We start from the raw sequence: 72,089 nt of genomic DNA, 5'->3' as shown, positions 1-72,089 counted from the left end.
TTCTCCTATGTGGGGGGATAAGGTTTTTTCTCCTATGTGGGGGGATAAGGTTTATTCTCCTATGTGGGGGGATAAGGTTTATTCTCCTATGTGGGGGGATAAGGTTTATTCTCCTATGTGGGGGGATAAGGTTTATTCTCCTATGTGGGGGGATAAGGTTTATTCTCCTATGTGGGGGAATATAATCTTTGTTGTTTCCAATGTGGCTCAGACATATATTTTTTAATTATATATATATATATGTGAATGCTGGTGTTTCCAGCATTCTCCTGCAAAGTTTTATTCTATGTGGGGGGATAACATCTTTGTTGTTTCCAATTCCTGCCGTGGCTCAGCCATATATATTTTTTAGCTTGACATGCGTTAGCCTACGGACCCCTAATTGTCTCCACCAGGCCGAAGGCATGGGGGGAGAGTATGTTTTGCACTCCGTCCATCCGTCCGTGTGTGTGTGTGTGTGTGTGTGTGTCCGTGAGCAGCTAATCTCGGCCACCGTTAACCCGGTCGATGCCAAATTTTGCACACACACTCCCTGGATGCCAACGATGAACCTCTGCCCCAAAATTTCCAGAATTGTGTCTGGTTGTCCCTAGAGCCAATCCCTGTGTTGATTGGCAGCTCTGTTCACCTGTGTCTGGTTATCCCCGTGTCTATATAACCCCAGTTTTTTGTGTTCTCTGTGTTTGCCACTTCTCTAATGTCCTGCTGCAGCTCTCTGTTCTCCTGGTGTTTCCAGCATTCTCCTGCAAAGTTTTATTCTCCTATGTGGGGGGATAAGGTTTATTCTCCTATGTGGGGGGATAAGGTTAAGGTTTATTCTCCTATGTGGGGGGATAAGGTTAAGGTTTATTCTCTTATGTGGCGGGATAAGGTTTATTCTCCTATGTGGGGGGATAAGGTTTATTCTCCTATGTGGGGGGATAAGGTTTATTCTCCTATGTGGGGGGATAAGGTTAAGGTTTATTCTCCTATGTGGCGGGATAAGGTTTATTCTCCTATGTGGGGGGATAAGGTTTATTCTCCTATGTGGGGGGGATAAGGTTTATTCTCCTATGTGGGGGGATAAGGTTTATTCTCCTATGTGGGGGGATAAGGTTTATTCTCCTATGTGGGGGGATAAGGTTTATTCTCCTATGTGGGGGGATAAGGTTTATTCTCCTATGTGGGGGGATAAGGTTTATTCTCCTATGTGGGGGGATAAGGTTTATTCTCATGTGGGGGGATAAGGTTTATTCTCATGTGGGGGGATAAGGTTTATTCTCCTATGTGGGGGGATAAGGTTAAGGTTTATTCTCCTATGTGGGGGGATAAGGTTTATTCTCCTATGTGGGGGGATAAGGTTTATTCTCCTATGTGGGGGGATAAGGTTTATTCTCCTATGTGGGGGGATAAGGTTTATTCTCCTATGTGGGGGGATAAGGTTTATTCTCCTATGTGGGGGGATAAGGTTTATTCTCCTATGTGGGGGGATAAGGTTTATTCTCCTATGTGGGGGGATAAGGTTTATTCTCCTATGTGGGGGGGATAAGGTTTATTCTCCTATGTGGGGGGGATAAGGTTTATTCTCCTATGTGGGGGGATAAGGTTTATTCTCCTATGTGGGGGGATAAGGTTTATTCTCCTATGTGGGGGGATATAATCTTTGTTGTTTCCAATGTGGCTCAGACATATATTTTTTAATTATATATATATGTGAATGCTGGTGTTTCCAGCATTCTCCTGCAAAGTTTTATTCTATGTGGGGGGATAACATCTTTGTTGTTTCCAATTCCTGCCGTGGCTCAGCCATATATATTTTTTAGCTTGACATGCGTTAGCCTACGGACCCCTAATTGTCTCCACCAGGCCGAAGGCATGGGGGGAGAGTATGTTTTGCACTCCGTCCATCCGTCCGTGTGTGTGTGTGTCCGTGAGCAGCTAATCTCGGCCACCGTTAACCCGGTCGATGCCAAATTTTGCACACACACTCCCTGGATGCCAACGATGAACCTCTGCCCCAAAATTTCCAGAATTGTGTCTGGTTGTCCCTAGAGCCAATCCCTGTGTTGATTGGCAGCTCTGTTCACCTGTGTCTGGTTATCCCTGTGTCTATATAACCCCAGTTTTTTGTGTTCTCTGTGTTTGCCACTTCTCTAATGTCCTGCTGCAGCTCTCTGTTCTCCTGGTGTTTCCAGCATTCTCCTGCAAAGTTTTATTCTCCTATGTGGGGGGATAAGGTTTATTCTCCTATGTGGGGGGATAAGGTTAAGGTTTATTCTCTTATGTGGCGGGATAAGGTTTATTCTCCTATGTGGGGGGATAAGGTTTATTCTCCTATGTGGGGGGATAAGGTTTATTCTCCTATGTGGGGGGATAAGGTTAAGGTTTATTCTCTTATGTGGCGGGATAAGGTTTATTCTCCTATGTGGGGGGATAAGGTTTATTCTCCTATGTGGGGGGATAAGGTTTATTCTCCTATGTGGGGGGATAAGGTTTATTCTCCTATGTGGGGGGATAAGGTTTATTCTCCTATGTGGGGGGATAAGGTTTATTCTCCTATGTGGGGGGATAAGGTTTATTCTCATGTGGGGGGATAAGGTTTATTCTCATGTGGGGGGATAAGGTTTATTCTCCTATGTGGGGGGATAAGGTTAAGGTTTATTCTCCTATGTGGGGGGATAAGGTTAAGGTTTATTCTCCTATGTGGGGGGATAAGGTTTATTCTCCTATGTGGGGGGATAAGGTTTATTCTCCTATGTGGGGGGATAAGGTTTATTCTCCTATGTGGGGGGATAAGGTTAAGGTTTATTCTCCTATGTGGCGGGATAAGGTTTATTCTCCTATGTGGCGGGATAAGGTTTATTCTCCTATGTGGGGGGATAAGGTTTATTCTCCTATGTGGGGGGATAAGGTTTATTCTCCTATGTGGGGGGATAAGGTTTATTCTCCTATGTGGGGGGATAAGGTTTATTCTCCTATGTGGGGGGATAAGGTTTATTCTCATGTGGGGGGATAAGGTTTATTCTCATGTGGGGGGATAAGGTTTATTCTCCTATGTGGGGGGATAAGGTTAAGGTTTATTCTCCTATGTGGGGGGATAAGGTTTATTCTCCTATGTGGGGGGATAAGGTTTTTTCTCCTATGTGGGGGGATAAGGTTTATTCTCCTATGTGGGGGGATAAGGTTTATTCTCCTATGTGGGGGGATAAGGTTTATTCTCCTATGTGGGGGGATAAGGTTTATTCTCCTATGTGGGGGGATAAGGTTTATTCTCCTATGTGGGGGGATAAGGTTTATTCTCCTATGTGGGGGAATATAATCTTTGTTGTTTCCAATGTGGCTCAGACATATATTTTTTAATTATATATATATATATGTGAATGCTGGTGTTTCCAGCATTCTCCTGCAAAGTTTTATTCTATGTGGGGGGATAACATCTTCGTTGTTTCCAATTCCTGCCGTGGCTCAGCCATATATATTTTTTAGCTTGACATGCGTTAGCCTACGGACCCCTAATTGTCTCCACCAGGCCGAAGGCATGGGGGGAGAGTATGTTTTGCACTCCGTCCATCCGTCCGTGTGTGTGTGTGTGTGTGTGTGTGTCCGTGAGCAGCTAATCTCGGCCACCGTTAACCCGGTCGATGCCAAATTTTGCACACACACTCCCTGGATGCCAACGATGAACCTCTGCCCCAAAATTTCCAGAATTGTGTCTGGTTGTCCCTAGAGCCAATCCCTGTGTTGATTGGCAGCTCTGTTCACCTGTGTCTGGTTATCCCCGTATCTATATAACCCCAGTTTTTTGTGTTCTCTGTGTTTGCCACTTCTCTAATGTCCTGCTGCAGCTCTCTGTTCTCCTGGTGTTTCCAGCATTCTCCTGCAAAGTTTTATTCTCCTATGTGGGGGGATAAGGTTTATTCTCCTATGTGGGGGGATAAGGTTAAGGTTTATTCTCCTATGTGGGGGGATAAGGTTAAGGTTTATTCTCTTATGTGGCGGGATAAGGTTTATTCTCCTATGTGGGGGGATAAGGTTTATTCTCCTATGTGGGGGGATAAGGTTTATTCTCCTATGTGGGGGGATAAGGTTAAGGTTTATTCTCCTATGTGGCGGGATAAGGTTTATTCTCCTATGTGGGGGGATAAGGTTTATTCTCCTATGTGGGGGGATAAGGTTTATTCTCCTATGTGGGGGGATAAGGTTTATTCTCCTATGTGGGGGGATAAGGTTTATTCTCCTATGTGGGGGGATAAGGTTTATTCTCCTATGTGGGGGGATAAGGTTTATTCTCCTATGTGGGGGGATAAGGTTTATTCTCCTATGTGGGGGGATAAGGTTTATTCTCCTATGTGGGGGGATAAGGTTTATTCTCATGTGGGGGGATAAGGTTTATTCTCATGTGGGGGGATAAGGTTTATTCTCCTATGTGGGGGGATAAGGTTAAGGTTTATTCTCCTATGTGGGGGGATAAGGTTTTTTCTCCTATGTGGGGGGATAAGGTTTATTCTCCTATGTGGGGGGATAAGGTTTATTCTCCTATGTGGGGGGATAAGGTTTATTCTCCTATGTGGGGGGATAAGGTTTATTCTCCTATGTGGGGGGATAAGGTTTATTCTCCTATGTGGGGGGGATAAGGTTTATTCTCCTATGTGGGGGGGATAAGGTTTATTCTCCTATGTGGGGGGATAAGGTTTATTCTCCTATGTGGGGGGATAAGGTTTATTCTCCTATGTGGGGGGATATAATCTTTGTTGTTTCCAATGTGGCTCAGACATATATTTTTTAATTATATATATATGTGAATGCTGGTGTTTCCAGCATTCTCCTGCAAAGTTTTATTCTCCTATGTGGGGGGATAAGGTTTATTCTCCTATGTGGGGGGATAAGGTTAAGGTTTATTCTCCTATGTGGGGGGATAAGGTTAAGGTTTATTCTCTTATGTGGCGGGATAAGGTTTATTCTCCTATGTGGGGGGATAAGGTTTATTCTCCTATGTGGGGGGATAAGGTTTATTCTCCTATGTGGGGGGATAAGGTTAAGGTTTATTCTCCTATGTGGCGGGATAAGGTTTATTCTCCTATATGGGGGGATAAGGTTTATTCTCCTATGTGGGGGGATAAGGTTTATTCTCCTATGTGGGGGGATAAGGTTTATTCTCCTATGTGGGGGGATAAGGTTTATTCTCCTATGTGGGGGGATAAGGTTTATTCTCATGTGGGGGGATAAGGTTTATTCTCATGTGGGGGGATAAGGTTTATTCTCCTATGTGGGGGGATAAGGTTAAGGTTTATTCTCCTATGTGGGGGGATAAGGTTTATTCTCCTATGTGGGGGGATAAGGTTTTTTCTCCTATGTGGGGGGATAAGGTTTATTCTCCTATGTGGGGGGATAAGGTTTATTCTCCTATGTGGGGGGATAAGGTTTATTCTCCTATGTGGGGGGATAAGGTTTATTCTCCTATGTGGGGGGATAAGGTTTATTCTCCTATGTGGGGGGGATAAGGTTTATTCTCCTATGTGGGGGGGATAAGGTTTATTCTCCTATGTGGGGGGATAAGGTTTATTCTCCTATGTGGGGGGATAAGGTTTATTCTCCTATGTGGGGGGATATAATCTTTGTTGTTTCCAATGTGGCTCAGACATATATTTTTTAATTATATATATATGTGAATGCTGGTGTTTCCAGCATTCTCCTGCAAAGTTTTATTCTATGTGGGGGGATAACATCTTTGTTGTTTCCAATTCCTGCCGTGGCTCAGCCATATATATTTTTTAGCTTGACATGCGTTAGCCTACGGACCCCTAATTGTCTCCACCAGGCCGAAGGCATGGGGGGAGAGTATGTTTTGCACTCCGTCCATCCGTCCGTGTGTGTGTGTGTGTGTGTGTCCGTGAGCAGCTAATCTCGGCCACCGTTAACCCGGTCGATGCCAAATTTTGCACACACACTCCCTGGATGCCAACGATGAACCTCTGCCCCAAAATTTCCAGAATTGTGTCTGGTTGTCCCTAGAGCCAATCCCTGTGTTGATTGGCAGCTCTGTTCACCTGTGTCTGGTTATCCCCGTGTCTATATAACCCCAGTTTTTTGTGTTCTCTGTGTTTGCCACTTCTCTAATGTCCTGCTGCAGCTCTCTGTTCTCCTGGTGTTTCCAGCATTCTCCTGCAAAGTTTTATTCTCCTATGTGGGGGGATAAGGTTTATTCTCCTATGTGGGGGGATAAGGTTAAGGTTTATTCTCTTATGTGGCGGGATAAGGTTTATTCTCCTATGTGGGGGGATAAGGTTTATTCTCCTATGTGGGGGGATAAGGTTTATTCTCCTATGTGGGGGGATAAGGTTAAGGTTTATTCTCCTATGTGGCGGGATAAGGTTTATTCTCCTATGTGGGGGGATAAGGTTTATTCTCCTATGTGGGGGGATAAGGTTTATTCTCCTATGTGGGGGGATAAGGTTTATTCTCCTATGTGGGGGGATAAGGTTTATTCTCCTATGTGGGGGGATAAGGTTTATTCTCCTATGTGGGGGGATAAGGTTTATTCTCCTATGTGGGGGGATAAGGTTTATTCTCCTATGTGGGGGGATAAGGTTTATTCTCCTATGTGGGGGGATAAGGTTTATTCTCATGTGGGGGGATAAGGTTTATTCTCATGTGGGGGGATAAGGTTTATTCTCCTATGTGGGGGGATAAGGTTAAGGTTTATTCTCCTATGTGGGGGGATAAGGTTAAGGTTTATTCTCCTATGTGGGGGGATAAGGTTTATTCTCCTATGTGGGGGGATAAGGTTTATTCTCCTATGTGGGGGGATAAGGTTTATTCTCCTATGTGGGGGGATAAGGTTTATTCTCCTATGTGGGGGGATAAGGTTTATTCTCATGTGGGGGGATAAGGTTTATTCTCCTATGTGGGGGGATAAGGTTTATTCTCCTATGTGGGGGGATAAGGTTAAGGTTTATTCTCCTATGTGGGGGGATAAGGTTTATTCTCCTATGTGGGGGGATAAGGTTTTTTCTCCTATGTGGGGGGATAAGGTTTATTCTCCTATGTGGGGGGATAAGGTTTATTCTCCTATGTGGGGGGATAAGGTTTATTCTCCTATGTGGGGGGATAAGGTTTATTCTCCTATGTGGGGGGATAAGGTTTATTCTCCTATGTGGGGGGATATAATCTTTGTTGTTTCCAATGTGGCTCAGACATATATTTTTTAATTATATATATATGTGAATGCTGGTGTTTCCAGCATTCTCCTGCAAAGTTTTATTCTATGTGGGGGGATAACATCTTTGTTGTTTCCAATTCCTGCCGTGGCTCAGCCATATATATTTTTTAGCTTGACATGCATTAGCCTACGGACCCCTAATTGTCTCCACCAGGCCGAAGGCATGGGGGGAGAGTATGTTTTGCACTCCGTCCATCCGTCCGTGTGTGTGTGTGTGTGTGTCCGTGAGCAGCTAATCTCGGCCACCGTTAACCCGGTCGATGCCAAATTTTGCACACACACTCCCTGGATGCCAACGATGAACCTCTGCCCCAAAATTTCCAGAATTGTGTCTGGTTGTCCCTAGAGCCAATCCCTGTGTTGATTGGCAGCTCTGTTCACCTGTGTCTGGTTATCCCCGTGTCTATATAACCCCAGTTTTTTGTGTTCTCTGTGTTTGCCACTTCTCTAATGTCCTGCTGCAGCTCTCTGTTCTCCTGGTGTTTCCAGCATTCTCCTGCAAAGTTTTATTCTCCTATGTGGGGGGATAAGGTTTATTCTCCTATGTGGGGGGATAAGGTTAAGGTTTATTCTCTTATGTGGCGGGATAAGGTTTATTCTCCTATGTGGGGGGATAAGGTTTATTCTCCTATGTGGGGGGATAAGGTTTATTCTCCTATGTGGGGGGATAAGGTTAAGGTTTATTCTCCTATGTGGCGGGATAAGGTTTATTCTCCTATGTGGGGGGATAAGGTTTATTCTCCTATGTGGGGGGATAAGGTTTATTCTCCTATGTGGGGGGATAAGGTTTATTCTCCTATGTGGGGGGATAAGGTTTATTCTCCTATGTGGGGGGATATTAGGTTTATTCTCCTATGTGGGGGGATAAGGTTTATTCTCCTATGTGGGGGGATAAGGTTTATTCTCCTATGTGGGGGGATAAGGTTTATTCTCCTATGTGGGGGGATAAGGTTTATTCTCATGTGGGGGGATAAGGTTTATTCTCCTATGTGGGGGGATAAGGTTAAGGTTTATTCTCCTATGTGGGGGGATAAGGTTAAGGTTTATTCTCCTATGTGGGGGGATAAGGTTTATTCTCCTATGTGGGGGGATAAGGTTTATTCTCCTATGTGGGGGGATAAGGTTTATTCTCCTATGTGGGGGGATAAGGTTAAGGTTTATTCTCCTATGTGGCGGGATAAGGTTTATTCTCCTATGTGGGGGGATAAGGTTTATTCTCCTATGTGGGGGGATAAGGTTTATTCTCCTATGTGGGGGGATAAGGTTTATTCTCCTATGTGGGGGGATAAGGTTTATTCTCCTATGTGGGGGGATAAGGTTTATTCTCCTATGTGGGGGGATAAGGTTTATTCTCATGTGGGGGGATAAGGTTTATTCTCATGTGGGGGGATAAGGTTTATTCTCATGTGGGGGGATAAGGTTTATTCTCCTATGTGGGATAAGGTTTATTCTCCTATGTGGGGGGATAAGGTTTATTCTCCTATGTGGGGGGATAAGGTTTTTTCTCCTATGTGGGGGGATAAGGTTTATTCTCCTATGTGGGGGGATAAGGTTTATTCTCCTATGTGGGGGGATAAGGTTTATTCTCCTATGTGGGGGGATAAGGTTTATTCTCCTATGTGGGGGGATAAGGTTTATTCTCCTATGTGGGGGGATATAATCTTTGTTGTTTCCAATGTGGCTCAGACATATATTTTTTAATTATATATATATGTGAATGCTGGTGTTTCCAGCATTCTCCTGCAAAGTTTTATTCTATGTGGGGGGATAACATCTTTGTTGTTTCCAATTCCTGCCGTGACTCAGCCATATATATTTTTTAGCTTGACATGCATTAGCCTACGGACCCCTAATTGTCTCCACCAGGCCGAAGGCATGGGGGGAGAGTATGTTTTGCACTCCGTCCATCCGTCCGTGTGTGTGTGTGTGTGTGTCCGTGAGCAGCTAATCTCGGCCACCGTTAACCCGGTCGATGCCAAATTTTGCACACACACTCCCTGGATGCCAACGATGAACCTCTGCCCCAAAATTTCCAGAATTGTGTCTGGTTGTCCCTAGAGCCAATCCCTGTGTTGATTGGCAGCTCTGTTCACCTGTGTCTGGTTATCCCCGTGTCTATATAACCCCAGTTTTTTGTGTTCTCTGTGTTTGCCACTTCTCTAATGTCCTGCTGCAGCTCTCTGTTCTCCTGGTGTTTCCAGCATTCTCCTGCAAAGTTTTATTCTCCTATGTGGGGGGATAAGGTTTATTCTCCTATGTGGGGGGATAAGGTTAAGGTTTATTCTCTTATGTGGCGGGATAAGGTTTATTCTCCTATGTGGGGGGATAAGGTTTATTCTCCTATGTGGGGGGATAAGGTTAAGGTTTATTCTCCTATGTGGCGGGATAAGGTTTATTCTCCTATGTGGGGGGATAAGGTTTATTCTCCTATGTGGGGGGATAAGGTTTATTCTCCTATGTGGGGGGATAAGGTTTATTCTCCTATGTGGGGGGATATTAGGTTTATTCTCCTATGTGGGGGGATAAGGTTTATTCTCCTATGTGGGGGGATAAGGTTTATTCTCCTATGTGGGGGGATAAGGTTTATTCTCCTATGTGGGGGGATAAGGTTTATTCTCATGTGGGGGGATAAGGTTTATTCTCCTATGTGGGGGGATAAGGTTAAGGTTTATTCTCCTATGTGGGGGGATAAGGTTAAGGTTTATTCTCCTATGTGGGGGGATAAGGTTAAGGTTTATTCTCCTATGTGGGGGGATAAGGTTTATTCTCCTATGTGGGGGGATAAGGTTTATTCTCCTATGTGGGGGGATAAGGTTAAGGTTTATTCTCCTATGTGGCGGGATAAGGTTTATTCTCCTATGTGGGGGGATAAGGTTTATTCTCCTATGTGGGGGGATAAGGTTTATTCTCCTATGTGGGGGGATATTAGGTTTATTCTCCTATGTGGGGGGATAAGGTTTATTCTCCTATGTGGGGGGATAAGGTTTATTCTCCTATGTGGGGGGATAAGGTTTATTCTCCTATGTGGGGGGATAAGGTTTATTCTCATGTGGGGGGATAAGGTTTATTCTCCTATGTGGGGGGATAAGGTTTATTCTCCTATGTGGGGGGATAAGGTTTATTCTCCTATGTGGGGGGATAAGGTTTATTCTCCTATGTGGGGGGATAAGGTTTATTCTCCTATGTGGGGGGATAAGGTTTATTCTCCTATGTGGGGGGATAAGGTTTATTCTCCTATGTGGGGGGATAAGGTTTATTCTCCTATGTGGGGGGATAAGGTTTATTCTCCTATGTGGGGGGATAAGGTTTATTCTCCTATGTGGGGGGATAAGGTTTATTCTCCTATGTGGGGGGATAAGGTTTATTCTCCTATGTGGGGGAATATAATCTTTGTTGTTTCCAATGTGGCTCAGACATATATTTTTTAATTATATATATATATATGTGAATGCTGGTGTTTCCAGGTGTCTGGTTATCCAGGTGTCTATATAACCCCAGTTTTTTGTGTTCTCTGTGTTTGCCACTTCTCTAATGTCCTGCTGCAGCTCTCTGTTCTCCTGGTGTTTCCAGCATTCTCCTGCAAAGTTTTATTCTCCTATGTGGGGGGATAAGGTTTATTCTCCTATGTGGGGGGATAAGGTTAAGGTTTATTCTCCTATGTGGGGGGATAAGGTTAAGGTTTATTCTCTTATGTGGCGGGATAAGGTTTATTCTCCTATGTGGGGGGATAAGGTTTATTCTCCTATGTGGGGGGATAAGGTTAAGGTTTATTCTCCTATGTGGCGGGATAAGGTTTATTCTCCTATGTGGGGGGATAAGGTTTATTCTCCTATGTGGGGGGATAAGGTTTATTCTCCTATGTGGGGGGATAAGGTTTATTCTCCTATGTGGGGGGATAAGGTTTATTCTCCTATGTGGGGGGATAAGGTTTATTCTCCTATGTGGGGGGATAAGGTTTATTCTCCTATGTGGGGGGATAAGGTTTATTCTCCTATGTGGGGGGATAAGGTTTATTCTCATGTGGGGGGATAAGGTTTATTCTCATGTGGGGGGATAAGGTTTATTCTCCTATGTGGGGGGATAAGGTTAAGGTTTATTCTCCTATGTGGGGGGATAAGGTTTATTCTCCTATGTGGGGGGATAAGGTTTATTCTCCTATGTGGGGGGATAAGGTTTTTTCTCCTATGTGGGGGGATAAGGTTTATTCTCCTATGTGGGGGGATAAGGTTTATTCTCCTATGTGGGGGGATAAGGTTTATTCTCCTATGTGGGGGGATAAGGTTTATTCTCCTATGTGGGGGGATAAGGTTTATTCTCCTATGTGGGGGGGATAAGGTTTATTCTCCTATGTGGGGGGATAAGGTTTATTCTCCTATGTGGGGGGATAAGGTTTATTCTCCTATGTGGGGGGATATAATCTTTGTTGTTTCCAATGTGGCTCAGACATATATTTTTTAATTATATATATATGTGAATGCTGGTGTTTCCAGCATTCTCCTGCAAAGTTTTATTCTATGTGGGGGGATAACATCTTTGTTGTTTCCAATTCCTGCCGTGGCTCAGCCATATATATTTTTTAGCTTGACATGCGTTAGCCTACGGACCCCTAATTGTCTCCACCAGGCCGAAGGCATGGGGGGAGAGTATGTTTTGCACTCCGTCCATCCGTCCGTGTGTGTGTGTGTGTGTGTCCGTGAGCAGCTAATCTCGGCCACCGTTAACCCGGTCGATGCCAAATTTTGCACACACACTCCCTGGATGCCAACGATGAACCTCTGCCCCAAAATTTCCAGAATTGTGTCTGGTTGTCCCTAGAGCCAATCCCTGTGTTGATTGGCAGCTCTGTTCACCTGTGTCTGGTTATCCCCGTGTCTATATAACCCCAGTTTTTTGTGTTCTCTGTGTTTGCCACTTCTCTAATGTCCTGCTGCAGCTCTCTGTTCTCCTGGTGTTTCCAGCATTCTCCTGCAAAGTTTTATTCTCCTATGTGGGGGGATAAGGTTTATTCTCCTATGTGGGGGGATAAGGTTAAGGTTTATTCTCCTATGTGGGGGGATAAGGTTTATTCTCCTATGTGGGGGGATAAGGTTAAGGTTTATTCTCCTATGTGGCGGGATAAGGTTTATTCTCCTATGTGGGGGGATAAGGTTTATTCTCCTATGTGGGGGGATAAGGTTTATTCTCCTATGTGGGGGGATAAGGTTTATTCTCCTATGTGGGGGGATAAGGTTTATTCTCCTATGTGGGGGGATAAGGTTTATTCTCATGTGGGGGGATAAGGTTTATTCTCCTATGTGGGGGGATAAGGTTAAGGTTTATTCTCCTATGTGGGGGGATAAGGTTTATTCTCCTATGTGGGGGGATAAGGTTTATTCTCCTATGTGGGGGGATAAGGTTTATTCTCCTATGTGGGGGGATAAGTTTTATTCTCCTATGTGGGGGGATAAGGTTTATTCTCCTATGTGGGGGGATAAGGTTTATTCTCATGTGGGGGATAAGGTTTATTCTCCTATGTGGGGGGATAAAATCTTTGTTGTTTCCAATGTGGCTCAGACATATATTTTTTAATTATATATACTGTATATATATGTGAATGCTGGTGTTTCCAGCATTCTCCTGCAAAGTTTTATTCTCCTATGTGGGGGGATAACATCTTTGTTGTTTCCAATTCCTGCCGTGGCTCAGCCATATACATTTTTTAGCTTGACATGCATTAGCCTACGGACCCCTAATTGTCTCCACCAGGCCGAAGGCATGGGGGGAGAGTATGTTTTGCACTCCTTCCGTCCGTCCGTGTGTGTGTGTGTGTGTGTGTCCGTGAGCAGCTAATCTCGGCCACCGTTAACCCGGTCGATGCCAAATTTTGCACACACACTCCCTGGATGCCAACGATGACCCTCTGCCCCAAAATTTCCAGAATTGTGTCTGGTTGTCCCTAGAGCCAATCCCTGTGTTGATTGGCAGCTGTGTTCACCTGTGTCTGGTTATCCCCGTGTCTATATAACCCCAGTTTTTTGTGTTCTCTGTGTTTGCCACTTCTCTAATGTCCTGCTGCAGCTCTCTGTTCTCCTGGTGTTTCCAGCATTCTCCTGCAAAGTTTTATTCTCCTATGTGGGGGGATAAGGTTAAGGTTTATTCTCCTATGTGGCGGGATAAGGTTTATTCTCCTATGTGGCGGGATAAGGTTTATTCTCCTATGTGGGGGGATAAGGTTTATTCTCCTATGTGGGGGGATAAGGTTTATTCTCCTATGTGGGGGGGTAAGGTTTATTCTCCTATGTGGGGGGATAAGGTTTATTCTCCTATGTGGGGGGATAAGGTTTATTCTCCTATGTGGGGGGATAAGGTTTATTCTCCTATGTGGGGGGATAAGGTTTATTCTCCTATGTGGGGGGATAAGGTTTATTCTCCTATGTGGGGGGATAAGGTTTATTCTCCTATGTGGGGGGATAAAATCTTTGTTGTTTCCAATGTGGCTCAGACATATATTTTTTTATTATATATATATATATATATATATTGTGGCATGTCGCTGGGCAACAGGCCGCCAGGTAGGCATGCGTCCCGAGAGAGCCAGTGGGAGAGAGGCAGAGTGCAGCCGAGAAGACCACGCCTACCACTCGGCCAGCTGGTAGACAGCCGCTACGTGCCCGCCTACATGCTGTCTCAAGTTCATGAATACGAATCAAGGCCACCTGTGGAGCCAGACAGAGAGACAACATGTAGGCGAGGCTGCCTCTGCCCTCACTTCTCCCATGACGCTCACAGAGACAGGTCGGGCCATGCACTGGCGGTAAGCGACTACACACACACACACACGCACAACTCACAGCATTCTGTATGTGAAGGGGCAAGCTCTAATTCACCTCTCTCTATCCCATACAGGCAACACGTTCCTGGTACTAATTCCGTTCATTCATAAAAACCCGCTGCTGAGATTGAGACGGGGAGTGGAAAACCCCGTCAATGTGTCTCAGACAGGAGGAACATTATAAGTCTAACACAGACACCCCGTGAGGGCTGGTAGGGAAAGAGCCGGCCAGCGCCACCCTTAGGGAGAGAAGGGAAAGCCTGGAGCTCCCACCAGTGACTGTTCTTATATGATTTGTGCATGTATGATTTGATCAACCTTTCAAACCCACGGGGCTGTATTTAATAAACTCGCCAGTAGGCGATATTCTGTAACATTGAGCGTCTTGAGTGTCTTGGTGTTGTTCAGTCTCCACAAGTGGTGGAGAATAGTGGGATTTTACGAACTGAACCACACCAACCTCTCCGAGACAGATGGATAGGGACCAGGCAATTGACGCGCTTCTCCAGAGCCAAAACAATTTACAAGCCTCGGTCCATGAGTTAGTACGCCACTTCCATAGAGAGGCTAACGTTGCGCGCAACCCAGCCGAAGTACTCACTAAACTCACGCCAGAAGATGACATCGAGACGTACATTGACTTGTTTGAGCGCACCGCGGCTCGAGAGCGTTGGCCAGTGGTTGACTGGGCCAACATCCTGGCGCCGTTTCTCACCGGGGAACCACAACGGGCGTGGGGAGATTTGTCCCTCGCAGATTCCCGAGACTACCAGCGGCTAAAGATAGCGATCCTCGCTCGCCAGGGCCTCAGCTTACCGGCACGCGCACAGCGTTTCCATGACTGGACCTTCCATCTCTCTCAGCCACCCCGTGCGCAAATAGCGGCCCTGGGCCGTTTGACCCATAGCTGGTTAACGACAGCAGGGGACTTACCCGCCGTAGATAGAGTAATGATCGATAAATGTATCAGAGTGTTGCCGCCAGATGCCCGACAGTATGTAGCCCAGGTTGCCCCCGGCTCGGTGGACGAGCTGGTGAACCTCGTAGAGAACTACGTAGTGACCCTGGACGTCATGAAAGGAGCCAGGAGCGAAGCAGCGAAACCCAAACAGGAGGAGCGCACAGGACGGGATAGGAGGGGACCGCCAGCGGGCCGCTCGCCACCCCGACAGCGCACGGGCAAACAGGAGAGGAGCCCTCGGAACCAGGACCAGGCCCGCCGCTGTTACGTGTGCGGCCAGGCTGACCACCTGTCCTGGTCCTGCCCAGATCGTCACGGGGGCGATGTCCCGATGCCCTCTGCGGGCAGCACCGACGCCGGCAGACGCTGCCTGCACACTGGCACCGACCGCCGCGGCCACACCAACCTCCCGGTGAGAATCAACGGCGTCGACACGGAGGCCCTCCTGGACTCGGGCAGCGCAGTGACACTGGTCCACGCCGACTATGCCGGGACCGTGAGCGAGACCACCGTGCCCGTCAGCTGCGTGCATGGAAACCAACGTGACTATCCAGTAAGCAAGATACACATTCAAACCACCCGCGGCACCACACTAGTGTCAGCAGGCGTAGTGCCAACCCTACCGGTCCCCCTGCTGATCGGATATGACTGTGCCCTGTTCGAGCGCCACTGGCGCCCCGGCGTGGAGAGGCCGCCAGGGAGGCGATCACGCCGCCGCCGACGCCAAAACAGACCACGGCCACCCCGCGGGACACGACCCGCATGCCCAGCGTTTGGAGCCCCGTCTGACGCCTCGAGAAGTGACAGCTCCCACAGCGCTGACGACCCCGGCACCGAAGGGGACCCCGAACCACCCGGCGACCCAAGAGCAGACCCCTTCGCTGAGTTCCCCAACGCGAACACCCCCTCCTCACCGAGGGTAGGAGAATTCGCTACAGCACAGTGGAGCGACACCAACTTGGAGATGGCGCGGCAGCGCGTTGACGTCATCGACGGACAAAAGCAGAGCGGGGTGAGTGTACTTAATTTCCCCTACTTTATGTGTAAAGCTGGACTGTTATACCGGGTGGTTAAGGACAAGCGAGAAGAGGAAGTAGAGCAGCTCCTAGTACCAAAACAGTATGTCACTCGGGTGCTGTATCTGGCACACACGCATCAGTTAGGCGCGCACCTCGCCGTGCAGAAAACCTATGAGCGTATACTGGCAAGATTTTACTGGCCGGGAGTTAAGAGGGCTGTCGAAGCCTTTTGCCAAAGTTGTTCTGAGTGTCAGAAAACGGCCCCGCGGCCTACATATAGAAATCCCCTAGTACCGCTGCCTATTATTGAAACTCCATTTGAGCGTCTAGCCATGGACATTGTGGGACCCCTCCCGAAATCCGCTAGAGGGCACCGTTACATACTCGTAATACTCGATTATGCCACCCGGTACCCCGAGGCCATCCCGCTCCGCTCTGCCACGGCCAAAACAGTAGCACATGAACTTTTAATGCTATTTAGTAGAGTCGGAATACCGGCGGAGATTCTTTCGGATCAGGGCACCTGTTTCATGGCACGCATGCTAAACGTGCTGTATAAATGGCTAAAGATCAAGCGCATCCGCACCTCCATTTATCACCCGAGACGGATGGCTTAGTGGAACGATTTAACCAAATGTTGAAAAAGATGCTCAGGAAACTGGTTGACATAGACGGAAAAGATTGGGACCAGCTAATCCCCTATGTCCTCTTCTCTATTCGCGAGGTCCCCCAGGCGTCGACAGGTTTCTCCCCCTTTGAATTGGTATATGGGAGGAGACCCCGCGGGCTGTTGGACATAGCCAAGGAGGCGTGGGAAACGCAGCCGTCACCGCACAGAAGTGTGATAGAGCATGTTGACAGGCTACAGGAGAGGGCGCGCAAAATCTGGCCCATGGTGCGCGAACACATGGAACGCGCACAGCGGGATCAAGCGCGCATCTATAACCGGGGGGCACGCGTGAGAGAGTTCCAGGTGGGCGAGCAGGTACTCGTCCTCGTGCCAACGACCGAGTGCAAGTTTCTGGCCAAGTGGCAGGGGCCTTATGAGGTGGAGACGCGCATTGGCCCGGTCAACTACAGGGTGAGACAGCCAGGCAGGCGAAAACCACACCAGGTATACCACGTCAACATCCTTAAAAAGTGGCACCCGCCTAGCACTGTTCCACCCCATCTCTCACTCACAACCTTCTCCCCGCCTCCCCCTGTCCCCATAGGAGAAGACCTATCACCGACGCAGCGGCAGGACGTGCAGGAGCTGCTTAGCCAGTGCGCGGATGTGTTTTCGGAACGGTCAGGGCGCACGCACGTCATCGAACATGACATCGAAACCACCCCCGGTAAGGTGGTCTGCCAACGGCCGTACCGTATACCCGAGGCGCGCCGCATAGCGATCAAGGACGAGGTAAAGCAGATGCTAGAACTTGGCGTGATAGAGGAGTCCTATAGCCCCTGGGCCAGTCCTATAGTAATAGTGCCCAAGCCAGACGGCTCACTGCGCTTTTGCAATGATTTTCGGAAGTTGAATGAGGTGTCGACTTTCGACGCGTATCCGATGGCGCGCGCAGATGAGTTGATCGAGCGGCTGGGCCCCGCCCGGTTCGTCAGTACACTAGACCTCACAAAAGGGTATTGGCAAGTCCCATTATCGGCACGGGCCAAGCCGAAAACCGCCTTCTCCACCCCGGAGGGCCTTTTTCAGTATACCGTCCTCCCGTTCGGTGTCCATGGAGCGCCCGCCACGTTTCAGCGACTAATGGACCGGGTCCTTAGACCCCACCGGGACTTTGCCGGGGCATATCTGCATGACATCGTGGTCCACAGCGCCACCTGGGGGGCACACCTACAACACCTCGAAGCAGTGCTCGGAGCGCTGCGTAAAGCCGGGCTTGTAGCCAACGCCAAAAAGTGTCGCATCGGCCTGACGGAGACCGATTACTTGGGCTTCACGGTGGGAAGAGGCTGCGTCAAACCTCAGCGGAAGAAGGTGGAACGGCTGAGGGAATGGCCCCGACCAATCACCAAGAAGCAGGTGAAATCATTTATGGGGCTCATTGCCTACTACCAAAAATTTATTAAAGACTTTGCCACTCTTGCAGCGCCACTCTATGACCTGACCAAGAAGAACCTGCCCCACCACGTAGGGTGGACCCCCGAAGCGGAGGAGGCTTTCCACACGCTGAAAGCGGCTATATGTGAGGAACCGGTCCTCATTGCCCCGAACTTCAGCCATCCGTTCATCCTCCACACCGACGCCTCGGGAACGGGGGTAGGAGCCGTGCTCTCGCAGGTCATAGACGGAGAGGAACACCCAGTAACGTACGTCAGTCGGAAACTACTCAAGCACGAGCGCAACTATGCCACGGTGGAGAAGGAATGTCTCACCATCAAATGGGCTATTCATCACCTTCGATACTACCTCTGGGGGAGGCAGTTCACCGTCATCACAGATCACGCCCCCCTGAAGTGGATGTCCCGCAACAAAGACAGGAATGACCGCGTCACCAGATGGTTCCTCGAGCTGCAGAACTATAGGTTCGACGTACAACACCGGCCCGGGAAGGACATAGCGCACGCTGACGCGCTCTCCAGGAGGTACGAGGAAGAGACTGAAGCTTCCGGAGCCACCGGCAAGCTTGGAGGGAGGATGTGTGGCATGTCGCTGGGCAACAGGCCGCCAGGTAGGCATGCGTCCCGAGAGAGCCAGTGGGAGAGAGGCAGAGTGCAGCCGAGAAGACCACGCCTACCACTCGGCCAGCTGGTAGACAGCCGCTACGTGCCCGCCTACATGCTGTCTCAAGTTCATGAATACGAATCAAGGCCACCTGTGGAGCCAGACAGAGAGACAACATGTAGGCGAGGCTGCCTCTGCCCTCACTTCTCCCATGACGCTCACAGAGACAGGTCGGGCCATGCACTGGCGGTAAGCGACTACACACACACACACACGCACAACTCACAGCATTCTGTATGTGAAGGGGCAAGCTCTAATTCACCTCTCTCTATCCCATACAGGCAACACGTTCCTGGTACTAATTCCGTTCATTCATAAAAACCCGCTGCTGAGATTGAGACGGGGAGTGGAAAACCCCGTCAATGTGTCTCAGACAGGAGGAACATTATAAGTCTAACACAGACACCCCGTGAGGGCTGGTAGGGAAAGAGCCGGCCAGCGCCACCCTTAGGGAGAGAAGGGAAAGCCTGGAGCTCCCACCAGTGACTGTTCTTATATGATTTGTGCATGTATGATTTGATCAACCTTTCAAACCCACGGGGCTGTATTTAATAAACTCGCCAGTAGGCGATATTCTGTAACATTGAGCGTCTTGAGTGTCTTGGTGTTGTTCAGTCTCCACAATATATGTGAATGCTGGTGTTTCCAGCATTCTCCTGCAAAGTTTTATTCTCCTATGTGGGGGGATAACATCTTTGTTGTTTCCAATTCCTGCCGTGGCTCAGCCATATATATTTTTTAGCTTGACATGCATTAGCCTACGGACCCCTAATTGTCTCCACCAGGCCGAAGGCATGGGGGGAGAGTATGTTATGCACTCCGTCCGTCCGTCCGTGTGTGTGTGTGTGTGTGTCCGTGAGCAGCTAATCTCGGCCACCGTTAACCCGGTCGATGCCAAATTTTGCACACACACTCCCTGGATGCCAACGATGAACCTCTGCCCCAAAATTTCCAGAATTGTGTCTGGTTGTCCCTAGAGCCAATCCCTGTGTTGATTGGCAGCTCTGTTCACCTGTGTCTGGTTATCCCCGTGTCTATATAACCCCAGTTTTTTGTGTTCTCTGTGTTTGCCACTTCTCTAATGTCCTGCTGCAGCTCTCTGTTCTCCTGGTGTTTCCAGCATTCTCCTGCAAAGTTTTATTCTCCTATGTGGGGGGATAAGGTTTATTCTCCTATGTGGGGGGATAAGGTTAAGGTTTATTCTCTTATGTGGGGGGATAAGGTTAAGGTTTATTCTCCTATGTGGCGGGATAAGGTTTATTCTCCTATGTGGGGGGATAAGGTTTATTCTCCTATGTGGGGGGATAAGGTTTATTCTCCTATGTGGGGGGATAAGGTTTATTCTCCTATGTGGGGGGATAAGGTTTATTCTCCTATGTGGGGGGGATAAGGTTAAGGTTTATTCTCCTATGTGGGGGGATAAGGTTTATTCTCCTATGTGGGGGGATAAGGTTTATTCTCCTATGTGGGGGGATAAGGTTTTTTCTCCTATGTGGGGGGATAAGGTTTATTCTCCTATGTGGGGGGATAAGGTTAAGGTTTTTTCTCCTATGTGGGGGGATAAGGTTTATTCTCCTATGTGGGGGGATAAGGTTAAGGTTTATTCTCCTATGTGGGGGGGATAAGGTTTATTCTCCTATGTGGGGGGATAAGGTTTATTCTCCTATGTGGGGGGATAAGGTTTATTCTCCTATGTGGGGGGATAAGGTTTATTCTCCTATGTGGGGGGATAAGGTTTATTCTCCTATGTGGGGGGATAAGGTTTATTCTCATGTGGGGGATAAGGTTTATTCTCCTATGTGGGGGGATAAGGTTTATTCTCCTATGTGGGGGGATAAAATCTTTGTTGTTTCCAATGTGGCTCAGACATATATTTTTTAATTATATATACTGTATATATATGTGAATGCTGGTGTTTCCAGCATTCTCCTGCAAAGTTTTATTCTCCTATGTGGGGGGATAACATCTTTGTTGTTTCCAATTCCTGCCGTGGCTCAGCCATATACATATTTTAGCTTGACATGCATTAGCCTACGGACCCCTAATTGTCTCCACCAGGCCGAAGGCATGGGGGGAGAGTATGTTTTGCACTCCTTCCGTCCGTCCGTCCGTGTGTGTGTGTGTCCGTGAGCAGCTAATCTCGGCCACCGTTAACCCGGTCGATGCCAAATTTTGCACACACACTCCCTGGATGCCAACGATGAACCACTGCCCCAAAATTTCCAGAATTGTGTCTGCTTGTCCCTAGAGCCAATCCCTGTGTTGATTGGCAGCTCTGTTCACCTGTGTCTGGTTATCCCCGTGTCTATATAACCCCAGTTTTTTGTGTTCTCTGTGTTTGCCACTTCTCTAATGTCCTGCTGCAGCTCTCTGTTCTCCTGGTGTTTCCAGCATTCTCCTGCAAAGTTTTATTCTCCTATGTGGGGGGATAAGGTTTATTCTCCTATGTGGGGGGATAAGGTTTATTCTCCTATGTGGGGGGATAAGGTTTATTCTCCTATGTGGGGGGATAAGGTTTATTCTCCTATGTGGGGGGATAAGGTTTATTCTCCTATGTGGGGGGATAAGGTTAAGGTTTATTCTCCTATGTGGGGGGATAAGGTTAAGGTTTATTCTCCTATGTGGCGGGATAAGGTTTATTCTCCTATGTGGGGGGATAAGGTTTTTTCTCCTATGTGGGGGGATAAGGTTTATTCTCCTATGTGGGGGGATAAGGTTTATTCTCCTATGTGGGGGGATAAGGTTTATTCTCCTATGTGGGGGGATAAGGTTTATTCTCCTATGTGGGGGGATAAGGTTTATTCTCCTATGTGGGGGGATAAGGTTTATTCTCCTATGTGGGGGGATAAGGTTTTTTCTCCTATGTGGGGGGATAAGGTTTATTCTCCTATGTGGGGGGATAAGGTTTATTCTCCTATGTGGGGGGATAAGGTTTATTCTCCTATGTGGGGGGATAAGGTTTATTCTCCTATGTGGGGGGATAAGGTTTATTCTCATGTGGGGGGATAAGGTTTATTCTCCTATGTGGGGGGATAAGGTTTATTCTCCTATGTGGGGGGATAAGGTTAAGGTTTATTCTCCTATGTGGGGGGATAAGGTTAAGGTTTATTCTCCTATGTGGGGGGATAAGGTTTATTCTCCTATGTGGGGGGATAAGGTTAAGGTTTATTCTCCTATGTGGGGGGATAAGGTTTTTTCTCCTATGTGGGGGGATAAGGTTTATTCTCCTATGTGGGGGGATAAGGTTTATTCTCCTATGTGGGGGGATAAGGTTAAGGTTTATTCCCCTATGTGGGGGGGATAAGGTTTATTCTCCTATGTGGGGGGATAAGGTTTATTCTCCTATGTGGGGGGATAAGGTTTATTCTCCTATGTGGGGGGATAAGGTTTATTCTTCTATGTGGGGGGATAAGGTTTATTTTCCTATGTGGGGGGGATAAGGTTTATTCTCCTATGTGGGGGGGATAAGGTTTATTCTCCTATGTGGGGGGATAAGGTTTATTCTCATGTGGGGGGATAAGGTTTATTCTCCTATGTGGGGGGATAAGGTTTATTCTCCTATGTGGGGGGATAAAATCTTTGTTGTTTCCAATGTGGCTCAGACATATATTTTTTAATTATATATATATATATATGTGAATGCTGGTGTTTCCAGCATTCTCCTGCAAAGTTTTATTCTCCTATGTGGGGGGATAACATCTTGGTTGTTTCCAATTCCTGCCGTGGCTCAGCCATATATATATTTTTTTAGCTTGACATGCATTAGCCTACGGACCCCTAATTGTCTCCACCAGGCCGAAGGCATGGGGGGATAGTATGATTTGCACTCCGTCCGTCCGTCCGTGTGTGTGTGTGTGTGTGTGTGTGTGTCCGTGAGCAGCTAATCTCGGCCACCGTTAACCCGGTCGATGCCAAATTTTGCACACACACTCCCTGGATGCCAACGATGAACCTCTGCCCCAAAATTTCCAGAATTGTGTCTGGTTGTCCCTAGAGCCAATCCCTGTGTTGATTGGCAGCTGTGTTCACCTGTGTCTGGTTATCCCTGTGTCTATATAACCCCAGTTTTTTGTGTTCTCTGTGTTTGCCACTTCTCTAATGTCCTGCTGCAGCTCTCTGTTCTCCTGGTGTTTCCAGCATTCTCCTGCAAAGTTTTATTCTCCTATGTGGGGGGATAAGGTTTATTCTCCTATGTGGGGGGATAAGGTTTATTCTCCTATGTGGGGGGATAAGGTTTATTCTCCTATGTGGGGGGATAAGGTTTATTCTCCTATGTGGGGGGATAAGGTTTATTCTCCTATGTGGGGGGATAAGGTTTATTCTTCTATGTGGGGGGATAAGGTTTATTTTCCTATGTGGGGGGGACAAGGTTTCTTTTCCTATGTGGGGGGATAAGGTTTATTCTCCTATGTGGGGGGATAATGTTTATTCTCATGTGGGGGGATAAGGTTAAGGTTTATTCTCCTATGTGGCGGGATAAGGTTTATTCTCCTATGTGGGGGGATAAGGTTTATTCTCCTATGTGGGGGGATAAGGTTTATTCTCCTATGTGGGGGGATAAGGTTTATTCTCCTATGTGGGGGGATAAGGTTTATTCTCCTATGTGGGGGGATAAGGTTTATTCTCCTATGTGGGGGGATAATGTTTATTCTCATGTGGGGGGATAAGGTTAAGGTTTATTCTCCTATGTGGGGGGATAAGGTTTATTCTCCTATGTGGGGGGATAAGGTTTATTCTCCTATGTGGGGGGATAAAATCTTTGTTGTTTCCAATGTGGCTCAGACATATATTTTTTAATTATATATATATATATATATATATATATATATATATATATATATATATGTGTGAATGCTGGTGTTTCCAGCATTCTCCTGCAAAGTTTTATTCTCCTATGTGGAGGGATAACATCTTTGTTGTTTCCAATTCCTGCCGTGGCTCAGCCATATATATTTTTTAGCTTGACATGCATTAGCCTACGGACCCCTAATTGTCTCCACCAGGCCGAAGGCATGGGGGGAGAGTATGTTTTGCACTCCGTCCGTCCGTCCGTGTGTGTGTGTGTGTGTGTGTGTGTGTGTGTCCGTGAGCAGCTAATCTCGGCCACCGTTAATCCGGTCGATGCCAAATTTTGCACACACACTCCCTGGATGCCAACGATGAACCTCTGCCCCAAAATTTCCAGAATTGTGTCTGGTTGTCCCTAGAGCCAATCCCTGTGTTGATTGGCAGCTGTGTTCACCTGTGTCTGGTTATCCCCGTGTCTATATAACCCCAGTTTTTGTGTTCTCTGTGTTTGCCACTTCTCTAATGTCCTGCTGCAGCTCTCTGTTCTCCTGGTGTTTCCAGCATTCTCCTGCAAAGTTTTATTCTCCTATGTGGGGGGATAAGGTTTATTCTCCTATGTGGGGGGATAAGGTTTATTCTCCTATGTGGGGGGATAAGGTTAGGGTTTATTATCCTATGTGGGGGGATAAGGTTAAGGTATTTATTATCCTATGTGGGGGGATAAGGTTAATGGTAGGCCTAAGTAGCTAATTAGCTAAGCCAGTCCACCATGCAGTGGTCCTTGAGGGTGGTTACTTCCAGGTGGTCCCCATGCAGCTATGGCGTTTAACCAAATAACACAGCACACTGCAGCTATGACAACTTTTTCACTGAAACAGTGTTTTTGTACATGACAACTTTTTTCTATATTTTTTGTACAAACTAATGTTTTTAGATACGACAACTTTTTTCTATAGTTTTTGTACAAACTGATGTTTTTTGAGAAGAACTTATGTTTACCTTTTTTCTATATTTTTTGTAAAAACTGTTGTTTCTAAACTGATGTTTTTTGAAAAAACGTATGTTTACCTTTTTTTCTATATTTTTTGTAAAAACTGTTGTTTCTATATTTAAATAAAATACATTACATTTGACCGTACATTTGACTTTGATTTGATTTGTGTTATATTCTTGTGAAATATTCAGTAAAGTATTCTGGTGAAATATTCAGTAAAGTATATAAAAGAGCTCCAAAAGTACATATTCAGTCAGACAACTCACCCCGGTGAGGTGTCTGCACTTTTTGGTGAGTTGTCTGCACTTTTTGGTGAGTGTCCGGACAACTCACCAAAATGACTAAAAGGGGTGAGTTATCTTGTTACCTTCACGAGGACATATTTTTGAGTGGTGCAACTACTCCAAGGAACAGCAATGTCCCTATGTTTAGAATACCAACAGGGGGCACTGTTGCACCACTCACTTCAGACTGGTGGTAGCGATTCAGGGCTATAGAGCCAGCAGGCTACCCACTGCCTGTGCCAAGACTGAAGAGGCAGGGCTTGCAAAGTGCGACCAAGTATAGGTTTGTGACTGTGTGATGATGATCATGATCATCTGACATGACAACTGCAAAGGGGAACGGCCGTAAGCCGTACCTCCATCTCGCCTGACGGACCCACCCTGGGTGGTCCCACAGACCTAAACATTTTACCACTTTACTTCCAGTTTGTCTGATTGCCTTTAACATGAGCTACGAACTTACAGTAACATAAAATCTATAAAATGTATACAGTATAACCCACTCAATGTACCCATTGAAATACATTTTGGACAATTTAAGTAACCCATGGATTATTTTATCTATCATTTAATTTGTGAGGGTTGAGGGAGTGAGGGTTATAATTCATGATATATCATACCCAGAACAATCTACCAATCTGCCACTTTTCCACTTGCTAAAAAGTACATTTCTGTTGACTCGAAGCTTGTTTCTGCCTCTGTTGATTTCATTCTTGAGGGTTAAGTATGAAAAGTTATAGCCCATCCAGTGCAACACACCAGTTGTAATACCTGGTTCAGGTATTTAGAAATTAAGACATTGGGGAAATTGATGTAAAGCATAAGCATTTTATTTTCTTTACTGAGAAAAGTACAACAATGAATAAAAGAAATTCAGCCTCATCATCGTCATCATTTTTCGACCGTGGTCGAGATCATGCATGGATTCCACAATGCTACGTTCTTGAAGAAACAGTGTGGTATGGATTATCTCTGCTCGATGATGATGTATTAACCCCATAGAGTATGCCCACATGGCGTTACAGTCTTCCTGGTTGACCCTGGGAATAATTACAATAACTTGCACTCGCTACTCGAGCCCACAATAATACTAATAACCAGAAAAGTGTGGTTGCCGCAGTCGCTAACACAGGTTAACCCTGTCATGGTCGATGTGTCGTTTGGAAATTCTGTAACGCTTGAATAATTGGTCTTTTGACCCTAATTGGTCTTTTGACCTCTGTCCAATTTTCATTGACTCGACTCTCTTGAAAAGTAATTTGAAATTTTCTATAACGCTTGAATAGTTCGGTCTTCTGCCCCTGCAAGGGAATTTATGTCTTTATAAACGATTGTAAAACATAGAGTGGTTTGGTTACGTAACCAACAACAGCCAATTAGCTACTACAAACGGTATGCAAAGCTCGACCAATCACAGCGGAAGTTAGGTAGGTTACTCCGGAAGAAGAAAGTGTGACAATAACTATAGTCTGTAACCACACTAATGATAACAAAATAAATTAATACATGAAGAAAAAATGCTCAGCTATTTAGTGTGAATTGGTGAATGTAATGCACAATCTATGTAAAGCCAGAAGCACTTTGGATATAAATGCAACATTTATCATTTTAGTGCACTGACTATAATGCTCGAACACCCTTGTCACATCTACCTTTCTTTCTGCCCTTGGTTTCATCATCTGAGCACTCTCCTAAGTAAATAAGGCAAAAAATAAAATGAAAATAATAAATACATGAATACATTCATAAATACATTATCAAACTAATAACAAAGAACAATTGACTGGCTGAGGCAGCCAGACACCCCAGTCCGACTTCAATGACTTCCTTTATCTGATAGAGACCAAAACAGTATCCAAAGTAGGATGCTGAGTTGACACATAACAATTTGCTAAAATACATTTTCATCAACAATGATGAGAATCTAACAACTCTTCGGATATACAGGTACAACATCCAAATCTATCAGAGGGGTTCAGCAAATGTGGACTGGAAGGCATGCAGGTGTGTCAGTGAGGAGACTGTAGGACAGCTCTGTCAGCAGGCCAGTCCAGATACACTCCTACTCTGTTTGAGTCAGAGGGGGAAAAACAGAGGACAGTATTTGTCCAATTGTGACAGACATTGTAACTGTTGACCAAGATCAACCACACATGCAAACTCCACGACTTGTCATTGTTTCCAAACAGTAACCACATCCTCTGTATGTCACTTCTATAGACATCCATCCTCTCCACACTACCTCCCAATAACAGCGTGCAGTCGGACCCTCTACATAACGCCTGTTTCCACCAGTTAAGTCTGTTTGGATGAAGAGAAAACGACTGCTCCTATATACTGAATGTCACCATTCTGTGGTTCTCGCACAGAAAAAGGTTTCTGTTTTCAGTTTGCGGTGTTATTGTCTGTTGTTCACAAACACGTGATGAGGACTGCATGTCGTTCACTTGTTCCCTATATGAACATCTTCCGTCTTCTCATCGACTTTCAGAATTGTTATGTGGCGTCTTATTCTCCAAGTCTTCGTTCTGCTTCGGTGACAGCTGGAGTTTCTCATCCTGCTTCCTCCTCATCTCCCTCATCAGTTCGTTCTCCCTCTCATGTACCATTTCCAGGACCTTGTTTTCTATCGCCTTCGTCTCATTCCTCCTTTCTCTGTTCTTCCGCTCTGCAAACATAAACTTTGGTACCACTACCAACACGTCCTTTTCTCGAGTCGGTTGGCATCTCTCCTCCCGTTTGGTCACATCCTCACTCCTCTCTTCCTTGGGGGCTGCTGTGACTACCTGGTTGTTAATTTTCTCCCACCGTTTGCTCACATCCTCACTCCTCTCTTCCTTGGGGGCTGCTGTGACTACCTGGTTGTTAATTTTCTCCCACCATTTGGTCACATCCTCACTCCTCTCTTCCTTGGGGGCTGCTGTGACTACCTGGTTGTTAATTTTCTCCCGCCGTTTGCTCACATCCTCACTCCTCTCTTCCTTGGGGGCTGTTGTGACTACCTTGTTGTTAATTTTATCCCACTTCTCTCCCAGCACTTCCTCCAACAGCTTTTCCATTCTCAGGATTTTGATCTCTCCAGTCTTCCTCTCTTCCTGCATGTCTCTAAACTTCTCTTCTATTTTCTGGATCTTGTCCTCGGTTGTCTTCATCTTGTTCGTTGCGTCTTCGCTTTTCTGCTGTGCAAAGTGAAACATTTGGGCCAAAGCCTCCTTTTCTCGAAGCAGTTGGAGTCTCTCCTCCTCCCATTTGTTCAAAACCTCAGCCCTCTCTTTCTTGAGGGCTGCGATTACCTGGAAGTTCCTTTTCTCCTCACCTTCCACTTCCCCCAACATCTTTTCCATTCTCAGCATGGTGATCTCTCCAGCCTTCCTCTCTTCCTCCATGTCTTTAATCATCTCTTCTTGCGAGAGGAGCCTTTCGATCACTTTGTCCTTCATATCGCCCCATGTATTCTTCTCCTTGATCATATCCTCTATGGCCTTCAGGAAGGTTTCTAGTGTTTCTTGTCTTTTCTGCACATAACAGTAACTAATCTGAAGTGCTGTTGCCGCTGTCGCTGCGACACCAACGCTGAACACTAAGTTAACCATTGTGCTTAGGTTTGAATTCATCTTCACTGACTACGGGGTAATGCTCCACTAATGGGCCGTGGCACAGCTGACACATTGATTTATATACACAAACTCTCCTGCATTGGTGCATCACAGCTGTGCGTTAAGTTGAGTATTTTGACAATGTCACAATTGCTATAGCAGACATAACTATATTTCTATAGCAGGGTGATCCCTGCTGACGTCATGTTTGCACAGATTATTCTAGAGCAGGTTCTGAAAGTGGGGTCCGGGTCCATGTATACAGTCCTTCTTAGGCTATATGAAAATAGCTGATCACAAGATCAACAAGATCATAAATTGAGAGCCTGTAGATTGTCTATTTTAGTTTTTTGAAAAACCTTGACAAAAATGGGGGTCACTGGCACGTTTTTTCCAGATAGGGGGTTGTGTCCTAAAACATATCAATTTAGGGGTCCCACTGTTCTAATCTAGAACATCACAGGAGTAGAGCCACACCGCCCGATATGATGCAATCTCATTGAATGTTTTGTTTGGCTGACTGTGTCACGGCTGCCCTATATATATATTACTGCTACCTATTAATTGAGGAGCATCAAACCGGTTGGGAGGTGACTGTTTTAGTAGCATCAGTGTTGAATGTTTTATCATTGGTACATATGCACTGTTGCACTGTGATTGGCTGGAAAACATTGGACATCATAGCCCTTCTGCACTGTGATTGGCTGAATACCAGGCCTGTGCGCTGTGATTGGTTGGAAAGTGTGTCAGTCTGCACTGTGATTGGCTGGACGGTGTGTCATTGGCCAATCATTGGGCTGGAAAGGGCGTGAACACAGCTTCGCCGCACAAAACGTGTCGTCCAGGCGTCTCTTCCGGGTTTTTAAACAGCTGGTGGATGGAAATGACGCTCACGCGTGGCCAGTTTTATAATGGCTGCAACTGGTGGCCATGCATCTGCGTGGCCCGAGGTATGATTATGAATCAGGGTCATTTGCAGGTCATCTGTGCCAAATGTCATGCGTGTGTGTATCATCAACTGAACTATCATGTCAATTTCCTGCCTGACTATAAGATAGACCAAGGCAGTGAAACAAGGGATAGACCTTGAGTCCACTTCAGCAATGCACTCTGATGGTAAATCCTCATGCTCCACACCAGACAGGAAAGTCATAGAGAGGGATGATGAGAAGCTATATGGACTTTTGGAGATAAAGTGCCCATCAAGAGACACCATCCAATATAGTGTGTCTATCTAAAGGCAGATACAAGCTCAAGGAGAGTCACACAATCATGCAGTATCAGTATCAAATGATGGGGCTGCTGGGACTCACAGGCATGCCATGGTGTGACTTCTATCTAACGTGTTTAAATGAGTATCACCTAACATACTAATTTTGATGCAGTTAAGTGGGGTGTCATGAAAAACAAATTGGATTTGTTTTTCTTTGACTACTTTGTTAGTATAGTTAGTACTTGTTTCTCGCCATTAGATTTCCACCCACTGGCTGCTTTTAGGTGAGGCTCTGGGGTGCAATGGATAGCGCATTGGAGTTCTAGGCATGTCAAAAGAGATATTCAAAGGCTGTTGGTTCAAGTCCCACCAGAGTTGCTAACCGATGTACAGTATGTAAGCTCCAATGTTTTCAAAATATTTTCTAATAAAAACCTAAACCATATGTTGTTTTTTTTGTAAATGAATGCCCTACTTGATCATAGTACTTCAGCGTTACAGTCATAGGTTACAGTATCAATTATTATTTTTTGAATCCTGAAAAGTAACAGTTTTGGACATGATGTTTCATTAATTTCCACCCGACAGAGACGATATACTGATGTAGTCCCCTCCCTCTCTGGGGAAACAATCTCATAGAAATGAGCAGGTGTACCGTGTATGGGTAAATGACAAATGATAAGTTTAGTGGAACAGCTAGCTCCCTTACAAATGCACCCACAGGCTTTCCAGTGGTATAAAAGTTTAAAACGCATTGTTAAAACAACAAAATAATCTACTAAATACAAAAAAAAAATGTTTTGTTTTTATGTTGTATATACATCATTGATTTATAGGGGCTGGATAAGAGAATTCGGTATTAAATATACAGTAGCGGAGTAGCCTATATATAAATATATTTTTGTCCTTCTTGTGTCCCAGAATCACTGCATCGTCCTTTTACCTGCACTTGCTGCTTGCAGACAGAAGATGGAGCTCAAGATAGATAATAGACCGTAGCCTAGTGTTGTCATGGTTACCCAGTATCCTAGAGACACATCAAACTCTGGCCAAGCCCCCTCACCCCCCCCCCCCCCACCCCTCTCTCTCTCTCTCTCTCTCTCTCTCTCTGTCTCTCTGTTTCTTTTACCGTATTTCTTTCTCTCTCTCCTTCCCTTTCTATATGTTTTGTTGATGTTGTAAGGCCTGACTCAGTCTCAAACCTTCGCTTCTAGTATACAACATTGATGCATGCTAGATGTATGAGACTTGTTTACTGATGCAAGCGGCCCAATGCATTTCCGATGGAAGTCACATGGTTTGACACAACATTTTTGTTGTACGGCTTTCGGCTGTGTTTCGACTGCCCCCCCTCCCCCTCATATATAAATATTGTATCAAACCATGTGACTTCCATTGGAAATGCATTGCGAGCTTGCATCAGTCAATAAGTCTCATGCCTCAGCTATACATCAATCTGTTGTATAATCTGTCAGGTGTATTGTTGTGTGTTGTGTTGACATGTTTGATGCACACACACACACACACACACACACACACACACACACACACACACACACACACACACACACACACACACACACACACACACACACACACACACACACACACACACACACACACACACACACACACACACAGTCTTCCCTACTTTTCATCTGTTTGTTTATCTCAAGGGTAATCATTATATCACATGACTCTACCATCACATGACATGTACCCATGCAGGATAACAGCTTATGTAACATGATGTACTGTAAGCTATTTTAATTTCAACCACTGTTTCAAGGAGACCATGCATGATTGATCCCGCTCTTCAACGGTGTGTGCCTATGACAGCCAGGCTGACAGCTATGATGAGTTGTGCCACTCTTCTGTGCAATGATTAGCAACGATTGTGATGAGAGTGAGTTATGTTTACTCAAAGCCATATTGTATCGGCTGATTTTATCACTACGGCACAGTGGACCTTTCACTGTGACTAACAAAACGCAGTGGCCTCGGTCTCCATAAATCACTTTCCCAATCAGTGGGTCGGGACCCATCTTTTTGTCGCAGACCAATTGTTATGGGTCGCAAGTAAATATCTCCCTTTTTCCGTTTCCTACATAAAACAAATCAAAAAGTAGTATTTCAAAAGATTAAAAAAGGTTTAAACTAAATAATCACCACTTTTCCTCAATTAAAACAGTTTCAACATTTTTCCATTTTTAAAAACAAATCAAATACTTTCTATAAATAAATAAATGTTTAAGAAGTAGTGTAAATAGCAGATCTACAAGCTTACAACATGATGCCTATAGCAACATGTTGTGTGCTTGTAGAGCTGCTATTTTCACTAGTTTGTGTCACGGGCAAACATCTAAACCTTAATTTCTCTTTTGGGTCTTGAGCTAAAAGGTTTGGGAACCACTAATGTTACTTGAGTAAAACGTAGTATTTAAGTTACGTAACTATACTACAGGGAACATTATCACACTGTTATGCAAACTAAGTCAATATGTATACTTATACAATAATGTATATGGTTACTAAGTTACTGATAAACCATGGATATTATCACCAGCAGCCATGAATGCCTCCTATATTGACACATTAGGTGCTTACAGTATGTGCTTCTTAAGGTCGTGTTCTCAGTGCACATGCGTATGGGTGATGTTTAGACCCTGGTGACTCGCCAAGTACGCTACTATTGCATACCATATAAATAATGCTAGTCCTTTCCCACAGCTGGCCCTGGTTCAAATCTTGTAATGCATGCCATAACATCTTTCTTCTATTTACTCTGAGTTCACACGTGTGTGTGTGTGTGTGTGTGTGTGTGTGTGTGTGTGTGTGTGTGTGTGTGTGTGTGTGTGTGTGTGTGTGACGTGTGTGTGTGTGTGTGTCTGTGTGTGTGTGTGTGTGTGTGTGTGTGTGTGTGTGTGTGTGTGTGTGTGTGTGTGTGTGTGTGTGTGTGTGTGCGTGCGTGCGTGCGTGCGTGTGTTTGTTTACAACCACATGAATCCTAGTCAGGCCCTATTCTAGGGCGAACATTTGTCGTGGATAGCAAATCGACAGGCTCGCAATGCTTTACAGTGCAACGCATTGTACGTTTGTATTTTTAGTATAGAAGGCTCTATTCAACTAAGTATTATGGGGTTTAAGTGGTTAAGCAAAAAAACACAGAATAGTAAACAACTAAAGGCCAAGCCTTGTGTATGTGGGTCACATGAGGGGACCCAGTGGTTGTGTGTGCCAGATTGGTGGCCTGCCCAGTCCACTGGTCGGGGGAATAACTGCACAATCAGAAAGCCTGGAAATATCTGTTCCCAAAGGGACGGTTGAAATGTTAATTCTGAAAAGAACAAGTCAAACCATAATCCAAGGAACACGTCGTCATGATTCACCACAGAAAACATGGTAACTTTGTAAAGCAATCGTCCAAAACATAACCCAGAGAATACTTATCATTCTTTCCAAATACGTCACATACTGGTGCAGCTTTAATTCAGAGGACACTTTAGCGATGCAGCATAATTGAAAACAGACATATTATATTTAATAGCTTTTATATTTAGACAGCTATTGTTATGACAAAGAAATAAGAATGCAACTGTTTTACTATAACACAAAATGACTTTCAACGACAGAGACGTTGAGGTTATAAAGAAAGTGTTCCAGTAACTGAAGATAAATAGACAATAGAAAATAGCAACAAAATGCATGTGGTTCAGCCAGGCAGATTTGTTGTTGTTGTCTCCAAAACAACTTACTGAGTGCATCATGCACACACGCACGCACGCACGCACGCACAGTCTATGCTTGATTGTTGCGGAAGTGGAAAAACAGAGGGAAAATGTTGGTATCTCTCAAAACAGAGTTGTTCTTTTAAACGAATTCCGAGTTCCTTTCAATTTGAGGACAGAGTGGAGACAGACATGTTTTCTTCGACTATGCTTGCACCTCGTGGTACTAGACTAGAGCACCAAAAAGGCTTTAAAAACAAGGCTCCAGACATCCCAAAACAAACTCGTAAGGCTATTACTAGGCCTTACTCCTACAACTCACCTTACCCCCGCTTATTTTGATAGGTTGGGATGGCTTAGACGGATAGACGTAGATCATCTCAAATGAAGGCACACATATTAATATAATAATCTGTACATGCTGCCAGTTTGAAACATAAGCTTCCAACTGGGGTAAAAAGAAGAAAAATATGTTTTTGCCCAAAACATTTCCACCGTTCCCAAAACTCTTGAGCACAAGTCCTCCCACCTGTTTGCTCTCTTCATTCTCCTTTAATCATGGCCATATTTTCATTATAATTACAAAGCTAGGTAGAAATGGCTACTTTGGGATTTGATTATACATTTAACAAGGCACTTGTTCATTAGCTTGTCCATTTAGGAGCCGCTGACGCAGTCCTTTAATGGCTGTGTCTGTTTTGATGTCAGTATACTATACTGTATAACAGGAGGGATGTGGTGGCTGTCTGGTGGTTGGCTGCAGGTCCAAGGTTCACCCTTTATATGAGACCATCATGGGTTTGAGTCATGAAAGTGCAGTGGTGGAAAGTTTATTTTTTACTTTACTTGAGTAGGCTACTACCAATTTTCAATACTTTTACTTCTACTCCACTTCATCTAAAAGGCAAATATTGTACATCTGCTGCTCCTACATGTTGTCTCCGTAAGACAGCCCTCCCCCTATCCACAAGGAGGAGCAGTGCACCAAAGCATTATGGGAATTGTAGTCCAGGAAGGAAGTGAGCCCAGTGTCCAAACTGTCCATGACATCATGGAGCCCATGGACACTTGAAATACTGAAATATCTAAAAACACAAAAAATAAGTGTTTCTTGTCTCCCAAACATCATTAAAATAAGATCTGGTTGCAAAAGGGGTGAAGTGGCCCTTTAATTATGATAAACTATTCTTCTGATATTACATTTCAATCTAACCCAAAGATGCAGGACTGGAGGGAAACAATATATTGTATATGACTATTAACAGCCTGGATGTCATAGCCTACAACATGTAACGTTTTATGTAAAGGACCCCCCAAATAATATATTTAGCCACATGGACCCCCATTTGACGTTGTGCCATCTGTTTACCATCACCTTCAGCCAAGGCTGAGTAAACAAAATGGCATGCTGTCTGTGTCCCTCCTTTTGCCTTGGCACCAGTGCACAGCGGAATTACTGCACTTGAAAATATGATTATAACTGAGGTCGGGTCATTTTAACATTTAGTTATAAATCTTTGTCTATAAGATTATATTTTATTCACAAAACCAAAACATTTGTTTCCCCCTTATGCAAGAGACATTTCCGTGATTCCAAGTGAAACACAATGACGTGTTCTTTTTCAATGTGGCCTACCTTAGTTACGTAACTTCTCTTCAAATCATGGTAATAAAGTCTAGCTCTAAGCCAATAAAACAGCAGGTCTATCTGCAATGAGTACTTTGAGTAGCCAATAACAAAGTAGCAGACGCCAAAGCGCGCTAAACCGCGCTGTGACCACTGGCCACAGGGTACTTTTGTGCCTGAAATAATGTTTGTAATACAAAACCCTCAACCCTCTCAATATCACGTACATTACACCTACTCACCATACATGATGCAATTTATGTTTATCATAGTTATAATATTATCAAAGTATAAGACAGACCTTTATTGATCTAAATGGGGCTCATGTATGAGCTCATGTTACAATTACAATTTACAATTTAGGCATTTAGGCAGACGCTCTTAATCCAGAGCGATTTACAGTAAGCAAGAACAAAAACATGGTAATACTAATACATCATATACATAAAAATAGTCATGAATCATACGTAAGCTAAGAACAGTGGAAAGTACACATGAATTTGGGTGTCCATCATCATGACATGGAAATGTTAAACCCTTAAATCCCCCTGGTTAAAACTGGCGACCCTACAAGGCTGTTCGTCAAGGCAACGACATACCCTATGTGCGCCGGGCGGTTCTTCTCTGCCTGCGTGGGACAGCGAGGGGCGGCCCGGGGGTGACGTTACAGGGGCGGGTGACACTGACGTCTTGTCGGCTCCAGTCCTCTCTCACAGTTTCATTACAGTTCAATCTTATCATTTCTTCTGGGAGCAGGTGGAGAGAGTTTACCAGAGAGACGTGTTGGGGACGTCTCTCATACATTCGTTATACACACATTACAATTACATACGGGTTAAACACGACAATATTGGATTAATCGATCGGACGAGTCCACACTTGAGTGAGTGTGTGTGCGACTGTGCGGCTGATCTAATAAGCAGCAATCCGAATCTCATAAACACACACACACACACACACACACACACACACACACACACACACACACACTACAGAAATGGACGAGAAACTGTTCACGAAAGAAATCGACGTGTGGATCGAACAACTGAACGAATGCAAACAGTTGTCAGAGAACCAGGTCAAAACCCTCTGCGAAAAGGTGAGTTTATTTTGTTCCATTATCGTTAAGTTATGTCAAAATGTGTATTGTGTCTCCCATGGGAGCCTTCCAGACATTCTTAAAATGGCGTCTGTAGTAGAGTAACGTTACATTTCATCATAGTCTCTCGTCTGACCATATTCGTATTGAAGCAACGATTTCCTGGAAATATGGCAATATTCAAATGATGCGACTTTTCTATGTTCAGTCAAGACAAGACGACATGCAGTTACAGTCCAGAGTCCAGACTGAGGCTACTAATAATAATCCAAGCCACCCACATTCCACGTTTATGACCTAGGCTGTAAGTAACATCTCATTCCATCGTATCGTTGACATTAAAAGACAACATTGTAAGTCAGGGGTTCTCAGCGTGGGGTCCTTGATGGGGTTGCTGGGGGCCGCCCACTCCTCAGCTAAAGTGATTTATAGTTGATCTACAAGTGAATACAACTAGAGAGAGAGAGGGATAGCTCTGGTCCATAGCACTAATACCATAATGCAACGGCAGCAAAGGGCATTAGGGCTATGGACCAGAGCTAAGAGATGGAGAGAGAGCGTGCAAGAACATTTGCACAAGAATTACTATTTTGATCAGTTTCACTGCGAGACTACAAACATTCAGACAATACAAAACGACATGTCTTAGATTGGGATCTCAGAATGAAATTGCCGTTAAATGTCTGTCTAATCTTGCATACACAATTGAGGCTTATAGGTGAATTTTGTTTGAATAATATATAATATTGTGGGTGCTTAAAGGTATATTCAGTGATTTCACTCAAAAAACCTTACGTAGGTTTCGTTTTTGGCTGTGGGACCCAGCCTTTCGTCCAATCAGGATAGAGAGTCAAAAACGAAACCTAAGGTTTTTTTTACCCCCAGGGGTTAACTGGGGACAGGGAGGAACTCCTTATATGGCCAGCACACTCTATAGTAGGGAGGATTATCACAACAAAACAAAAAAATAAGTGATATTTGAATTAAGTGAAATCACTGAATATACCTTTAAACTTCATTCAATGTCACGTGATAAAAAGTGTATGCATTTGGCTTTTGTCCTTTGTTCATATCTCTATGCCTCTGCCACCAACCAATGATAACCACACATTACATAAGCAAAAGACACGTCTGCTGGAAACCTGGCCTCTTCTCCTAAAGACCCCTACAGTATCTGTACCTCACACAGGATGTACTGAACTTGAGCTCTATAAATGCACGTAGGCTTAAATATCAGTGCTGATGCATCTGGTAGTGTCAAATATGTCATGGCGACAAGCAAAAGTAGCCTATAGCCTAGTCCATTTGAGTGTGGTGCAGAAATATTGGAACATCAGCAAATTTGATTACAGTAGCTATTCCAGTTTTTGTACCATTGCTGTTATAGCCGTACCCCGGTTCTTTGACTATTTGGTTTCGGCTCTAAAATCAACCACAATACACAGAATATGCTTTTTTTTGCCACTATTCGTCCGAATAGTTTCAGAATATTCGGAGCATCCCTACTAAAATATGACACATTTATCATTGCATTTTAAAGTGCGGACTGAAGTATTGTATTTGGTCATTACGGCATGCTAATCATTTGATTTTTGTCACGTATTAATGCAGCTTTTCCCTCTCAGCACTAAAACGATCGTAAATGTAGGTCCCAAACCATCTATGAAGTGCATTTGGCTCAAGGTTATAGGACGGGAGGCTTATTCTCGTCTGACTCCAGCGGTTTGTTTATCCATACATGTTCTTTCCTAGACTGATAGTCAGACCCCAACGTTGTAAGTCTATTCTCCTCCCTAATTTCTTTGTGTGTGTGTTTTGCTCTCCTTGCACTTGATGGCCTGAACATTGAATAAACAACCTATAGCATTGGTCAAGTGATTAATTCATTCAGCCACTCTGCACTACTCAATCACACACAATGAGAGAAGAAAGTCAATACAAATACACATGGAAAAAAGTGAGTGGTGCAATTCTGTATGGGGGTCCACAGAAGTTCCAGACCCACAGGGGTGCCGGCCCGGTTCCGGTGAACCGCCCCGAGTCCAAACGTGGTAGTGAAAACCAACCAAGCTGGTTTCGTGCTCAGACAGACAGACAGACCCAGGTACAAACATAGCTCAGTAATGAAGTGGTTGCACCACTCAAAAACACACAGGAAATTACATATATGACCTAGGCTAGGGTCATAACAAAAATAGAGGAAGAATGGCTTCAATCTGTGAACAAGAACAGCTTTTGTAGGTGTATGAATGTATCAATATGTGATTGAAATTATCTATATATTCAGCTCTTGCTTCCTGCCTTTATCATGGGTCAAAGTGCACTGTTAATTTGTCTACTTAAGTAACTGGCGTCTAAATTGAGATCCTTCGGACTGACTGTCCACAGTTATTTGCAAGCCATCAGATGGGATTTGTGTATTAATTTCAGACATCGTCGGCCTATATCTGCATCGTTTGCTGTGGTAACGAGTAACGACATAATGACATAGGCGTGAGAGAAATGCAGGGTTTATTGTCCGAGTGTCCAGAGACTGAAACATCTTTAGAAATCAGATTTGGATCACATTTCAAACCACCTGTTTTGCTAATCCAGACTCAACAAAACCAATTTTTGGGCAGCCAGTCTGAAGTGTGGACACTGCCAGATACCTATTTTCAGTGGCATGGTGCTCGCGCTGCCATGTGCTATTGTTGTCTGCTCGGGTCCACTGTCCACTCCAGTTGACAACTGCTGTCACACATACTCTATTGATTCGCTCTCTCTGTCGTCCCCCCCCCCCCCCCCCCCCCCCTCTCTGTCTATCCTGCGCTCTCCCTCACTTGCGACCACCGATGTGTGCTGTCGAGTTCAGCAGAGAATGCCATATAATAATCGTTCACACATCTTTTGGTGTCGGACCTCACATGAGCACACGAGCAGTGTGTGTTTGATTAATGTATTCAGTGGAATGCAATGCACCTCCGCGCCAGCCAGCAGCTCCTAATTAAAAATAGGTGTGTGTGTGTGTGTGTGTGTGTTTTTAAAATTGCATACAAGCCCATTGTTTGTTTTGAAGGCAGGATCTGAGCATTGCCCAAGACTGACTCAGAGAGGTCCCATTTTGGAATGTACGCGGGGGTGTGGAGTGGTCGCGATGTGCTGTGTAATCCCTTACCCGGCCTTTTCATTTCCACATTTTCCTCAGAGGAGGTTGAATAATATATTGAATTGACAAGTCATGCCCATTCGTACGAACTTGTTGGAGCGGATGATGATTTTACTTGAAGTCATATGTCAACAAGGTAGCTTACAGTGTCACTGCAAGCAAGCAACTGAATCATGGTCAAAGATGTCTTTGATAGTGAACAATATATTTGTTTCTACTGGATCTCATTGACAACCTGTGTTGAAATAAATTAAATGTATTTAATCCATAACCATGTAACATTTTGGTTACTATAGGGTTAAAAGTGGTGCATGGAACATTGCAAAACAACAGAACCATTAAAGTAAACTACCTGACCATGCACAGCTAAGCATTAACTCAACGTCTGACTGCTCACTTTTCAAGGTTTTCCAGCTTGATAACAGCTCGGCGGTTTAGAAGATGCTGAGTCTTTGCTGACATATATTGTTGACCATAGTAAACTTAAGTGGTGTGTCATGGTTTATCACGTGATGTAATGTTTGCGGTCAAACTTAAACGGCATCCAAAAAGACCTTTGGTCATCTCTAATGAAATGTAATGGTTGACCTTTAGAGAAACCATATTAAACCATGTTTTCTTTTTTCTTATTTTCTTTTTTTCAAGAGTGGCCTCATCTTGTCATGACGACAATTGTTTGTTTGTATTAATCAAGCTCAGGTTTGGCCAGCTTGCGAGGGGGCATTTGACCATTTAAAAACACATTTCAATAGGATTATGTTGTTGTTGGGAGCTGGTGAAACTGCTGACTTGACTTCTCGATGCCTAGCTGCCCCTGGCCTGACTAAAGCGGTTTGTTGATTGCGTGGTGGTGTCTGGCGTCCCGTAATCTAAGCTTTTCCCAGCAGAGGCTGAGGCATGCCTGGGGAAGGTGTGGCTGGTTGGTGGTGGGCTAGGCAGGAGGCACTTAACCCATTCTGACCTGAGATCAGATTCTAACGCACAGAAGAATGGTGGTTCTTTAACGCATTTTGACCTGAGATCAGATTAAAAAAATGTCTTAAATCTTGACAGTTAAAAAAAATAGCAGACGTACAAGCTCGTAGCGCGCCACTCAGTGGCGTGCGAGCTTGTAGATCTGCTATTTTTAAATGGCTAAAGCATAACGTAATGCTAACACCAAAAGGGGTTCCCGCCTAAAATGGGTTCCTGTGGCGTCAGCCTTCTATTCTTCACAGCTGGACTGGGATCTGTGTTGCTGCAAGATATTTGTGACCTTGCGTAACACATTTGGGAGTTTAATCAAATCCAAGATTAAATCATAATTTCTCAGAATACGTAAATCTTGATGCTAAAATTTGCAGGTTGCAACTTCTTCTGCCCAGTTTTGCCTACAACGGTAGCCAAAGAAATGGAATTAAGTAATGAATTATTCAGCCAGGGTAAACTTTTTTTCAAAACGTTAAATATAATGGCAAATTGTGATCTACAAGCTCACATGTTCCGATAAGACATATGATCTTGTAGATCGTCGTTATTTTCGCTATTCGTCATATGAGAAGTATATAAGGATATACTTTAAGTACTAGTACTCATGACGAGAACAAGACAAGAACTGGGTGGGTCAAAAAATAGTGGTGAGACTAAGGTCAACACTTCAGGCCATATTCCAAGTTATGAATATTAATAGTTAAGCATTCAGGTGCGGTTACACAAAGACGGTGCAACCTGATGTCATTTTACTGTGTTTGCTCATACAATGCAGGCTGGGTAAGGTTGCATCCAAGGCCAGTTTCTGAGTCACTAAACATGAAAGAAGGAAGACACCTTGCTCGGGTGACACATGCAGTACTGTAATGATAAGTACAGCTGAATCATGACAAACGCACAACCTCTGCCAAAGGTCTTTGCTGCAAGTTTGGCCTGGAGGTTTGAACTCAAGTTAAATTTTAGTTTTGCTTCTGTGTTGTCTTGCCTAGCCTACAACATAACGTAGACTTAAATATGGAGATGAAGTAATTTTCTTTTGTTAAAGTAAGTGTTAACTAGCTCTGATATTAATCGGTAAACTGTAGTATAGCGGCTTTGTTCAGTAACAATCGTCTCTCTAGCTCTTAGTAAACAGAAAACAGAAAATGTTGGGAACTGCACATTAGTCCGACAACCCGTCAACTACGACGTTGCCTGAAAAATAGGTACTTTCTTCTGATTGGATGACATTGGCAACCCACCTGGAAAGAAATCTTTAAATGTTTTTAAAGAGCTGGGTTGACTGGGAGAACGGTGTTACTGAGCAAAGTAGCAAACACTATACTGTCTAGACTCCATTGCAATGATTGCTAACAAAATATAGAACTTTTACCAAAACAATGGTCAAAGTAGGCTAGTGGGCTACTGTACGTTAGCAGTCCAAACCCTCATCGTTGTGTTTGTTTAGTCGACACACAGTCCCTCAAATTCTGTCTGAGGCTGCAAGCGGTGGAAACGAGCCCTCAGTGAAAATCTGTCCCCAAACAAAAAGGTTTTGTAACCGACCGTTGGCCCTATATCATTCCTGACCACCTCCGAGTAGAGCCAGAGTTAGCTACTAAAGAAAACAGAGTCGGAGTGTAAAGGCCTATTCATAGTCTGGATTTTCGGTGGTGAGGGTGACCACCGCTCCGGTGGTGAGCTGACCACCGGAGCTGAAATAACGTTGAGCGGTAGTGAGTAAAAACAAAGAAGCGCTGGAGCGGTGGCGGTGGTTTGCTCTTCACCGCGGCTCGTGACGTCATGTTGTAGTTCGGTGGTCACCTAACCACCGAAAATCCAGACTATGTATGAGCCTTAAGACCTTCTGCCCTGTTCCAGTTTAAAGGACTCTGGTTGACCTCTGTCTCGTTCAAACAGTGAGGTGGTCACCCACTGGCCTGTTAACTCTTTATGGCTGAATTACTCATTAGCCAACATCATCAGCAAGGTTCACACATTTGCCTTGACTCGGGGTTATGTGTACCTACTTTCTTTAAATAATAACGATAATAACGATTATTATAGGCGATTATCTTCTTCGACATTATTCTATTGACTATTTCTTTCCAATTATATTCAAATAACCCAGAAGGAAAGCACATTTATTTTAGCTGTAATTGATTATTTTAAATACATATAAAGTTATCAACGTTACGTGAAAATAACTTCACTCATTTTGATTAGTCTGATAATTAACCACTTTATTATATGCTTCGTGCTACAACGGTGTCATGCAAAAATGGCATTGCATTGCATCTTGATGCACTGAACATGTAGATCAGCGATTTTTAAAAATCTAATTAACCTAATTACACCATTATTCCCAGATTATGGCATTAGCAGAATATCTGTAGTAAGTGTAAATATGATTATTTAGTGTGCAGTAACACATAAAACGCATCACAAGGTTTATGCGTTCGCAGAGTAGTTCAATATTTATTCATTGGATGTATCCTTGTATTTAAGCATGCTGTGGCTACAGTCAAAGGAAGATTGACTGACCTGCCCCATTTACAACAATTTCCTATATCTCGGAGTCTGAATTTCCATTTGAATTAATGGAGGATCTAAATGAATCCCCAGATCCATTTTGATCACACGCATATGGAATATTCTCTCTCTCTCTCTTGCTTATGGCGACCCTTTAGTCAAGTGTTTGGGCAGCGGTGGCCGAACGGTTTGCGGAGCGGTCTTGATATCGCAAGGTCGCTAGTTCGTATCCCCGGACCGGCACATTATAATTACCGCCGCTGAAGTGCCCTTGAGCAAGGCATTGAACCCCTACCATGAAATGTTCTATGAGCAGGGCCTGGCTGTAAACAAGTTCTTGAGCTTAGTCCAGTTACCCTGGGTAAACATGGTAACTTTGCTTTGCTTTGCTTCACTTCAGCCTAGTCATTTTAAGGCCTGATGTCACATGGTGGTAGAGGCACGTGGAGTGTGTGCACCATATATAGGTCAGCACTCGGACGTGCTGTTAGTGTGCAACACTGACATTCTGTGTCACACACACACTCACTGTGTCACTGTCCCCCCTCCTACCCCCCACTGTCCCCACTCTGTCCCCCCTCTGTCCCCCCACTGTCCCCCCACTGTCCCCCCTCTGTCCCCCCACTGTCCCCCCTCTGTCCCCCCTCTGTCCCATCTGCCGCTGTCATGTTGACGGGCTGCCCGTTCATGTCTCTCCACTCCTCCCTCTCTCTCTCTCTCGCTTTCTGGTCTACAATACATCACTGTTTCTCAAGGTCATGTCCTGGGACCACCAGAGGTCTGAATGGACCCTTATGGCAATGGTTCACTGGTTCTCAAACTTTTTATGTCAAGGACCCCCAAATTGATGTATTTTGGCCGCGGACCCCTCCATCTGACCTTTTTTTGCCAGGTACCCCCAGAAGAGAAGATTTATGGAAAAAAAGAAAAATATATATATTACAAATATTAAAATAGAAGATATACAAGCTGTGAGCTTAGTGATCCCCAGAGCTTGGTCGAGTCGTGTGTGTGTGTGTGTGTGTGTGTGTGTGTGTGTGTGTGTGTGTGTGTGTGTGTGTGTGTGTGTGTGTGTGTGTGTGTGTGTGTGTGTGTGTGTGTGTGTGTGTGTGTGTGTGTGTGTGTGTGTGTGTGTGTGTGTGTGTGTGTGTGTGTGTGTCAGTGAAACCAACCAAATGCTATTTCGTGCTCAGACAGACAGGGGGGTGGAATAATAAGAGGGCTAATAAAAGTTACAGGTATGGTGTGTGCGATATTAATTGTGAGATTACCATAATGACGGTAATCATTAAAGGACCACTTTTGAACCTATCTTCATATAATAGGTCCTCACTAATAGTCATGATAAAATGGCTCGTTTCTTTCTACTCGGTCTGTGTCACATAGGAGGCCTAATCTAATTGAATACCCCTGCCATAAAGCATTACACTTGTTTACAAGAGGGTCCACCATTTTCAATTCATCATATCATTTTGTACACTATGCACTTCTATAAAGCCAAAAACAGGAAATCATCATAAAGGAGGTAAAAAGGGGGAAAACGTATACAGTGAGGGGGGAAAGGGGTGGGTGGAGTCAAGGGATTTACATCTTAATGACAGTTGGTAGGGCGTTCCACATTTTTGTGGCATAGGAGTGAAATGAATTTAGGTGGACCCTCTTGTAAACAAGTGTCCACTCACAGTTAACAGTCTTTGTATTGAGTTGTGCTTGAAATGTAGTGTAATTCTGCAAACTGTTAATAAATATTTTAATCAATCAATCAATCAATCCTTGTTTGTGCCGAATCTGGGTTGCACATGGTTTTTTGAACTCCCTCTGGTGTTGTTGTGTTGCTGGCATGATTAGACTGACTGAGCGTCACTGTTTATTATGATACACTTTTCATTTCATAAAAAAAAAAAAACATTTCATAAAAGAAAAACCTTTTTTTTTTTTTTTTTTTTAACCGCGGTAATGAACCCGATACCGCGGTATGCGTCACATACCGGCGGTATGGCGGTATTGCGGTTATTGCACCCAGCCCTAGCTAGCCCCTCCTATATACAGGTTTAATGTTTGTCTTCATCCAAACAGAAAAGTCCTATCTGAAGACTGATTGTATTAAACAACGTCAAACTCGCCAACATTGCAGCTGAACGAAAAGCTTGAATTACCCTCTTAACTATCTGTGTTTGTTTCATAAATCTACCGGCGTAGACATGTTATGAGCTACTTCCTGTCAAAAGCACTCGTTATCAGTAAAGCAACTTCAAATCACCTGCAAGGAATTTCTTGACAGAAAGGAGCTCATAAGTCATAACATGTGGATCTTTATGAAACAAACACTTTGCAGAATTTACTTTATGTATGTATCGCCATGTTTTTGTTCTTGCTGAATGTAAATCGCTCTGGATTAGCAGCTAATTTAACTGCTAAATGCCTAAATTGTAAATTGCAGATAGGATAATTCAAGCTTTTCGTTCAGCTGCAGTGTTGGTGAGTTTGTTGTTGTTGTTTAATACAATTTCATAGGACTTGTCTGTTTGGATGAATGGGCCGTCTGTCAATGGGAAGTTGTACCTAGTTAGCGGCAGTGTGCATTAGTTCAATGCACAAGGGAAATGGAAAAGGGACGAGAATTCACAGGCCTGCATTATACTTTCTCCTACGATGAGCACCACGGTCATAGGACGATGTATAAACTAAAGATCACCTTACACACACACACACACACACACACGTAAGTTTGTTTTCAATTGTCAGCACTGCCTGATTGTAATCTTCATCACTTCATCTTGCAGGTCTGGCTGGCCTCTTATGTGTCTTTGACCCCGCAGCCAGACAGTCAGACAGTTCCTTCGTCGTTCAATCTCAGTGCAGATCTCCTGGGATTTATACCGTCTAAAGCTCCTTAAAGCCACTAACACCAGACCTTACCGTACAGCAACGCCTCAGTGTTTAGGCTAGGGCATAGACCGTAAACAGACCTTACCGTACAGCAACGCCGCAGTGTTCAGGGCATAGACCGTAAAAACGATTAATTAGGTTCCGTGGCTTAAATGAACACTGAGGATTTTACCTTGTGCCCCAGGCTGTTGTGCCATAATACACAGTTAAAATACTCGGTGCGTTAATCTAACACATTTCCATATTCTACTCAGAGTAAACCACTTGAGCCCTATTTTATACTACATTTATAAAAAGCAGACTTACAGACGCATTGTGAATTTGTGACTTGTGAGCTTAAATCGCAAAGAGAGCCCAGGTACAAGCTCACAACACATGGCGATCCAATCCGTTGTGAACATACAGGTAAGTTTATTGTATTTTAGGATGTTACACTTATTTTGAGAATGCGGATGGAATAAGGAGGACTTGGTAAACAAAAAAACGAGCGTAGCTCGAAAGAAAACACAAACACAAGAGACGTATCGTGATCTTGAATAATGACCATGTCTTACAGAATTTACATCACGATTATTCTATTAATCAGTTGGTGTTGGTGGTGTTGTTGAGTAAGACATTGTCAGTCGATCTTATTTAATTTAGTTGGTTTAAGCTGTCCCTGTTCCATTTCTACTCCTATCTGTGTCTAGTCATCGACCTGCTATCTATCCAACGGACATGCAGTGCTGTACAGCTGATTAATGAAAAGTGTATTGCATAGGATGTTCCACTTATTTAGAGAATGCTGATGCAATAAGGAGGTCTTCTTGGTAATCGAAAACGAGCACAGCTGAGCTGTCTTACTGAGTAAACATTACCGCCGGACGGGGAGGACGACCTCTGTCTTTGTTGTAGTGACTCTCTCAGGTTGGCTCACAGGCGCCTGTTAAGCAGGGGGAGAGGAACAGAGCGGAATGGCATGTTCTGTTCGTCCACATGCGCTGCGGCCTCCCGGTGAAACGGCTCACTGTGTCCGGTGAAAAGAAGCACCCGGTGACTTATCGAAGGAGAAAGGTGCTCCTTTCTTTCTCTTCCGGAAATTAATGCCCCACTTGATCATACTATAGAGCGTCACACAAATAGTATCAAAAATAGCAGATCCACAAGCTCAAAACGTTTAGAATTTGAACTCTACACTTTGGACGTGAGGTTTACACCCCCAATAGAGATACCAAAATGGCATGACTGGTGCAATTAAGAGCTTTTTGCACCAGAGGAAAGAAGAAAATAAGAGGGAAAAAAAAGAACTGCTTCTATTTTCGACTGCATCCCACCCGTCTGAACGAGTTGCTCTGTGTTCATTGTATGAGGACACAAACAGCGGCTTGAGTGTTCCCTCCATCTATAGTGGAAGCTGTGCTATTCTCGGCATCATGTTAATGGAGAAGCACACTGCTTCATTCTAGGAAGACGGAGTCTAGTGCCAGCTTGACAGCTATTGCGAGGTCCGACAGTACAGCAAATGGCATGTACATTATACACAGTAGAGGCTTATTTCCTGGGAGAGAAATGACCGCTGGTGATGGAGGCCCAGGCCCCTAGGGCCTAGAGAACCATCTGCGCTGTGTGTGTGTGTGTGTGTGTGTGTGTGTAGACTAGAAAACCTTTTAGCTCGAGACCCAAAAGAGAAATGATTTCTCCCCGGGACCCAACTATAGTGCATACTCAGTGAGTAGGCGGAGTCTGTGGTCTGGAGCCAGGCTAAAATAATTTGTGTAGTCAATGACTGCTGTCATACACGTTATTATCTAGAGTATTTATTAATATTGTGCATTAAGCTTATTTTCTTTGTTGTTGTTGTTTTTTCTTTCCCACCAGGCTAAGGAGATTCTGACCAAGGAATCCAACGTCCAGGAGGTGAGATGTCCGGTGACGGTGTGCGGGGACGTTCATGGTCAGTTCCATGACCTCATGGAGCTGTTCAAGATCGGTGGCAAGTCGCCGGACACAAACTATCTGTTCATGGGCGACTACGTGGACAGAGGCTACTACTCTGTGGAAACCGTCTCTTTACTAGTAGCACTTAAGGTACGGGCATGCTCCACGCCAGAGCTTTTAGATCCGCTATTTTTGAATAGCCAACATTCCCGTCCCCATTTTGGGGACGGGAATCCCTTTTGGTGTTAGCATTACGTTATGCTTTAGCTATTGAAAAATAGCAGATCTACAAGCTCATAGCGCAACACTGAGTGGCGCGCTACGAGCTTGTAGGTCTGCTATTTTTGAAAAATCTTTTGAATCTGATCTCAGGTCAGAATGGGTTAATGGATAAAGTGGTTAAAATAATTGTGATTATTAATTAACTACTTTAGTTAGAGGCATGGCTGACTCATGCACAGTAAAAAAGAAAAAAATAAGTAGCTTTTTAATAATCATTTGGCTTTCCCTGGATGCCTCCTTTTCAGGTACGGTACCGGGAGCGCATCACAATCCTTCGGGGGAACCATGAAAGTAGACAGATCACGCAGGTGTACGGCTTCTACGACGAGTGCCTAAGGAAATACGGAAACGCCAACGTATGGAAATACTTCACAGACCTGTTCGACTACCTCCCCCTCACTGCCTTGGTAGACTCCCAGGTGGGATGGCGCGCTTTTCACGTCCATGAGGACGCTTAGTTCACACGCATGTAGTAAAGCAGGTACAGCGTTCTGTTGAACTCGATCAGGGCCTTTAGTCTACATAACAATAAGGCTGGGAAATCAACTGAAAATATATCTATATTTTAATTTTTATTCTTTTGAACTAACTTTTTTTTCTTTTCCCTAATAAAGTTGTAAATTTGAAAATTATAGCTCAGTGTTGTGGGCTTGTAGATCAGCTATTGTTTGAATATCCAAAGTATAATTAAGGTCAAAGTGGTTAAACTGATTTTGATGCCCTATTGCTGTAACACATTTTTGCTGGGGACTGACTTGAACCGCCTCAAGGACCTCCTGTGAGTGCCAGTAGACCACAATTTGAATACAAGAAGAGAGAGATAGATGGAGAGAGAAATATAGACGTATGGAGTTGCTTGTAAATCCATTTGTAGGCAGTGCATGTGAAAGTGACCCCTCTAATCTTCTGCATCCTCCTCATGTTAGATCTTCTGTCTTCACGGAGGCCTGTCGCCATCCATAGACACGTTGGATCACATCAGAGCACTGGACCGTCTGCAGGAAGTCCCACATGAGGTAACTCGCCACTTAAACCCTAAACTTAGTTTACGTGCTTGATGTCCGACTCCCAGGGGGTCTGTACCAAGTCTCTTCGTCGGAAAATAGCCGATCTACAAGCTCACAGTGTGTTGCATTGCGTGTTTGTAGACCTGTTATTGTCTCAAAATGTAGGGCCTATTCCAGAGGGCAGAGGCCATGTTTGAAGGGTCAATGAATCAATCTATGAATTCACAAAACCTGTGTGTCTGCCCTGGACATAACTTGGTGTGTCTGCTCTGGACATAACTTGGTGTGTCTGCCCTGGACATAACTTGGTGTGTCTGCCCTGGACATAACTCTGCATGGCCCTGAGTAGGCCAGTCAGAAATAGTTTACAAGTTTACAAATAATTACTAGAAATGACTGGCAACTAATGCAAAAATAATAATGCCAAAAAAATGTGTTACTGAGGGATAAGTCATCATTGATCAAATGAGTCCTTGTAATTGACCCATAATCAAAAGCCTATAGCGCTCCGAAATACGTATGTGTACCGGTCTGGTCACCTGAAATGTTGTCTCTCTGCCAATAGGGTCCCATGTGCGACTTGCTGTGGTCAGATCCAGATGACCGTGGCGGTTGGGGCATCTCTCCTCGTGGTGCCGGCTACACCTTTGGCCAGGACATATCTGAGACCTTCAACCATGCCAACCGCCTCACGCTGGTGTCCCGCGCCCACCAGCTGGTCATGGAGGTAACACGCTTGTGTGTGTGTGTGTGTGTGTGTGTGTGTGTGTGTGTGTGTGTGTGTGTGTGTGTGTGTGTGTGTGTGTGTGTGTGTGTGTGTGTGTGTGTGTGTGTGTGTGTGTGTGTGTGTGTGTGTGTGTGTGTGTGTGTGTGTGTGTGTGTGTGCGTGTGCGTGCGTGCATATATACAGGTTTAATGTTTGTTTTTAGTTCAATGTTTGTTTTAAAAACGCAATTGACAATGAAGGGAACATTTACGTCATATTGTCCCTCATTACGTCATATTGTTTGTTTTACATCACCATTACATCACCTAATCAACATGAGTTAGACTTTAATATATTAGCGCCCCTCACTTCACACGGGTGTGATTCTTTTTTAAATTGAGAAAATAATATTTCAAGAACAAAAGCAAACATACCAACAGAGACAACAAAGACAAGACAATACAAAAAAGGCTGCATTTTATTTAAATAATACTAATACTAGAATGGTTCTTTCCTCATACATTGCCAAATAAATGGGCTGAAGGAAGAGATCCCACTTTTCCCATTTTTTGTGAAACTTGTCCTCTTGAAGCCTGAGTATGAAATTAATGTTTTTCCATGACGTATATTTCCCTTATATGTCCTTATATGTCCATCCATCACTTTCTTTCTTGTTACTAAGAGGATCTTGATTAAATATTTGTCACGTGTTAATAAATCTTCTGGAATATTCCCCCAAAAATAACAAAGAACAAGTCTGAGGCATCTTATTCTTAAAACACAAAATAGTCTCTATGGTGGAGTGAATATCCTGCCAGTATTTATGAATTTTGGGACAGGTCCAGAATGTATGAGCGTGGCCTGCCTCCTTGTGGCCACACTGTCTCCAGCAGGTTTGATCTGTTTATAGTTGCCTTGATTTAATTCCAGGTGTTGTGAAAAATCGAACTAGATTCTAACAGCAGAACTCGCTCCACATTCTTGAGTTGGACGTACATTGTGTTTTACACACATTTTAAATGTATGCTTAATTTAAAGTTTCATGCCGGCTGTATGATCACAGCTTTGGCCATATATCGTACATGTTTGTTTACATTTTCTCCAAAGAAACACATTTCCCTGAATGATTGAGCCAATGTTGCCTTAAAGATCATTTGGAAATATTCTTAGAATTTTGTTTGTAAAACAGAAAACAAAAATTGCCTCACAGGGAAATTTAGCATGTTAGACAATTTCAAGACAATTTCAAGACAATTTCAATTTCAATGTCAGATTATCTAGCTCAGTCAGCATGGTTCAAGTCTACAGTATGCAAGTTGACTTTTGTACTGTACTGAAATCATTGGAATCCAATGGCTTCCTCGTAAATCAAGCAATGTATACTTTAGTCTTAATGTATGCAGTAAAATGTATACCATGACTTGTAGTCCAGTGGACTAAACATGCCACACCACTGCCTACTTTTAGGAATGACACAGTTGGTTACACGGTTGCATTTGGCTTATTTCTACATTCAAGACTATTTAATATTGTAGTACTGCTAGATCTGTACTATATTAGTAGCCTTTTTTCATCATTAATAATGCATCTGCTTCCCTCAGGGTTACAACTGGTGTCACGAGAGAAACGTGGTGACGATATTCAGCGCTCCAAACTACTGCTACCGCTGTGGGAACCAGGCAGCTATCATGGAACTAGACGACACCCTTAAATACTCCTTGTAAGTATGACCAAAAACATCGAAACTGGCCCACTGTCTCCTTTAGCATAATCAGCGCCAGGATTTCTTTCTAAATAGAAGCTCGGGGTGCTGGGAAGATATGGCCGCTTTTACTCTGTAAGCCCCCCCCCCCCATTTCCGTTCCGGAGAAAAACCGGGAGACATATTTTTGCTTACCTCAATAAAATTGCTCAATGGTCCCTCGCGTTGATATTTTGAACGAGAGGCAGGTCAGCAGTCAGAAATGAAGAGCTTAGTATATCCAACTGATCAAAACCACGGAGAGCTCCCTAGATTAGGAGATTCTTTCTGCAGCGGTAAACGGGATGAACGAAGAGCGAAGAGTATGGTGGCCTTGGAGGCCAACTCAAAAAGATTCCGAAAATGTTTGTCTCGGTTGATATCAATAAAAATGCGTCCTAGCAACCCGTCGGTTGGATTAGTTATGACATGCCCACACGTTGTACGGTCTGAACCAGTTAATATTGTCAATCATTTTGCAGTATGTAAAAGAATGATGGTGAACAGAGTTCATTTAACACTCAAGATGTGATTGTGTATTCTGCCTTTATTTCCCATGTACCTCTCCTCAGCAGAGATGATTCCAGTGGTAGGAAAAGATATATATATGTTATTTTTTTTCCTGATTTTTCTTTTCTTTCTTTCCTACCCAGCCTGCAGTTTGACCCCGCGCCACGCAGAGGGGAGCCCCATGTCACTCGTCGCACCCCAGACTACTTCCTGTAAACGCCTGTCTTTTGACCCCTGTACAGTTCAAGGTTCAAGTCCAGTCCAGTATTGCCATGATATGAAACTACTACAGTATCGTCAACAGATAAACACCTTAATATGAAACTACAGTACCTACAACAGATACCATGACCGGGAAGTGAATGGGTGTGGTGAAGCCTGATTTATACTTTGTCTGTATAAATTAAGTATAACACAGCAGTGTGATTTATATTTTGACCGTGTATAAATTAAGCATAACAGCAGTGTACATTGTATATTCACACAAATATCTATTTGCGCATTCAGAAAGAAATATGTATCTGGGTCTATGGATGGACCAAAGAGGGGGAGAGAAAGAAAAGGTGTCTGCCATATTCATCACAATATTCATTGCTGATGACCCTTTTTCATCAACGCCACTATTTTGCAACAACGGCGACGTGATAATTCTTCAATCCTGTACCTTTCTAGCTTGGCTGACTCATACGAGATGAAAGCAGTATTGATACTGTAGGTTGCTCCTTCAAATCCCAGCTGTGTGACTCCCACATGCCATGGTTTTATGTGGATCCCTTCATTCTTTTTGTAAGATATTTGAAACATGCCTTGTTTGCACTTTTGTAAATCTAAAGAAACGTATAAAATCACCTCAATAGTTCATGGTTCAAGAGGTTGACGAAGATGTTTCACACTACGGAATGTTTTTCTATCATTTTATTGATCTCGATTTGATTTGTTTTTCTTTTTCATTTCCCAGATATATAACCTATGAAGTTCAAGGTTCAATTTGTTTTCATGTGTGGTTATTGTTTTCTCTAGTACATTTCAGGAAAACCTTTCATATACCCTCCGTCTACTGACATGTTGGGTGACATCTAAAATAAATGTACAGTATTGCGCTAAGAACTGTGGGGGAAGAAATCAGAAAACAAAACTGCATTGCAAGATCGATATTTGTTTTCAAAGCAGTTTTATTTTGGCTCTTTTTGACTCCGAAGGGTAACACCAGGGCCTTCTGTAACCTGAAACACAACCTGGGACATTCTGTGATGTTTTTTTGTTTTTTTATTTCCGTTATAAGTTATAACCAGGACCACCCCTGAAGTGGGGGAGTACATCAGTATAGCTTCTGAGCAGGGCCCAAATTAGGTTCTGAGAACCTTCTCTGAAACTGAGCCGTAGACACATAGCGCATGGACACATTTTTTTTTCCACAACCCCTGTAATGCATTTCAGGACACTGTTTGCTTATTTCTTGGAGTCGAAAAGAACCAGTTGTGGCCGTTCTCACAGATGTTCTAGTCCTTATATTAAATTGGTGGAGGTCGTGGAGGTGAAGACTAGCCAGTGTGTAATAGCAGCGAGATAATGGATGTTCACACATGTAAACGCACTGGCTCGGTGGCTCCTACTGAACTAGAGTCTGTATTAACCAACCATTTGAATAATAAAGATGAAAGTCTGTTCTTGATCCTGGTTTCAATTTCTATTTTTGCGTGAAATGGTGACCATCTTACTAATCTGTTTACATGAAAGATTCCATTTGCTATGGCAAAAATTTATTGATTTTTCTTTTAAACTTTGAACATCTTTGAAAGGATTCCTCTCTAGGTCAAACTTCAAACTGAGTAGATGGCGCCATCTTGTGGTAGAGTTACTACATTAAAAGTGGGATTGGGTTCATTATCCAATACATTCTGGTATGCATTATTATACTATGCAATGCAACACCAGGGTACTAATGTGTACACACCATAGACTGTAACAAATAGGTACACACACACACATACCATATATATATATATATGATACATTAGATGGCTATAAATAAAATAATTAATGTATTAAAAGACATGATATAATATAGTAGTCCGTGTACAAAACATGCCGTATTCAAATATTATTTAGGCGCAGGTTCCATCCGCCACCTTATTTCCTTCCCATCAATGTGACAAAGCGAAAGATATCCCATGGCCGGGAGGCACTATGGACACTTATTGGCTAGGCGGTTCAATTCGCTCTGAACCTGAGGAAAAAAAACGAAAATAGCAGTTGACCCGGCAACCAACTAGCCAATCAAAGCGCGACATCCCGTCCCGCCCGGGCTATGGGATGTAGACTCCAGCAGAGAGCCAGAGAAGCTATCATTACTAGTTGTTTATTGCTTGCTGCCCGTCTTGTTGTTTGTACTGCTATTGACTTTTGAGCGTTGAGTTGGCTTCAAACATTCACAGTAAGTAACAACTTACAATGTTTACACATTATTCACGTTTTATGAACGGTTCAACGTAGAAGTTAGAGCACATTTGTACCTTTATTTACGTCCCACTGTGTTGAATGTATATATCTGGGAGCCAGGAGGTGGATGCTGCTGCTACCAGGCCTTGCTGACAACGCACAGTGCTAACACATTAGCTCAGATGCTACTGGCGTCATGCTGGGCGTAAACTGGCTAGCCCGCTAGTTATTTAGCACATGAATGTGTACATTGGACAGTAATGATACAAAAAGAGGCAGCTGGTTAAAATTAAATACTCGTAACGTGAACTCGTGAACCTTAAACTTCACGACAAGTCCGTACCAGCTAGCTAAGCTAACGAGCTAGCGTCCCTGTTTCCCGGTCGGTAAGCAGCACTGAGCAGCTTTACCTTTAACCTGTTTAGCTGAGTAGCTAACTGGTAGCCTGGGTCTGGTTTATAATTGGGGAATGACAATATTAAAGACATGTCGTGATTATATTGAATTAGGCTTATATTTGGCTGAGGGCAGCACAGCGGCCGAATACGTGTGTTCCCTTTTGTGGCGGTGTCTACTTGTCTTTACAAAGTAATAATTCAGTTGTGCACTACTTGTCATTGTCAGCTGCTGGTAGTTAACAGTACAAAGTAAAATCCCGAGTTATAATTTAACTCTTGTGTACAAAATGGAACCAAATGTACCTGTAAGGGTTGATTTGTAGTATACTATCTTGGGTTGGGGTCCATGTGTACACAACTTGAGTTACGAATGTTTTAGTCAAGTCAAGTGTACGTTTGGTTCCTTTTGTATTAATTAAAACACAACTTTACTGTAGTGTGTACTAGTAGTCGTTACGAATTGTCAGTTGCAACATGTCAACTAACAAGTCAAGATTAGACTTAACTTGTGTTTACCGTTTAATGTATGTAACTGAAATAGTTTGATACATCACGTTGTTGCTCATAACTAATTGAAGTGTTCTCTGTTGTTCCAGAATATGCCCACAATAAAGTTACAAAGTTCGGATGGAGAGATCTTCGAGGTGGATGTTGAAATAGCCAAACAATCTGTCACCATCAAGACTATGTTAGAAGGTACAGTGCTGTTATTGATCATCATTAGTTGTCTAGTAGCACCTAGCAACATACAGTGTTGGCTACTCGTATGCAAGGGCCATAAAACCCTAGGCCAATTCTGTACAGGTTAACCCATTCTGACCTGAGATCAGATTCATACGAGGTTTCCGCCGGACACACACTGGTCTGATGAACCCATTCTGACCTGAGATCAGATTCTAAAAATGTCAACTCGTTCTTCGATTATTTTCAAAAATAGCAGACCTACAAGCTCGTATCGCGCCACTCGGTGGCGCGATATGAGCTTGTAGATCTGCTATTTTTAAATAGCTAAAGCATAACATGATGCTAACACCAAAATGGGTGCCCGGTCAGAATGGGTTAAAAACAAAAGACGCATACAATAAAATGGCTTGCTGTTCTTATAGTAGACTGTGATGGAATCATCTTTATTGTCATCTCACAGGTATACAGGTGTAAACTTGTTTCTGTTTCTTGTGTGGTAGTGGTATAAATTTGGTCTGTGACCCGTGTTTAAATGCTAGGAGGAGGACAAATGTTTTTGGATTGCAGCTTTAATAATGGCTGTTAGTTTTAGTTGTGCCAGTGTGCAAATCACTGGCAGTAGTCAACAGTATTGTCAATGCTTGCACATTGGGCACACGACCTAAATCAAATGTGTGATAAATTTAACGCACATCCTCCACTGTCTTGGTGTTGAGCAAAACTGTATAGAACAGTAATAAACTAAATGTATTATTGAGCGTTAAAAGTAAATGTTGCACACCTAAGTCTAACCTATTATTTTATTAGCTGCATTTTATTTGCTTACATCATACTAGTGTACGATAAGGCCGTGTTTTCTAAGCTTTACATGAAAACAAATTCAGCCTATGGTTTCGCTCTCATGTTAAGTTGGCTATTCTAGGAATGTCCATTGCATCCACGTGTGGATAATGTAGATATATGTATTTGTAATGAAAGTGACTACAGGGTGATGGAGTACAATTGTCTTTGTATTTGCATATTATCTAGATTTGGGAATGGACGATGAAGGAGATGATGATCCAGTTCCTCTCCCTAATGTAAACGCTGCCATCCTCAAGAAGGTAATATAACACACTATGGTCGGGGTGTGCACCTCTTATCTGACACAGCAAAACTCTGACATGCGCAACTCACCCGTTGCTCCCAACATGCGGTGCGTCGTGCTTGCGATTAGGTTTGGGGTAGGGTGTCGGACTAATGACTGTCGGAAATTATGCCTGTACCCCTATAGCCTCGGTCCCAGGCTTACTCATCTGCGAAGAGAAAAGCCTGGTCACAACCTAAGGCAGAGACGGTATCGGAGGAGGTGTCGGCCGGAACAACATATCGGATACGATATTCTTTCGACCAATCACAACACTTGTTTCATACACAGAGAATGTAAACTGATTTGTAAAGCGTCGACGTCAACTTCCGCCCAAAACAAATGATACCGTCTACAGCGTAGGTCTTGCCCAGCGTGGTACTGGGGACGGATTTCCGTTGGCCATTTATGAGATCAGTGCGAATCTGCAAAAACATATAATAAGAGGGGTGGGGGGTGTATAAAGCCATGGCCACGGTGTGAATGACATTAAGCGCAGCATATACTTGCTACTAGTCAAGAGATCTCTCCAAAGTCCAAACTACCAAGCTTCCATTCGCATTTTCGCACTCAAATAATATTTACATCGATCAGCTGCTCAGAATGCACCACGGGCTGCTGAATGTAACCCGACACGGCGACACCGAAGTGTTGCCGTGACTCGTGCACACGATCTGCAAGCTCGTAGTGTGTCACGAATGCTACGCGCTGTGAGCTTGTATATCTGCTATTTGCTGCACGCAACACCGTGCGCAATTATAAGTCAGTTGTGCTCGATTCGATGTATGTCCCCCTGCTATTCTGACTTAAATTAAATCCATGCTATATATATTTTTTTAACACTGAAGTTGGACGTTTCTCCATCATGGCAGCGTCTAAAAGATGAAATTACAGGAATAATGGAAGTCACTGGAGTTGTAAATCGAAAGTTTATTACACCACGCAACCGGTAGGAATAGGATGAAATGGAATACAGTTATTGACAGGGAAGGCAGCCGTAATTGACAAAAGTGCTCAAGTTCGGTTCTCTTGCATTAAATTAGACGGCGCTGCGGAACACTTGCTAAATTGCTATGTTTGTCAATTAGAGATTTGAGAGGATTTATTTGTCTCTCGCAAAAGTTACCCATGCAGTCGTGCCAATGCCAACACTTGACTTCGGGTCGGTGTTTCTGTATTATCTCATCTTTTCTTGACTGCTGTCAAAGGCATGCAGTCCCGTCCGGGGTGCATAATTAGTTTAGACTAGTAATTGGTTAGACATAAGGTTGGCGAGGGTTGCGTTTAGACGACCAGATTAAGGTTGGTGATGGGTGCGTTAAAACGACCGGATTAAAGTTGGTGAGGGGTGCGTTAAAACGACCGGATTAAGGTTGGTGAGGGGTGCGTTAAAACGACCGGATTAAAGTTGGTGAGGGGTGCGTTAAAACGACCGGATTAAAGTTGGTGAGGGTTGCGTTTAGACGACCAGATTAAGGTTGGTGAGGGGTGCTTTAAAACGACCGGATTAAAGTTGGTGAGGGGTGCGTTAAAACGACCGGATTAAGGTTGGTGAGGGGTGCGTTAACGACCGGATTAAGGTTGGTGAGGGGTGCGATAAGTGTTGGGAGAGGGTCATGGTTAGATTTAGGTGTGCTGCCCCGTGGGAGGTGAGGGTTTGAGATAGGTTGTAGGACTAATGACCAACCCTCCTTCAAGTTTCACCACCAACGCCTCCATATGATTATCGCTCGATTGGACCGGCTGCTAGCCTGCTACCGGACGGGAGTTAAACAATGCAATTCATGGTGGGAAAACCTCCCCCGTTTTCATGCAGCCGAGCGCCAATCATGGAGGCGTTGGTAGTGAAAGAACAGGCTCGGACGTCAGATGCTCTGCAACACACTACAGTGCTACCGGGTGTTTCAATAACAAGCAAGGACGCACGCGAATCAATGACCAACCGTGTGTGCAAACTGCAATCATAACATGGTTACCTCCACACCCACCCCTCATTGGGTCCCTTGGGCCACTACACTCCTACATGAGACCCCCACTGACCTCCATAACCACACAAGAAGTCGCTGGGTTGCATCCCAGCGACTTCTTCTACCCACACACACTATTATAATCACCTACCGAGTTGTGTCGCATACAATGGTTGGATGGCCTATAATTGGGTAGTCTGCTTAAATTTGGAAGCTCCACATTGGATTGGATCTATACCGATAATCTGATAGGAAAAAAGACAAACCATTAGCTATAGAAAATACCCCAACTACGCCTCATAATAGTCTGGTTACGCATTTTTTTTGTCAAACAAATTCTAAACGTGTATTTACTGTGTGCTCAGTTGACACGGGTGATTGTTTGATACACCGTAACAAACGTTGGTGTGACTTCACTTAACCCATTTTGGTGTTTTAGCTAAGCATTATGTTATATTTTAGCTATGGAAAAATAGCAGATCTACAAGCTCATAGCGCGCCACTCGGCGTGCTATGAGCTCGCTGACCTACGAGCTTGTAGGTCTGCTATTTTTGAAAAATCGTAAACGTGGCACAAATCTTTGAAAAAAAAATATATATATATTCTTTCAGGCCTAAATGGGTTAAAATTGTCTCATATAAACATTATGGTCCAAAAATAAAATAAAACATCCCAGCGATATTGTCAGGGAGGTGACTCTGTATGATTTATGATGGTCAGTCATATTTGATACAGTCTGTTTCCGGGCGGTAAATTTCATCAGACTTTGGTCACACAGCGTTTTTTTGGTCTGACCTTTTGGGTATTACTAAACAAAACACCACTACGTTAGTGATGCTCGAACCACCTGTGACCTATTTAGAGTTTGACACATGGTCTAAGAAACCAGGGATTAGACCTGAGATATATATCCCATTTTGACCTGAGATCAGATTCTAAAAATGTCTTCTACACCCTGACACTTTTCTGAAAAAGCTATGTTTCTATGTCGTTCTTCGATCTTTCAAAAATAGCAGACCTATAACTGCTGTGCATTGGAACTTGGATTATTATTTTCCACCCAACTGCATTATTATATTAGTTTGTTAGATTTTGTCATAAAAAAGGGAAGAGAAGCCCAATTTAGTTTTAACCCATTTTGGGCGGGAACCCCTTTTGGTGTTGGCATTACGTTATGCTTTAGCTATTGAAAAATAGCAGATCTACAAGCTCATAGTGCGCCACTCGGAGGCGCGCTACGAGCTTGTAGGTCTGCTATTTTAGAAAAATCGAAGAGCGACTGACATAGAAACATAGCTTTTTCAGAAAACTTTCAGGATGTAGAAGACATTTATAGAATCTGATCTCAGGTCAGAATGGAAAACTGTCAGGATGTAGAAGACATTTATAGAATCTGATCTCAGGTCAAAATGGGTTAAATTGACATGCATGGACGTTTTAGGTGATCCAGTGGTGCACCCATCACAAAGACGACCCCCCTCCCCCTGAGGATGACGAGAACAAGGAGAAGAGGACGGATGACATTCCTGTGTGGGACCAGGAGTTCCTCAAAGTGGACCAAGGCACCCTGTTTGAACTCATTCTGGTGGGCGCACACACACACACATCTGCATAATCGTCTGAATTGTGTCCATTCATCTGTTGGATTGTGTGGAATATATTGAAAATAGCAGATTTACGTACAAGATCTACCGCAGCACTTGTCGATCTTGTACATCGCCATTAGAAAGTATAAAAGTACTAGTCTATACCTGACATTTCCACCCACCGTCCATCCCGGCTATGGGACTGCAACCACGATCACATATCCCATTGCTTGCGAGGACCGTTGGCAAAAATGCAAATAAGCGGCTTCAATTTGTCAAAAGTAAAAAACTGGCTTTGTCACAGTCTAATGGCCCCTACACACTGTAGGAGTTTGAAAGTTGTCGGCCAGTCATCAGATCGTTATGTATTTCACACTACAGGAGTCTTTTTTTTTTTTTTTAATTGACTCGTATCTTTGTGGCTTTCACACTAAACGATTGGTCTGTTGTGTGATCCAGACCCGCTACATATAGGCTACATTCTTTTTCCAAATTCCAATTCATTTTGACATCGCACGGACGACGTGCAGGATGCCGTGATACAAGTATGAGACCGACACAGGATGAACCCCCCCCCCCCTCTCTCCAGTGATGTAAATAGGATTTCAATGTAATGAATCCTGGGATGCAGGGATGGTCTTTTAGATGAGTCCCACTTCAACGACGTTACGAGTCATATTTTGTTTTGTTTTTTTTTACAAATTGCAGCATTTAACTCCCATTTCATTTTATATGGTTATAATGTGGTCAAAATCATGTAGAAAACAGAAGAAGAAATTATTTGTATAACTAAAGCTAGCAAAAATAAACTAGAATAAAAAACAGTACAGTAGTGCATCCCGTGGATGCAGAGGTCGTTTTATTGCGTCCCTTAAAGGGATTGTGACATTAAAAAAAAGGTTTTGGAATTGTTCTTATTTTTTTTAGGTTTTCTAATCTCAATTGCACCCAAAAAACATGAACTTTTAACATTCAGTAGATTTTCTGTGATCTGGGGTTTTCTGGCTCAAACAGGTGCTCTGATTTCCCTGCTGTTTGTGATGTAAGATCCTGCAAATCCCATATATGTCAATGGGATTTGCCAGCAGATGTCACTGTTTCACTCTTTTGCCTGTTTTCATTGTAGCTCAAAAGGCTTCCAAACCCCAAAGAAAACTTCAGACCACAGAAAATCCACTGAATGTTCAAAGTTCAGGTTTTTTGGGTGTAATTGAGGTCATAAAACCTAAAAGAAAAAAGAAAAATAAATGAAAATGAATGTCATAAAACCTTTAACTGTCTATAAACTGCGTTTTGGGATGCAAAATGCACCCTATTTTAATCTCTGCTCTCTGTGCGTGCACACACAGGAATAGGCTAATGAAGACCACATACAGGGCGAAATGTTTGTGATAGCGTAGCCTATGTGCGCTATAGCGAGAGAGGACGTTAAATGTTGGTTTTCATTACATAATTGTGTGTGTGTGTGTGTGCACGCACGCAGCGCAAAAGTTTGCAGCGTTGACTCCGATGCGGTTTATCAACATTATTGAAATGCCTAACGGCAACATCGGGCTAATATAGCTACCAATATGTACGACACATGGATTTACCGACGGAATAAAGGTTATATATCTTATCGATACACTCGACAGGCAGACGGCAGTGCTGTGAGCAATGAGCACAATTTACAATTTAGGCATTTAGCAGACGCTCTTAATCCAGAGCGACTTACATTTAGGCAAGAACAAAAGCATGGGAATACATCACATAAAAGCATTTATCATGAAACATGCGTAAGATAAGAAGGTAACAGTGGAATATCTATATGATGAAACTATACATACACTATACATAATAAACTATACATATTCACTACTATGCTATACATATGTACTATGGCGTACTATGGCGTGCTATGACTATATACAGCTGTCCTGTGCTCTCATTGGTTTTAATACAGGCCTTCTCGGGGTGCAGTCGCAACCCAGTTCATACTGTATGATGTCCAGTCGCTGAGTCAAATATCAAACTGCTAGATATTCAGAAACGCTCGGGAAGGCGTCGGCGAGCGCTTTTATAAAATGTGCATCAGACAGAATGATGGACAGAGGGTTTCTTAAAATCTAGTAGGATTAGGATAGTACATTATTTATTTGTATTATATTGGTACCAGACATTGTCAGTTAATTATCATGCTAGTTATTGTCATACTGTATTTGCCCAATGCAATTTGTTTACCCAGCCTAAAAGCCAAACGGAACAGTAAAATGTATTTTCATGTTCCAATCTTCATTCACCAAAACACAGAAAAACATGACAGACCTAGAGACATCACACAGGGATCTGTTTTGCCACCATTGATGTGTATGTGCCCTGGCTAAGTATTCAGCCAGTTCAGAGTCAGACAGAACAGAAGTTGCCTGAGAAAGGAGGAGGATTGGGCAGCTGCCCTACAAGTAGAGGAGGAAGTCCTTGGAGACAACCGGCAGCCAACACCTGGCCAAGGTGCCACACAACAGCACTACATTTAGCCTCGTGTGAAATGTGAGTTTATTAAAAGATAAACCAGGGGCGGTGCAGGGGTGAAGTACCTGTCCGCCACCGTATGGTCTAGGGATGCGGTCCGTCCACAATTGGCAGTATTCAGTGGGAAGCCAGGTGGGGAGGGGTAATGGGCATTAATCACTAAAACTGGGGTAACCCTAATTAGCTACTCTAAAAAGATTTTAGAGCATTATGGAAGCGGGTGCAGGCATCTGTTTCCGACATACCAAGAGTCCGAAAGTCATTAGTCCGACACCCTACCTAAACACTAACCTAACGCCGGGGCTCGAATCAATGAAGGGTGGCGCCACTGCCTACGATGCGTTGCGCTGCGTTCGGTGACTGCTTTAAAATTGCCCCGGTTCGTTTTTTTCACACGCGTCCAGTGGAGCCCCGCCGTAATCGCACACAGACGCCACAGGTGCGCGCAGCATGGGTGACTTATAACCGGCAACGCATGTCGGGAGCCACAGCCTGTGATTTGTAACCCACAGCACGGGTGATTTTTAACCTGCCGCTCATGTCGGACTTTTTGTTATGTCGAATAAACGCCCACGGAAGCTAGGCCAGGCACGTCCTCTGACTTGTGCACTGGCTGTGATTGGGCAATAGATTGACATACGGCTATGAGGTCTTGGGAAATGACACCAAAGCTCAGAGCCACTGTCATCCGAGTAGATTGGACCCCTCCAGGCCCCTGTCTCCTTGAACCAGGGCATGCTGACGTCATCATTTGTGTGTCCACATTAGTTAGTAGCCTTGCTACTGATTGTCAGTGTGCAGGGTTTGATTTCTGCTGGGCCCCCCTTTTTTCTAAAAATGTCTGTCTGCACTCGTGATGTTGTTCCAGTGCTCTGGCTAAAGTCTAATGTGTTTTTGTTCAATCTCTTCTCTCTTACTCTGTAGGCTGCCAACTATTTGGACATCAAAGGCTTGTTAGATGTCACCTGCAAGACGGTGGCCAACATGATCAAAGGCAAAACCCCAGAGGAGATCAGGAAGACGTTTAATATAAAAAATGATTTCACAGAGGAGGAAGAAGCCCAGGTACACCACCCATCCATGCTGTTAATACTGACTTCCTCTAAAGAAGTTATGCATGTTTAACACTCGCATACAAGCTAAGAAAACATGACCAGTTCTTTTTGGCAGGTAACACCGTCATGCAATGGAGTATGCATTCAACGTTAAGGCATACTAACTGGTTGGACGATATGGAGAATATATTCGGTGATTGGATGAGTCCAATCGTTTGTTTTTATTGGCCAATGTTTTTGGGTGATATTCGTCCGTTTTATTTAGCAAAATAAGTGTATCCTAATGGTCCGCCTCATCGAGAATTAAAAGGATTAATTTAGTCGAATCAGAGTTGGGAGTCGTTTTCACATAGAAAATAGGTCTTTGTGACTACAATTGCAAGTACCGGTATTTCAGAAACTTGCAGTGCTAATTTAGAGCACATTAAATAGTGAAGTGCAACGGGGCCATATGAATATATTTTGAACATTTAAAAGCAATGAATCAGTTCTCCTGCCCCAGCCTGTGTGAGTTCTGGTCTAGAGGGGCGGATTCAAATTGGCTGACAAACAGCCAGTGGATTCTATTGGTTCACCAGTCTGTGTAGGAGATTTGATTTAAATGCAAAGATTTCCATCTTTGCATTTAGACGGTTGGAAAAGGTATACTGTAGTCTGGCATGGCCATAGCCAGACCATCGGAACTAGAAGCTATCCATCATAGAAATGGGTGTGATCATATACTGGAAGACCCACAAGCGGTGGTTCTGCATCATTTCTTTGTTTCCCAACCGCCAAAGAAGACTGGGGAGGTCTGTTTATTTGGGAAACGTCCATGTTTACTTTCTTACAGAAGCATGAGGACATCATATTATGATCATGCTGTGTAATCCAATTTGACGGATTAAAGCTTTTAGGCCTGACCTCGAATTAATAAAAAAAATCTTCTAAATCCTCCAGTTTTCTGAAATAAATAATTTCACGATAAAAAAAAAAAAAAGCAGATCTACAAGCTGATGTTCACTGCACTTTGTTGTCGTGGCTTTGTGTGTGTGTGTCCCTGTGACATGTGTCAGTGTGTGGACCTTCTACGGAACCTTTTATTCTGCATAACCTTTTCAGGCCAGGCCAATTGCAAAATAAAACGAGAAATGCACTCTGTCGAGATGCAAACTAATTGTGCGCAATCAGAGCGTGCCATGAGGTGCGCTTCACCACTGGCATCACCGCTTCATATTATATCTACTTTGAGTGCTACAAACTAATGTCTAATAGAACTAAATCCTTTAGACCCGTTATTGACCCTTATACCAACCTTGCAACGTACCTTAGTTACGTCACCAGGAATGGTGGTCCCTTATTGGCTGTTGATGGTTACGTCAAATGTAAACGAGAGAGGACACAATCACAGTACTTGCGTGCTTTGATTGCACAAGTAATTGCTATGCTGTCATGTAGTTGAAAGTGGGTGCCCCGTTTTCATTTCGTAGGCCTGAAAAGGATTCATCATACATACACCATCATCATAAGAGGCACCACTCACTTGTCACTTCACACATGTGTGATTTATATTTATTTTGTTTTAGACCATGCTTGACAATGTATTATTATAATATTAACCTGTGCTTCCTATTCAGGTACGCAAAGAGAACCAGTGGTGTGAAGAGAAGTAAGGGAGGGAGGGTCGGTGGAGGATCCTGCCAACACTACACCACACTGAAGAGGACTCGTCCCAATTAACTGGTTGCACTGGCACGCTGTTCATACTTGTTAATATTCATCACATTTAGTATATTTAGAACGACCACCACCACTCAACCCCCTTTTCTGTGTACTGACAGCATGGTCCATTTTAGCCCGCTTGTGTGGCGCAAATAATTTAAATAAAAATTTAAATAAAAAAAGCTCTTCAGTTTCCACACATTTTCTCCAGGCTTTATATAATCACAGGAAGTGTATAGTCCGCGTTTTATCCCCCTCCCCTCTAGATGATACAGCACTCCCTTTCCCCCATTTTTAAGCGCTACAGTTCTGTTTTTTACTGAACGTTTGCTTTCTTTTTGAGAACTGATTAAAGGCTTTTTTCCCCTTTTTTTTCTCCTTTCCTTTTTCAGAACGGAACTGAAAGATTTAATATTGTTGGGTTTTATTTTGTTTTCCTGTATATGCATTTGTTCTGTGCTATCCTCGATCACGTTAAAAGAGGACAGGCTGTTGTAGGAAATCTGAAGTTCGAGGTCACGTGGAAAATACAATGTGTGTGTGTGTACATTATGTCCTGTGGACTGGAAGTACTCGTCAGAGAAGTAAAAATTTGCTGTCATGAAACTCTGGGGTAATTCTGCTTTCTGTTCATGTTGTATTGAATTGGAAACTGTTCTCAGATGAACTCTTGATGGCATTTAGAATGATCCATGAACCATGCTATGTTACAGAGGTAATTAAAAGGATATAAAAATGTGCCCTATTTGTCATGCCTTTGTGTTCTGTGTTGACTGGGAAAATGATTCAATTAAAAGCATTTGTGTGATTCTGGATATTAATACTAATAAAAATAAAAAATAGTTTGAGTAGGCTGCCCTTAGACAGGATGCATTGAATAATATCTGAATAGATTATCAAACAATTTTGATTTTTTTTAAATAATTATAAATGATAAAGATTATAAATAAGGAATAGAAACCAAGATGATGTGGTTGACTGGTCAGAAAGAAATTAAATGCTGTTCTTCACAACTTTACTTTTATGTGTAGGCCTATACTGGTTTATAATCCATAGTTATTTATAATAATTATAATAGGCCTAATGATAAAAAGAATAAAAATGTTAAGAAATATGAAAGTGCATAAGACTGCACAGCTTTTATTTGTAACAGCTTTTATTTGTAATAAATGTTAAACCCTCAGAAATCGCCGTGGTTGCGTGGTATCGAAAATGGTATCGAAATATCAATACTTTTCCAAATATCGTATCGAAGTTGAAAATCCAGTATCGTACACTGTCTAGTAGGGCATTGGATGTAATATTGATGACAGTGATCTCCATATATGGGGATTTCTGGAATTAACCGTGTGAAGTGAGGGGCGATCTTATCATCGTACATTATCATGACGTATAATGGACACTGCCTATTTGCTCAGACATTGATGTAGAATTCTCCATTGTCGATTTAATGTTTGTGTAGGACGGAAATCTACACTAATAGCTGAGATTGCCTTTTGTAACAGGTTCCCTCAGATTACTTGGATGACATTTGATGACATCAGTACTAGTCTGAGACTGTGCAGGCAGCTCCATATTTGGGCAAACCCAATTAGTCCTATCCTACCTGGTGGGGTGTGTGAGTCTGGTAGAATGGAGATAGATAGGCTATCATAATATATATATATATATAGTATTGTATTGTAAGCTTTATGATGATGAATTGATTTTGAGCATTCCTTTATTTGATGTAATGCAACAACAAAAACCTGAGCTATTCTGGGAAGATGATGGCCAGAAGTTGGAGTGGTTATTTAATTATTAAGACTGCACAGCCACAGTTTTGTTTCTTGAGCCTTGTGTAGCTGGCGTAAACTTCTGGGAACTCAGATTAGGAGTAGTGGAGTAGAAGTCAGAAGACACACTCAGCTCTTCAAGTAGGTCCATTTCTGCTCCTGCTGCCGTTGCAGCATTAGAGCTATGGACCAGAGCTAGTCCATGTCCGGTCTCATGTTATGATGTGAGGTAACATGATGTATTTTATTTTATATATCATTATATATATTATAATGATGTAATCTGCCATGAGCTTGGGTGTTTTAGAGCCGTAGTGAACCGAACGAAAATAGGTGTTTTTAATTGGTTATTCATTGTGAACTGTTTATTGTCATTCATTGTATCTAGGCTATGTACCTATTATCAAAGTAAAAGTGTAGTATTATCCGGGGAGCCACAGGCCCAAAAGCTCAACGGTTAAGGATTAACCTGTGATGTCACAACATACTTTTAATTTGTGTTTTCTCTATTTACTTGGTATTAAGGTCTACAGAATGAGAGGTCTGCTCTGCCGGAAACATCCCGAAAAAATGTTATGGCCATTTTTGTATACCACACCATAGACAACCAATATAGGCCTAAGGCAAATTTTCTCAAGTTTCATCATGCTTTAAGTACCATGTGACAATTGTGAGGGCACGTTGTGTGTGTTTCACCTCAGTATGTCCCTGCTCATAGCCACGTTGTGTGTGTCTTCACCTCAGTATGTCCCTGCTCATAGTCGGTATGCTTGGAATGATTCTGAATCCATTCCAAGCATTCCATTCCAAGCATCCAAGCATTTGTTTTGCATGAGAAACACTCCTTGGCCTAAAAACAGCCATAGCCGTCATCACACATGTGATGAAGTCAGCACAAAAGTGATGAGGTCAGCACATTTCGGCACATTTCGGCAAGTGGCTATGGCCGAATTTAGGCCAAAGAGTGTTTTTCATGCAAAACGAATACTGTGACATTACATTACGCAACAATCTGCCAAAGCTTTCCAACTACAAGACTTGTCTGACGACGTTCAATTAGGAGTGGATCTCTGACATCAGACTGGCTGAATCCAGAGGCTGTATCCAATCAGGGCTCGTTGGAGGGGTGACCTCATCAAACGCATGTAGCCTAGTGTATAAAATGCGTGGTCCGACACGTTTCTGGGAAGTAGAAACATAACGGAAGCAGACTGATACTTTTCTATGAAACGTATGTAGCTGCATTATTATTATTTGATTAACTTAACTAACAAAGCTAGGCTATTCGTGCCAGTATTTTTGCTGACAAGTGGGTTAGCTTTGGCTAACCTAACTCTTATATACTTTAAACCGTTTATTCAGAGTCTGTCAACAAACGACTTCTACGGCCAAAATGAATCGTGCCACCAAATTTCCTCCGACTGAGCACTACAGCATGGTGAGGAAGAACAACCATTCGACAGTGAATCCGAGAGCCGCTATGCGTCAGAAGCACGCGGCCAATGCCCGGGATCGCCAGCTGGCCCGTCACATGCAGAACCGGCCTTCGATGGCCTCACTGTCTCACCAAGAGCAGATAGACCAGCGCCTGGGAAAGAAGAGGTTTACCCCAAAGGTCACACTGAACCACCACACCAACCTGTCTCTGGACGAACGCTTCCACAGGCTGGACAAGCAACCACTGAGGGTGAGAAACGTTAGGCGTCAGAGGCCGGTGACCAGTGTCCGTAACAGCCGCTACCGCAACCAGCATCAGATGATGGAGATAGATCACCAACCTCCACAGTCTGGACTGGACAATGAGCTGATGCAGCAGCAGCAGCTCGACCTGCAACAGCGACTGGGAAAGAAGAGCAACGTTCGCACCCGGCTTGGCCGGCCTTTGCGCCGGGGAACGAGCGTCATGGGCCGAGTAGGAGGGATGCTCGGCCTGCCCAGAGGATGGGGGCGTCGTGGAGGAGCCGCCGTGAAAGAAGCCCTTTCTACAGGCAGCGGGAGGGTAGCCCGTGGAGCCTTGCGTAGGCGCAGGCCCCAGAGTGGTGGAGTCGCACCCGTACACGGAGAGGGAGGCAGAGGTGTCGGAGCCAGAGATGGTGGTGATGATAGTGGCAGTGGGAGTGACCGGCGCGGCGGCTTCACTGGCCGAGGTGGGCGGCGGCGTAGGAGGGGCAGGGGAGCCGAACGCACTCCGGTGACCCGGGAACAGTTGGACAACCAGCTGGACACCTACATGTCCAAGACCAAGAGCCACCTGGATGCAGAGCTGGACGCGTACATGGCCCAGAAGACCGGCTCTTAAAAACCTCCAAAATACCAGCTGTGGACCTCATCAACACTGCTCGCTTGCGGGGGGAGAGATTTGAGAGAGGCACGACGGCCTCCTGCCTGCCAATTCCTAACTAAACCAAAAGCGGAGGGCCAAAAAGGTGCCAAAGCCTTGCAGCCATGGAGACGTGTTTGAACCAAAGTTATTATAGTTAACACTAAAACTGAACTAAACTGAAACGTGTGAATGACAAAAATAAATACATTTTAAGTTAAAAAACCTAATTTGGCATTAAAGGGGATGTTGGGTGATCGCAGGTTCTAGGGGTTGGATTCCGTCGCTGTGAATTCGGCTTTACTGGGCGTCTTATATGATCAGTTGTGATCGTAGGCCATACCTTAGTTATGTTTTCGGGCGAAGGAATCCGGGCGGGGAGGGCCTCTGTAGCTAGCGAGCGACTCCAACTGGGGGTGTTGAAGGGGAGGTAGGTGCTATGTCCCGGTGGGGGCTCCTCGCTGGCAAAGGAAGGTGATTGGGTACAATGGTAGTGGCAACAGAAATGGGAAGGGTAGTTAGGCGCAATAACGGCTAAATTGATTAATTTAAACTTAAAATAAAAATAAATAAAAATATATGCAGAAAATGTCTTCAGTTTTCTGATTGTCTTGTATTGTTTTAACTTGATCTTGCAAAAACGAGCAAAGCCACTGTGGAAACTAACTGAAACTAAACTGAACAAAAATTATATATAAGAAATACAAATAAATATTAATGAAAGATACAATAACTCTGGTTTGAATAGTTTTTTTTTCTTGATTTCTTTTTTCTTTTTACGCCTCCGCTGGCTGTCACGGAGACATTATATTTTTAGGTTGTCCGTACAAATGTGACTGTCTGTCCGTCCGTCTCAACCTTGTGAACAAGATATCTTGAACACAGGCCTTGACCTCAAGAACGAACCAATGTTATTATAGTTTTTCATTAGTTTTTATTTTATTGTTTTGCATTGTTTCAGTTAAGTTTCAATACATTTTAGTGGAATTGCTAGTTTAGTTTATTTAGTTTTATAAACCGTGCCAGGACAACCTGTGTGCAAAATGGCAACAGTTTGACTTTGAACCGTGATAACTGTGCTCATTCTATGCGCAGAACTGTTGACAAAAAGTCTTTATCGTTTACGTTTAGTGTTAGTTTTCATTAGTTTTAGTGCTGTTGTTTCTTTCTTTTTTGTAGTATAAGGGGCCTTTCTTAGGGGTGAGATTAAAAAAGATCACACAAAGTATTGTGCTAAAAATATCATACAATTAAAATATTTTTATAGATGAATCTGGCGAGGTAAAAATGGAAAGATAACATTTCATATCCACCAAAATACTAGTGTCATGTAGGAAAGACAGTCATTTCTAGGGTGTGTTTACGGACAAACAGAAAAAGAAAAAAAATCCCCCTGTTAACTAAAATTGTTTTCAATTATACTATAGTGTTTGTTAATTAGTTTTAAGTGGTTTTACTTAACTGTTAATACTAAATAACCTTATTAAAATGTGGTCGTCAAATGTCAGTGATGTAGCGGTACATTATCCAACTCAAATTTTCAATTTCAGTTTAGTTAATAACTTTTAAGTTAATTTGCTAGTTTATTTTATTTTGAGGACCTGAATGAGCATGGTGCCCACTCACTGCCCTGCAGTGTGAAGTCGGTCGTATCGACGGGTCTCCAAAAATATTGATAAATTATACACAAATCCTTGTATATGGTCAGATCAGCGGTTGGGATCTCTTTATATGGCCATAAAAGGGACACAGCCAGATACAGAGATAAACATAAAAGAGACATCTAGACAGACAGATGGGTACCCTGATAACGAAGTACAACAAGACAGACAGACGGGTACCCTGATAACGAAGTACAACAGGCATAGATAGAACTAGAAAAAGTGCCCTTCTGGGCACAGGTCTCCACCAGGATAGGAATGTAGGACATTGCAGCTTGCCTTCATCTGGTGGTTGGATAAAAGGGCAACAAAAGTAAACTAGGGAGTTGGCATACAAAGTTATCCACAGATCCGTGCAGTTAGAGGTAAAAACACTTTTCGGCCAGTTATAGCGCCACCTTGAGGCTGAGTTGAAATTGTTCATGTGGCATTTCTTCCTCGGCCTAGTGGGAATGTGCGTGCAGAATTTTACGGAAATCACGCGATGTGTTCATGATTTGCAGCATTTTGTTTGAAACTGAGCACTCCTGTGAACTTTGGAAGCCAATCTTAACCAATCAGGATGGAGTCTGAGAAATCTGAAAGACCCGTTTCGTTGAATGGCTCTAGAGAGACTGTGTACCAATTTGCGCGATGTTTGGACAAAATCTGTAGGTGTACTGTGCAAAAACTTGTTTTGCACAAAGCGGCCTCCTGGTGGCGCTATAACAGGCCGTTCTGGAAAGTTTGGGGCAGAGGTTCATCGTTGGCATCCAGGGAGTGTGTGTGCAAAATTTGGCATCGACCGGGTTAACGGTGGCCGAGATTAGCTGCTCACCGACACACACACGGACGGACACACTGACGGACACACGGACGGACGGACGGAGTGCAAAACATACTCTCCCCCCATGCCTTCGGCCTGGTGGAGACAATAACAATAGGCCTATAGCCTACAATAGCACAGTGAGTCACAGACTGGGGGGTCCGGGGAACCCATGCAGTACCTACCTGTCAGTTGCTGCAGGTGTCCGGGGACCCCCCAGTAGGCCTACCTACCTGTCAGTTGCTGGTGTGCGGGGACCCCCGTTAGGCTACTGGCTGGGGGTCCCAGAGATAGAAATGCCACTAAATGGGGGTCCGCAGTCTAATGCATGTCA

The 72,089-nt window shown here is 43.8% G+C and overlaps 2 protein-coding genes across 2 annotated transcripts; both read left to right on the top strand.

Moving 5' to 3' along the window:
- Positions 1-35,677: 35,677 nt before the first annotated feature.
- Positions 35,678-53,401, top strand: ppp2cab (protein phosphatase 2 catalytic subunit alpha b). The gene is made up of 7 exons (XM_083781693.1): positions 35,678-36,049; positions 47,424-47,633; positions 48,011-48,184; positions 48,692-48,781; positions 49,338-49,499; positions 51,080-51,198; positions 51,873-53,401. The coding sequence occupies exons 1-7, from the start codon at positions 35,948-35,950 to the stop codon at positions 51,943-51,945; spliced, it is 930 nt and encodes a 309-aa protein (XP_083637819.1). The 5' UTR covers positions 35,678-35,947; the 3' UTR covers positions 51,946-53,401.
- Positions 53,402-54,021: 620 nt separating this feature from the next.
- skp1 (S-phase kinase-associated protein 1) lies at positions 54,022-65,934 on the top strand. Its single transcript, XM_083781714.1, has 6 exons — positions 54,022-54,163; positions 55,163-55,262; positions 56,280-56,353; positions 59,786-59,929; positions 63,363-63,503; positions 65,110-65,934. Exons 2-6 carry the CDS (start codon positions 55,166-55,168, stop codon positions 65,143-65,145), a joined length of 492 nt encoding a protein of 163 aa, XP_083637840.1. The 5' UTR covers positions 54,022-54,163; positions 55,163-55,165; the 3' UTR covers positions 65,146-65,934.
- Positions 65,935-72,089: the final 6,155 nt, after the last annotated feature.

This window comes from Protomyctophum parallelum (assembly GCF_964188405.1).
Source record: "Protomyctophum parallelum genome assembly, chromosome: 1".
Lineage (NCBI taxonomy): Eukaryota > Metazoa > Chordata > Actinopteri > Myctophiformes > Myctophidae > Protomyctophum > Protomyctophum parallelum.
Note: the sequence above shows the minus strand (reverse complement) of the source record. Positions and strands in the feature narration are given on the sequence as shown.

Bases quoted from the DNA above. Each gene is read 5' to 3' on its own strand.
- skp1 (XM_083781714.1), top strand. From the start codon at position 55,166: ATGCCCACAATAAAGTTACAAAGTTCGGATGGAGAGATCTTCGAGGTG. The intron at 55,263-56,279 runs GTACAGTGCTGT...CATATTATCTAG, and splicing joins CATCAAGACTATGTTAGAAG to ATTTGGGAATGGACGATGAA. The intron at 59,930-63,362 runs GTGGGCGCACAC...CTTACTCTGTAG, and splicing joins CCCTGTTTGAACTCATTCTG to GCTGCCAACTATTTGGACAT.
- ppp2cab (XM_083781693.1), top strand. From the start codon at position 35,948: ATGGACGAGAAACTGTTCACGAAAGAAATCGACGTGTGGATCGAACAA. The intron at 48,185-48,691 runs GTGGGATGGCGC...TCCTCATGTTAG, and splicing joins CTGCCTTGGTAGACTCCCAG to ATCTTCTGTCTTCACGGAGG. The intron at 51,199-51,872 runs GTAAGTATGACC...TTTCCTACCCAG, and splicing joins GACACCCTTAAATACTCCTT to CCTGCAGTTTGACCCCGCGC.